At 36.1% G+C, this 72,089-nt stretch overlaps 2 protein-coding genes across 3 annotated transcripts in view; both read left to right on the forward strand.

Moving 5' to 3' along the window:
* The first annotated feature begins 4,137 nt into the window (after positions 1 to 4,137).
* On the forward strand, positions 4,138 to 55,588 carry mvb12bb (multivesicular body subunit 12Bb). Of its 2 annotated transcripts, none has more exons than XM_079382164.1 (10): positions 4,138 to 4,164; positions 8,008 to 8,123; positions 12,851 to 12,958; positions 15,551 to 15,647; positions 16,751 to 16,880; positions 18,345 to 18,440; positions 27,217 to 27,311; positions 45,231 to 45,289; positions 46,214 to 46,273; positions 54,988 to 55,588. In XM_079382164.1, exons 2-10 carry the CDS (start codon positions 8,013 to 8,015, stop codon positions 55,042 to 55,044), a joined length of 813 nt encoding a protein of 270 aa, XP_079238290.1. In that variant the 5' UTR covers positions 4,138 to 4,164; positions 8,008 to 8,012; the 3' UTR covers positions 55,045 to 55,588. The 2 variants fall into 2 exon arrangements, with proteins under 2 accessions (XP_079238290.1, XP_079238289.1); XM_079382163.1 differs by lacking the exon at positions 4,138 to 4,164 and adding an exon at positions 4,169 to 4,222.
* Positions 55,589 to 71,896: 16,308 nt separating this feature from the next.
* Positions 71,897 to 72,089, forward strand: part of LOC306847884 (LIM/homeobox protein LMX-1.2) — a 65,551-nt gene continuing 65,358 nt past the window's right edge. Inside the window, exon 1 of the mRNA XM_079382110.1 lies at positions 71,897 to 72,089. This exon is cut by the window's right edge and continues 85 nt beyond it. The gene's annotated coding sequence lies outside the window, so the exon portion shown is untranslated.

Raw genomic sequence — 72,089 nt, forward strand, 5'->3', positions numbered from 1 at the left:
AATTACTTGCAGAAAATACATGGATATTACATCCAGGCATTTGGCTGTGTCCTCTGGGTGCAGTAAGGCTGCGCTTCTTAAAACACATTATTATAAGCTATTCAAGAGACACGGGGCCTTTTCATATGCTTGCTAGTAAGAGGGGGGACAAGGGAGTGAGGAGGGGATCATATTTGAAGCGAGCGTGGCGGATTTTTCACTCTTCCGCAAATAATGGCTTGAGCGTGGAGACGGAGGTCACCAGGGCTTCTGTAGATTTCCCAGGTCGCGATAAGGATATTATTACACTGCCTGGTAACAAAGAAATCTCCATCTCCGTAGGTCCCCAGACAAGTGTTGGTAAATTAGAAAACACAGGCAATGACCTTTCTTTCTCACATGTATGGAAGAGAGGCATTTTCAGCCTTTTTCAAATGCTTTTCTTAAGGCTTGACAGCATCAGACATTCCCTCAACATCTAAGAAAAAAGCTGCTGGAAAACATGCAGTAAAGTAGATGACTAAGATTAAGATAGATTAAGATAACAAAAGTATGTGTCTGCTCTCTCGCTCTCTCTCTCTCTCTCTCTCTATATATATATATATATATATATATATATATGGAAAGGACGTGAGGTGTGGCCAAGTATGGTATATACATACGTACCAACGTACCAAAATTTCATTATACAAACGTAAACAAAAATGTCTTACAAATGCTGGAATTTATTTATACTATCATAAAATATCATAAACATGGCATGGGCTAAATAATAATAATAAAAATTACTCTTCACTCTGTCTATAATTCATTCATTCATTTATTTATTCTTTCTTTTTCTGTGCTTTCCACAGCATTATAAGAACAGCCTATTTTTTTAGGTTGTAATATACATGTTATAATATGTGTTGACATATATTGTCTATGTGACTGAGGACCACATATCAGTAATCAAGCTGGAATATTAGAATGGAGACTTGTACGGAATACCAACACTGGATCTCACTGAACTTTATCGATTTTGTCATGACCTTTGACATTATGGAAGATAGCCCATGCTTATGGCATCCCATCTCGATTCATTGTCATCTTTCGCAACCTGTACCAAGGCTCTCACTGCTGTGTAAGGATGGAAGGAGGGGCAACAGATTTCTGGTATACATTTATGGTGAAACTGGTATATGACAAGGTTGCTTGCTTACTACAGATGCTATTCCTGCTTGTCATCGGCTTCGTCTGCTGTTCCATCGACTGACTACACATTGGCATACCCTGGACAGGTGACAACCTCCTCCTTGCCGATCTCGACTTTGCCGATGATAGTGCCATTTTTGACCTGGCCCAAAACTACGGGATCTCACTAGGGCCCTAGAAAATCAAGTGGCCAGTGCCGGACTTCGAATCAGTGGACATAAGACCAAAGTTGGCCGCATCAGTTATGCAAACGCAAGAGTCCCGATAACCATCGGTGGACAGCAGGTGGAGAAAGTGGCGAATTTCATTTATCTTGCCAGCGAAACTCTTGTTTGGGCTTCTGGATGTGGAAGAAGAAATCTGCAAACTTTTTGGCATATTCTGCACTACTTTACTGTGAAAATCTGATGAATTGTGTAAATTTATTTGCATGTGATAAACTGTGCTAAACAGATCTGAGAGTGTTATACTCTTGTTAGTAGCTAGACACATTATACAATTATTTTTTAAAAAGTACATTTATTTTCCACATGGGATGCATAGAAACTTGTACATGATGGGCATTCCCATTTTGCAGAAATTTGAAAACTTCTTAAAGCCGCAGATTCCCACAGCACATGGTCTATATACTGTATGTAAACATGCCATTTTATTGTTTTCTTGAGCCCCATGACATTTAAACAGGATTATGTGAATTTTGCAACTCCTTATTATCCAGTACATTTCACAAGGTCTTTTGTAGGAAGTTTAGGGCCATGAAAGGGAACTGTACGGGTGGCATTTACTGGACCTGAAAAGGCAGTTTATTGGAATGTAAGAATTGCAGCGCTGCAAACAAAACACCCTCATATCTAATGATCCCCCCTCCCATGTACCATCTGCATCGCTCAGCGGACCATCTCCACCCCCATCTCACACACACACACACACACACACACATGCGTTCACACATGCGGGCATCATTCATCTTACCCACAAATCCCCAGCATGCGTCGGGGCGCGCATTAAAACCAGCCTATAATGGCTGACGGCTTCCACAGTTAGTGTAAGAATGCTGATCGCTGACTGTTTCGCGCTGAGTGCTTCGCCACCTTTTCCATAATTAGACCATTACTTTAACAGGTGTGCCACTTCCCCGCTTTCCTCCTTCCTTCTGAAAACCTCTCTCCACACTCCATGTTTTATTTCATCAACTTCAGCCTGTCTGTGAAATCTCGCTGAGGTGTTAGAGGAAAGCTTGTAGTCTTTTTTTCCCCACCTTGTCAGGAGAGTCAGGTGTGACATTGAGAAGTTCAGCTGACACTATAACACAGCAGGATGAAGGAGAACAGCTCGGGGAGTTAGTGGAGATGTTTGTACTGCAGAAAGTGCATGAGATATCGCTTGACAGCCTGTGTTAGCTGCTGTACGGTTACCAAAGAAATAGCTTTTACTATGTACAGTGCTGCACTGTTTCGGGATGACTTGCATGCTTCTTTAGCATCTCAACGGGCTTGGACATATTGACAAAGGCTCATTATATCACACTACGCATAGCGAAACTTAGCAGGTGGCACTGCTGCAGCATGACCTGACGTGCCTCGTGCTGTATACACGCTCTGACATGAAACACATGTAGTGCTCTTGCTATCTGCCACGCATCTTTCTCCAGCTTTTGGGTGGTTTGGTTGCGAGCCAAACTGACACAGCAAGTCTCAGTTGAGATGGCATCCATTAGTCTCTCATTGACACGTCTGTAGTGTACACTAGCGGCGGGCGCCTGCTCTGGGCCACGGGCATTGATTCATTGTCAGTTTTCCATGAATGATGATGAGCGTAAGAGGTCTCATTACCTTATTATGTTCATTAAATCTTGTTTAGTTCCTGTGTGTTTGATCTTATTGTGCATTATTAGCTCCAGAAGAACACTGGGTTGATAACAGATGCTTTTTGCTGTTGTTTCTGTGTTCTTTCTCTTCTCTGAAACTTATTTCAAGGCAATGACAGAGTCAAATCCATCAGGATTATGCCACTGTGCGCCTGCTATTAGACGATGCAGACTGATGTATTCTTATGCCACGCAATTGGCTGTGGCGTAATCTGTTCCACCTCGCTATGCTTCACGAGGGTATACGAGCCTCCCTACTCATGTACACAGATTATTCATCTTCTGCTATGCAAGGATGGTATTGTGGAATATTTATTTTCTGGAATTTCAATGTTTTTTGCCTAAATTTAAAGAATAAAACCTAGAAAATGTTTGTATGTCTTAACAGAACAGTGTTTTCTGAGGAACAATGTTATTTTAATGATTAGTGTTTAAATATCTCTTTGTGTGTGTGTGTGTACATAGAGTCCATATTATCTCATAAATGATCCAAATGCTCCAAATTGATGATGTATTAAAGTGCCAGAAAACACATGTAAAGTATACTGGACATTTGGATAAGTATTGTATACTGCACACATTGCATGTTCATAATAACAGCAGGGCTAACAATAACAAGGTGATAACTGCTCAAGGGAAAAAAAACTGACACTAAACGCATATTGTTTATTAGTTTTAGACTCACTATTTACTCATGTATTGACAATGTCTAAAACTGTATTATTGTATTATTTTACCAATATTTTCTGATAAACCCATTCAACATTTTGCGTGCAAACTGCAAAGTAAATGTGCTGTGCTTGCTTTTATCTCGAAATATAAACATGTTCATATCTGATCAAAACAACATCAATAGCATTTGCATAAATAGCCTACTGGACAAATAATAATGTAGCAATAGCCTACTTTATTTATTTATTTGTATTTTATTATTATTATAAAGTTTTTGTTGTTGTTGTTGTTTTTTACGTTTTCCATCTCAGGATGGAATGTTAAAGATCTGCTTCTCCTTTTAGGTAAGAAGTATACAACAGGTGTCACTCTTGGTCCTTACCTCAACATTCCTAGTCAATCATTTGTCACATAGATAATACTTGCGGAAGTGAAAAGGACGGTGTAAAGAGGTATGTTATCTCAGTAGTGATATTAGCGTACGCAATCTGTGCTGTTTGGTTCCCTCAGGTAAGCAAACACGACTAACGAACATAGTTTAATCCTTTAGTTTGATCTGCTGTGATGATATATATTTCGACTTATTTTCGCGTAAATCGCGCGCGGATAAAGAAAGACGCTAATAAGTGACGCTTGTGCGTTATGACCGTGAAACGCTGATTCCAATTATCGTTTAACCAACTGGACTTATTTTTAAAATGTTCATAACTTTGTAAAAAAAAAAAAAAGGCTGACTCGTATTGATTTAAATCATTTGAAGGCGTATAAACAGAACAAATACTTTTAAAGACAGTTATAGAAAAACTGTAATTAAACAGGTCATACTATTTACACTAGCCATAAATGTTCACATTAAATCAAAACAGTCACTTTCACACATAGCTGCAACTCTGTACATCAAAAGTACCTTTTGTATGCAAATAACAGAGCTTAATGCTTTAATAACAGTAGCTACTGTCTGGTAAATAGTATTTATTAGTCATTGTTATTTATCCTGTGTTAATCATTTATGTAGGCCTAAATGTTATGTTCATAAGTAGGTAGAATTGACAATGATCATTGTTCATTCACTCTTGAGTATTTTCATGGTTTGATGGTGTCCTCAAACATGTGGTATGTTGCTTTTACTAGTTCTCCTTCATCTGTTGCAATGCAAGCTTGATCTGCTCTATCCTCTTTCATCTTTAACATAAAGACACTATAAGATGAGTGGGCATCATTAGTGCCACAGAAAGTCGCCCCCAGTCTGGACAGCCTGGCCTCCATTTTTCAAATAAAGTTGCTTTACAATCAAATAGCCCAGCGCAGTTAGGAAAAGGCTGCATTGATTAGTGTACAAATTAACACAAGAAAGAAATCATTCTCCCTCCATAAGCTAATTTGCCATCCTCGGTTCTCCTTAATAAGTCCCTCCAACTGACTTTTTATACACAGACCCTCCACTGCCTCAGTAAATCCTGTAGATTTAATAACCATAATTGCAATAAATTCCGTAAACATTTAGATTGAATGCAATAACTGTGTCATTTACTCCAGTAGGTTGCTTTAAACGTAATTTAATAAAAGGGCAAAGGACCCTCCACATAGGCTAGTCACTTATCCTTGGTGATCCATGCATACACATTAGGCTGAAGCATCTCGGGACGAAAATAGACAGCGATTGATCTAGATTTCCTAGAAAATATCTGATCGCCATGGCTTGTTGTTTAGAGAGACTTCACTTGGTGGAGCCTAATTATGTTTGTATTGCTACTCCATCTCCGGTCATTTGTGTTGGGTCCACTGGGTTTTAACATAGGCCTATTATCATTCAAAGCCTTAAAGGTGTACCACAACATTTATCTGTTTAGTTCTTTGTCTTAGAGGTGAGCTAGGCATGTTTTGGTGTTCAGAATTTTAACACAAAAACAATATATTACAAACAAACTACCAGTTTAACCAGATGTTAAAAGAACACTCCACTTTTTTTGAAAATAGGCTCATTTTCCAACTCCCCAAGAGGAAAACAGTTGAGTTTTACCGTTTTCGAATCCATTCAGCCGATCTCCGGGTCTGGCGGTAGCACTTTTAGCGTAGCTTAGCATAGATCATTGAATCTGATTAGACCGTTAGCATCTCGCTCAAAAATGACCAAAGAGTTGCGATATTTTTCCTATTTAAAACTTAACTCTTCTGTAGTTACATCGTGTACTAAGACTGATGGAAAATTAAAAGTTGCGATTTTCTATGCTGATATGGCTAGGAACTATACTCTCATTCCGGTGTAATAATCAAGGAACTTTTCTGCCGTACCATGGGTGCAGCAGGCGCAATGATATTACGCAGTGCCTGTAAGTAGACCCCAGCTAGATATAGCTGGGAACTACTTTCATGCGCTCCGTAATATTTCGCAGCCTAATATTACCGTAATACTATGCTAAAAGTGCTACCGCCAGACCAGGAGATCGGCTGAATGGATTCGAAAACAGTAAAACTCAACTGTTTAACTTTTAGGAAAAAAAAGTGGAGTGTTCCTTTAAATGTACTGATATAGCACTTAAAAAAATAGTTTACCATAAAATGAAAATTCTGTAAATATTTATTCACCTTAATGTTGTTCCAACCCTCAATGACTTTCTTTCTTCTGTGGAATACAAAAGAATATGTTTTAAAATTAAATGAGGTCCAGACAAAATTGGACCCCATTGACTTTCATTGTGTGAAGTTGTTTTTCATATTATCTTCTTTTGTGTTGCACAGAAGACATGAGAGTGAATAAATGATGATAGAATATTCATTCACTATCCCTTTAAAAAGCATTTAAATTACATCTATTCTTTTCAGGGCAAAGATGCATCCTTTCTATGTAAATTAGCAAATTATAGTGCAATGTAGACAAGCATATTTTTGCCATTTTAAACAGCTGTTTCAGGTGTCTTTATTTTAATTTAGTGAATGCATTTGCATATTTACCTGATTTGCGTAATTCCTTTAGTGAACCATGCTCTGAAACAACACAGACAGCAAGTGCAAATAAATAACATTTATAACCATTCTTTTGCACAATTTATTTTAGTAAATTCCCACCATAATGCATTAAGCTTTTTAGATGAATATCCTAATGCCTATCCTAATGGGGTGGTGATGGCGCAGTAGATAAGACACATGGCTTTGGTGTGAGAGACCCGGGTTCGAATCCACTGTGAGACACCAATGTGTCCCTGAGCAAGACACTTAACCCCTAGTTGCTCCAGAGGCGTGCGACCTCTGACATATATAGCAATTGTAAGTCGCTTTGGATAAAAGCGTCAGCTAAATGAATAAATGTAAATGTAAATGTAATGCTTTTGCATATCTAACAGAAATTATTTTGAACAACATTCTTTAATGCGTTAACGTCACTATAGATGTGCACGACAACACTAAATAGAGAAGAGGCCATAACTATTGCAAGTGCTACTTCATATCCAGAGATTTGCTGGTGGCATTTACGCAGTGAAAAGTTTACTCCCACTCTTTAATGCGAGAATGAAGATCGCTCATTTTTATATACAACCGCCACTAAAACCATTTCATCTGAAACAGTTCAGAACATAATGTCAGCCCACTCCATATATCTGAAGCTCATTACAGGGGAAAAAAGGTTTGCAGTAATTAATTACCCTGCTAATTGGGCCCTCAGCAGTATTATTGTCTGTGTCTGTGCAGCTTATTTAGTGTACAAACGAGACTGTTTCTCTGGCTTTAGGAGGCTCATACGCTCGGCTATTAGCACAATGACTATCATTCAGTTTACCGACACTGAGAGTTCAGTCTAAGACTGAAAAGCCTTTATGAGAGAGTTTATTTTGATATATAAATATATCAAAATAATATTTATATCTTTCTATCTCTCACTCTGTCTTTTATTCCACCTGTGCATATGTGTGTGGGTCTGTGTTCTTGTGTCTTTGTCTGCCAAACCTATTTTTTAATAATGTACTTGAGAAGCTGTGCTCTGATTGCCAGCTAGTTACGTCAAGCAAAAAAGCAAAAGCTTGGAAACACAATAGGAGTCTTAATATAGTTATATATTGTTTTAATATGAAAATAAAATTAGATGCTCAAGTCTTTATGGATACTCTGGTGATAATAAATTTACACCTTGTCAACAGCTCAAAGTGTTTTGCATTTACTTTCTGTATTTTAGTCTTTATTTATCCCCAGTACTGTGTTAGTGTGTAGATGTGTGAGTTGTTTCATTTTACTATAAAAAATAAACTATTGTAACTATTGTAATTGTATGTGTAAATGTAACTTTTATTTGTTTCACACAGCAAGCATGGCAGATCTTCAGAACATATCTGGTGGTAAAGCAGAGCTGCAGCCTGAAGCCATTACGGATATTGGTGTGCTGGCATCCAAGAAAGAACCTCCAGCAGGCTACTATATTGTGAGTTTGCAATTGCCAAATATGTGGGTGATTTGGAACCGTAAATCTATAAATAAGAATATAATAGGGAGTCATTAGTTTCCAGTTTCATTTACACAAAAAAATGTGATAAAAATAACATAAAATGTAATCTAAAACTTAATTAAATTTTAATTTTAATTATTTTAAAATAATTTTAAAAGTGTTGTAATGTTACATGATTTTTTTGAAAGTAATATAAATCTTTAGTATACATTAAATGGTAATTTATATTTTTGTACTGCATACTAAACAAAATTTATTGTCTATTAAATGTATTAAAAAAAACGTTAAGTTGCATTTTTAAATAAAAATTACAAATATTTTTTTACAGTAAATCATAACAAAAAATATAAGGAAAGATACAATTTTACTGTTTTTATCTACAAACCACAAGGTAATTCACAATTTTCATTTATAATAATTTTGCAATAAATTTCATTTATTTTCTTGTTAATTGTAATGTAATTTTTTTATCATAACATTTTACCATCATGACATTTAAAATTCCCTACAGTGATTTTTACATTTTTAGGGTTAGTACACAAACTCATGTCATGTCTTTTATTTTGAAGCTTGGTTATGTGTTCACACCTCTTCTTTTGTGTTCTGGCGTGGACTGAATTGTCATTGGTTCATTTAACCGGTTAAATCTAGTTGTAGATTAGTTGTGTTCTGTGATTGGCTCTCATTTGTTTCTCTTGCCTTCTAGTTTGTTTGCCCTTTAGCTTCAGTGCATTCAAGCCATCAAGTTACACTTGTCCTATATCAGACATTCCCTGCGTCCCAATGTGCATACTATCCACCCTATCTGCCCTAAATAGTATTGAAAATGACTAGGATCACATAGAATTTAGCATTTATAGTGTGCACATTGGGATGCAGGCATTGTTCTGTGTTGAGCTATTGATTGGAAAGTTCTTGTTTTATTGTAGTTAATATCTGTTCATGTTGTAGAAATAAATTTGCATTTGGCTTCAGTTTCCAACTTGCTAGAGACTTGTTATGCATTGTAAAATTGCAGTTTTACTCAAAATTGACCATTTAAAAAGTAAATTATGTTTTTAATTTCTTTCCTTCCCAAAAGGCAGTAACATAATTTATTGATAAGGTTTGGTTTTATTTTTGCTCTTCCTCTGGCCGGCTAAAAGCCGTGAATCCTTCGGCCTACCCTGAGGATAGATTTTAACAACTCTTTCAAATGAGGCCTCCAACAGAGCTTGGCACCAGTGCCCTGTGTTTGTTTAGGACTCAGATGGCACTGACACAAGGGTGGCTGCGCTTCTGCAACTCTCAGCAATCCCAGAGCGCTGAGAGGGGAAACTAGGACAACAGTATCAATGGCCTCTAGGAACATTTTCTGTGTGTGTGTGTGTGTATCTGTTGTGTATGTGGGTGTGCCTCAAAAACACTGAGAAAAGAACCAGGGCGGAAAGAGAGAGGGGAAGATTTGTGAATAAAACAAAGCACAAAGCAAACACTGTATAAAACAACTCTGCGTTAAGCTTACGGGCAGCTAGAGTTCTTCCTCTCTGCTTTCCTCCTCTCCCTCCGTTTTCTTTCTTCTCTCTCTCTCACTTCCCGCCCCACCCGTCAGTCCCCAACTGTTGCCGTCTCCGGCGGGTTGTCTGTGGGTTGGCACGTTGCTGGGATTCTGCCCACTGGCACTGATGATCCGGTGTACGCCACATGGTACCAACGTGTTCTCAGAGGCCCTGTTCCGCTTGGCCTTTCCCTCCATCACATGCAGCAGGATGCAACTGTTTCACTTTGTTTGCACAAACAAACACATTTATTTATTAACAACCTTTATACAACCAAATATAAATGTAATTGAAAGATTTGTCTGTTTTTAAGAGCTAGTTTTAGTAAGTGTCCTAAAGTTTTGATCGGTAGCTTCTAACAGTCAAATCTGTCCACTGTGTCACTTTGTTTGTGTAAACAAACGTATTAACAACCTTTAAATGACTAAATATAAAAATGAATCTTTCAACTAGCTTTTAGTAGCTAGTTTCAGCAAGTATTAACTTTACATATTTAACAGCTTCTGTCAATCCATGTCTCGCTTTGATTGCACAAAAGGACATGTTTATTAAAATGGTGTGCAACCAAATATAAAATAAATTAAATAATGTTCGTTTTTTTTAGCTGCTAGTTTTTGCAAGTGTCTTGAACTTTTTTGAAAATTTTGAACTCTGATTATAAACAGCTTTCAGCAGTACTTATCTCTTTTTTTCACAGCCAAATATAATCAAACACTCATAGCTATTTGTTTTTGCAGTAGCTGGTTTGAGCAAATCCTGAAATTTTGACTTTGAACTATTTCACTTTGCTTGTTAAAACAAAGATGTTTATTTATTAACAACCTTTACGTAACCAAATGTGTATTTTTTTAAGTAGTTAGTTTTATCAGGACTTTAAAGCTTTGGCTTTCAAACTCTGATTATCAATTGTTTTTCTTTTACAGTACTTGTCTAACCAGCAGGATGAAATGTTTTTTTGTATTTGCACAAACAAATACAACAAACTTCACACAAGCAGATATAAACAAAAGCTGAAAGATTTGTTTGTTTTTAAGAGCGTTTGGAAGTTTTTTTGATTGTCATGTTTCAAATTTGATTATTTGAAGTTTCACTTTGCTTTTGCAAACAAAAAGTCTTTCTTTGTTGCTATTAAGAACCTTTACTCAGCTAAATACAAACAAAAATTGTAGTTAGTTTTAGATAGAATTCTGAACTTTATCAACAATCTCAAAACAGATGCAGCCAACAAACCACAAGGCACAGGAGACTTAGTACTTAAGTGTCACTTGATTAAGTGTGGAGAGTTTTCTTCATACTTCTCCCTTTACTAGTCCCAGTGCTTAGCAACTGTTTCCACATTCAGGCTGCGTTGCCTGCCCTGGTTGCGCGGTGGCATACAGACTCCTTTGGTGCCTGGTTCCTCCCTGTTTGACTTTGGGCTTCACAGCTCCGGCTCTTTGTTTACGCTGACAAGAGGAGCGGGGCACTGACCTGGAAAAAGTGGCCAGGACGGGTTGTCTTGTAAAGGGAGGAGGGAGCTGGTGAAGGAGGGGAGGATATTGTGGTTGATGTATAGACTCCTCCTGAGAGCTTTCGTCCTAGCCAACGGCTGCTGAGGCTGTAGCTCCACCACACTCTTGCTGTCTCTGTCCACCGCTCTGTTTTCCTCGATGTCCGCTTTCCTGTCAGGTTGTCTGTCTTTTCTGAAAGTTTAATGTATGCCTGTCAAGACCTCACAAAAGATCACTTCAGAGTTGTGCACCATTCAAAACTGAATTTAAAATGTCAATTTAAAGGAACAGTTCACCCAAAAATGAAAATTTGCTGAAAATATTCTCACCTCAGGCCATCCAAGATGTAGACGAGTTTGTTTCTTCATCGGAACAGATTTGGAGAAGTTTAGCATTACTGCCTTTGTAAAAACCAATCCAAAACAAAGCAAGTGGTGTAATGCTTAATTTCTCCAAATTTGTTCCAGTGAAGAAACAAACTCATCTACATCCCGAATGGCCTGAAGGTAAGTACATTTTCAGCAAATGTTAATTTTTTTGGTGAACTATTCCTTTAATTCCAGTTTGGTTTATGAATTAAAGTTGAATTGAGATAAACAGAGTGCAGAATTGCACTTTCTTCAATTCTAATTAAAATACAACTTGTATAATACATTTGATTTTTCATAATAAATAAATTAAATGTTATCATAATCATACACATACCATTTTTTAAGAAATTTGATTTAGTTATATAAGTTTCGATATTTTGTAATTTATACTTTGTTAATATGAATATTAAGGAAGCAAAAAATAAAGGCAATGATATGCATTTTTAAATTAAATGAAGTGTGTACAGAGATCACTTAATTATATTATATTATATTAAATATTATGTATTATATATTATTATATATATTATATTAATTAATTATATATATATATATATATATATATATATATATATATTATATATATTATATTAATTAATTATATATATTATTATATGTATATTAAGAAATTAAGTTTTAATATATTTACGGTAAGAAATTTACAAACTATCTCCATGGAACATGATCTTTAGTTAATATTCTAATGATTTTTGGCATAAAAGAAAAATCGATAATTTTGACCCATACGATGTAGATTTGGCTATTGCTACAAGTATACCCCAGCGACTTAAGACTGGTTTTGTGGTCCAAGGTCACATATTATTATTATATATTATATTATATTATATAAATAACAAAAATTGTGTTTGATAATGAGATTTCTATTGTGTGAATCCCACTTCTTGTCATTGCATTTGTAATTTAACATCCTGTGGCAAATTTTTAAATAGTGATTGCATCACTACAATTGTTTTAACTATTTCAGAAAGGCAACTGCTTGCTCTTGTAGAGAGCATAATGAAGTCTCATTTTGCTTGTTCAATGCCTTCTTTGTGAGGTCTTGTCTCATCCTTGTTGTCCCATGGGGTTGTCGGTGGTATTTTTACCCTTTTTGGAGGCTGAAGATTCTTCTCCACTTGCGTAGGGCTCTAATGAGATGGAGTGAGAGCTCAAGCAAGCCTTAATTAAGCCAAGTATGCACAGAGCAGGGTAAAAAAATGAAACACACACACCGTCCATACATTAACTGGATCTCACCTCAATGCACATTTTCCTCTCTGTGTATTTTTTTTCTTTTCACGTAGGTTGCACAAACAACAGATGGCTTCGACGCCAACCTGTGGAAGGACAGCATATTCAAATCCAAGGTCACACGCCATCTTTGCTTCACCCGAGCTGCCACCTCCAAAAATGTAAGTGAAAACGTGTACGTTTTATCATGCTCATTGCAAGTTTTTCTCCAGTTTCTTCACACGCCATCATAGGGTGTATTTACCCCGTTTGCTTCAGTCCGTCCCTCATTAGGGTTCTGCTTAGATCTTTGATCACAAACTCCTTCAAAATATGTTCCGTCCTTTAAAGTGAAGTATTTAAACCAAATGCAAATACAACTCTGAATTTAGAATGGTTTGAGATTTTTTTTTTTTTTTCTTCCACTTGATGTATGAAGTCCCAGCATGCTTGCATTTGAAAATCTGTTGATGATCTCCAGTTCTCCCGAAGGAATTTGGTTTATGATTATTCATAAATGCAACTCTGCGCGTTAGTAGTTTACGATTTCATTTGGCTCAATTAACCTGGTCCCTGTAGACAGTTTGGATACCTCCCAGCCATTCATCAAAGATGGAGAAAACATCCAAAAATTGTCAAACTTTTGATTATGGAGATTCTCGCTTATGAAATATGACACATCAAACAGCCATCCAATATTCCTGCTAAAGGAAGCACCTATTTTAAAAGATTCCGCTGTGAATTGAAACTATTTGAACATTTACCTCTCGTCTGGCTGAGCGCCTTTTTATGTGCAGGTATCTGTCTTGAAAGCGAAACAGGTGGCCCAGTCATGCTGCTCAGGTTATCGGTCTTCATTTAACGTGAACAATGCAAAGCTTGAGCTACCCTACCTTTATTGGTCCTCCGTTTGCTGTGTAAGCGAAGGCAACAAATAACATATGTATTTTTAGAAAACATTCTATACTTGCTCTCTGTCTAGGATTAAAGTTCCTAAAAAAAATATGTATTTATTTGGACAAATGGACCTTGTGTTCATAATTGAGTCTAGCCTGCTTGAAGGGTTTGTGAGGATGGTGAAAATAGGCTTGTTTGGGTGGGTCATTGTTATTCAGTGTTACATCTCACCAGTGCATCTGCTTTTCTTTTTTTCTTTTATATGTGCTGATGCAACAAAATGCCTTTTACTGATTAATTAATGAATATTTTTAATAAGTTTTTATTTAAAAAACATCTATTTTCTTTATAAATGTTTTCTTTCACCTTTATTAATGGATATAGCTGGCTTTTTATATTTTAGAAATCATCATATTATAGCATCAAAATGTTAGAAAACCCCTATTTTGTAAACTAACGAATGTCATGATAAATATGATATTTCATGCCACATTCAAGGGCACTCTATATCCTATCACACACGTGTAGTTAAACATTCAAGACCCTTATCACATGGTAAATCATTAACCTCATGTTAACCTTTGGTCTAAAAAAAAATCTGTTCATTAAAGAGATGTATTTTAATTGAAATCTACATGTGCACATAGATAAAATGCAATAATATAAACAATTAAAAGTGTACTTTAATTTTTTTCATAATGCATTATTAAAATAGCGCAACAGTATATTGGCAAATAGCCCAGAATCTCAAAATGGACCCATGACCAGAAAAAATAAATAAAAATAAATGTTTTTGTCTGTCACAGGGCTTTATTGTTATCATAGCTGTAAAACTACACCTCCTAAGCCCTGTAATGGCTATGAGATCCAAAGATGACGTTGTAATCCGCTGTGGCTGGTTTACCCTGGCCATTTCCAGCACGCTTCTGCCTGTTGATCAAGTTCAATGAGAGCTGCAGTTTTAGTATGTAGCACATCATTCCCCTCTGCCACCTCTCCAGCGTGGAGTCTTAAAATGTGTGTCTGCACTGTTTTGAAGTCCCTGACGCTAATAAAACATGGCAGCGCCATCAACAAAGGCTATTTTGTCTGTCAGTCAAAGTGGCCCCCACTGTAATTGTCTATGACAAAAACAGATTCTACAGAATTAGCCAGTGAATTATGTGGTGGGAAGTAAACAGTTTGTGATTTATCATACTCAGGGTTGGAGGTAGATGGCCCTTTGTCAGGTCCTGATGGGAAAAATCTCTCCTGCGTCTTTTATTAAAAAAAAAAAAAAAAAGTGTTAAAAAAAACAGGCTTCATGCATAGTAATAGCATTCATCCATATTCGTACCCTCAAGTCAGAACTATGAATAAAAATGGTCTGTATTGGTAATAACTGCCGGGTAACCGTAGCGACGGCATCCAGAATGTCGGACTCATCATGTCACGCCACGCTAGCTGCACTCTTTCAGGGCTTTTGCTGGATTATTGCTATTTATTACAGCGAAAAATGGAACCATAATGAGTGCGGGCTGGGTAGGCTGAGGGAAAAAGTCATGCTTGAAAATGTCAACTAAACAGCTCCTGATTGTTTTCAAGTACTCCCTGTTCTGAAGCACAAGCAATTTGGCCTGCCACCGACTGGCCCGAGCACTGGGCTGCCATGTCTGAAGATGATGGCTAGCGCACAGGTGCTTGCATGCTTAAAAGAGGGCAGCGATTCAAAAAAAATTGTGTGTGTGCGTCTGCGAAATACTACAGAGGCCTTTTCATTGTAGGTACGGATCATGCATAATTGAAGGCCGCCCACTTCTAGAAGTGGCTTTCTTGAACTGGCTCATTGGTTTAAACTCATATAATCATTATTATATCACAAATTTTTTTTGTGGCAGAAGCAATTATGCAACGTGGTCGTGGACGTGAAGTTGATTGACTTGAAGGACTGTTTGCCAGAGGGCTTCACTCCGATCCAAGACACCATGGATTCCCGTAAGCACAGTTCCCGTCTTTTTTTGCTTTCATCCTCTTTTTCTCTCTCTCCTCTCTGTAGTCATCCTGAGGGAGCGCTTCTCCAGAGGTTGTGAAAGTGAATGTTTCATGGGCTCAGGTTTAGCTTAATTTATGATAGTGCGAGAGAGTAAAATAAACATTTTGCCCCGGAGGTAGGAGGAGAACGATGAGTCATTGTTTATCTCTGCCAGAACCCAGCTTTCCTTTATGATGTGCTTATTTATTTATGTATTTATTTGTGCAGAGCGGAAGTGGATGGTGGTTATCTAATATTAATGAAATGCATTCCCTTGATGCTTTAGTGCTTTTTGAGTGCTATGTATTTCTCCCCTTCTCGTCTTCTCTCTTCTCCTCTCACCGCGCCTTTGAGAACGCCGCAATATTATTTTGGCATTGGGAGTGAGGGCAGCATGTTTATTATTTTCATTATTATTGCATTTACACGGCCCTCGCCCCGGTTCGGCCTCAAAATGAAAGCGATGGGCTCAGGAGTAATATGGCCGAGTCTAGTAGCGGGTTCTGGAGGAATGACTAAAAAGAAGACTGAGTCTCATTGGGCGCTGGTTTTAATGTGCCGCTTTATTGTAGCAAAGCCATGTTTAATAGATGCCTCAGCCACTGTATTGCCATTTCACTCTCAGTCAAGTCCCTTATATCCTTCTTACACACATATTTGATGCTGAAGATTCCCCTCTAGCACCCAGTGACATTTTTATGCAATTATAATGGGCTTTCATATACTTATATGTGCCTTGAGCCTCAAAACATCACATAGGTTGCATTTATGTGGTGTTCAAATATTAATGCTCACATATATTTAGCTTGTCTCTCTGAATAAATTGTTAGGAAATAGGTAGTTTTTATACATATATTGTTGTGTCATTATTTATAAGGCTTCCCAAGGACAAATAGGTCAGGCAATGTTTGTAGGGGAATTGATGCATAATGTAGGTTTTAGTTATGAGTATATGGTACTGTGGCAAATAAAAGCGCTCTGGTTTAAATGCAGTTAGACTGCTGATAAATGAAAGACATAATTAGGGCTGTGTATGTTATGACTGTTATATCTCTTTCTCTCTCAGAGGAGCAGGCTTTGAGGAAGGAGAGACTGTGTGTGAAGTTTGTCCCCAGGAACAGCACTGATACGGCTGTATGCGATGTGGTTATACAGGGGAAATCAAAGCACAGCCTCACTAATTATACATTTATAGGGTAAGATATCATATCTTTGGTATGACAAGCATGACATGTTTTTTTGAGAATTATTTGTGTGCATTTGATGCAGATGGTTTGGTCACTATTCCCCGTGAGGTTAAAGAAGTACCAAAGTAAATATCCTGGAGCCATGCTTATTATGCTGTCTGAATCGTCGTTTTTAAACTGAAGTGGATTGTTGTTCTGGTCTGTGTGTGTTTTTTGACCGGCTCCTGTTTCCTCTAGTGCACCTCAGTGCCTGCGGCCTGCTACAGGCATTATGGGCGCCTGCTTTTCTGGTGCTGCTCTTCTGACAGTGTTTAAAGCCACCCCTGAGATGTCTTACAAACATTATATAGTATTTTATTGACAATATGGTGTTTATATTTCACAGTATAGTTATTTTTGCTTTAAATAAGGTTTTAAAATATCAAAAATGTGGATACATTATAAATTTCATGATTCTTGTCACCAGTGTAAATATCACAAAAAAAACAAATAGCCTACATTTAAAAAAAAAAAAAAAACAGTCATAAAATAAGATTAAATAAGAATAAGCAGCTACCAGCAATAGGACAAAAAACTACAGTAGAACAAAGAAATAAGAAATGCTACATGCATTGTGTAAAGTAAGCAAATGCCTAAAAAATCTTCACTGTGTAAATTAAATATATATTTCTCTTTACTAAAGTTACAAAAGTGATTTAGTCAAGAGCAGTAAGACTTCTCCCTTTTTGTTGTTTGATTAACATGAGTGACAGACAGCAGGAATTTTAGACTGCTGTCACTTTAAGAGCTGCTAATATACTGTTGCGCATTTTCTTTTTCAGCTCTTTCCTTTCACTTAATACCTAAATTACTGTGTTTACAGGGATTATTGCAAAAACAGGCATTTTTACACATAAAGTGTATGTATTTAACCGTTCAAGGCCTATAAAGCAGCAAAAATAACACAGTTCAATACTCCCACACTCAGTGAGCACTGTCTCCATGTGCACATGCCTCGCTAACGGCTCTCAGAAACAGTCCCTCAGACAGCACGCGCATATAGTGAAATGAGTTCTCTCTCACTTCTCAGTGGCTTAAATTCATTTGTTTTTAATCCGCAATGCTTAAAAAATGTGTGCAAATGATAGCACAGCAATGTCAAGTGAGCATAACCGCTATAGAGGCAATAGTCCAATCATGCAGGTATATCGCCCACCCAGAGAAAACAGTTGTACTTCTTTATAGTCTTGTGGAAACTGAGATACATTTTTCATGATTATTTGATGAATAAAAAGGTCAAAAGAACAATGAATTAATTTGAAAGTCTTTTGTTACATTAGAAATGTATTTAGTGCCACTTTTTGATCAATTTAATGTGTCCTTTCTGAATAAAAGTATTAATTTCTTTAAAAATAATATAAAAAAGACTTTCAGACAATAGTGTATGCATACATAAATGTTCATGATAATGAAACAAGCTGTTTTTGTCCACAGTGAGCTGAATGGTTTGGGGATTTGGTATCAGCTGGGAAAAGTCACTAAGTCACAGGATACAGTCCACAAAACCCCCTCTACCTCTGGTGTTGCTAGGTAAGACCCTTAACCAAGAATACATATATTATATTCCCTGTTTTAATAGGATATTCCTTAACGCAGGAGGAGAAATTGTTCAGTGTTGTCGGATGAGGGATATAGTCCAACAATCTGTAAAATTAAGTTTCTGAGTAAGAAGTTGGAAATTTCTCCAACAGAATGTAGCATAAGATAACTGAGTGTGTTTCCACTGATAACCTGAAGTTCAGCAGGGACAAAACAGAAAGTGCTCAAGCAGGAGAGACTGCCGTGAGGAGAGCGCAGTCTGTTGTCTGCTCTGACACACAACACAAACACCTAGTCTGCCCAGCGGCCTCGCACACAAACACACAGCCTGGAAGGAAGAAGACAGAGAGGGAGTGTGACTTTGTACCTCATCCAACTCAAACATGTCAATTATTAATGAGCAGGAAGTAGTGGGGTTTTCCTCTGTAAATAGTAAATAAACAATCACTGCTCCCGTCCTATAGTTGATAGAGCGGAGAGGTTGGTGGGGGTATGCAATTGTGCCAAATGAAAAATTTGAGATTGCCAGAAGGCTGTGAAGGTCCCGGCACTGCAGTTAGGGCAAGTACACATAAAGCTTAGTTGGAGTTTTATTTCTGCAGACTTTACCCACTTTGTATATCAATTCCTGTACAACAAGTTGGCATTCCAGTGCTTTTACCTCAAGACTTAACAGCTTTTGAAGTTACAGATGTTAGTCGGTTAGTCAACAGACATTAGCTTTATTCCACAACCTAGTAAACTATCAACCTAACCTCCATGGAACCAAACGTGACTGATTAGGAACAGTCAACATTGGCAGAAACTGAGCAATTGGACTGAACATGCAAGTGATTTTAGTATAGAGGGTATGCAAAAGTGAGTGGCAAAAGAGCCTGCTGAATGAATGGATTTAATTGGGAAACTGTGAAAACAAACGATTATCAGTTTAAACTAAAGGTTGTTGGACTCGATATAGTGTTCCTTACAACTTACCAAATATCTAGTGGTCCATGGATATTGACATGCAGCCATATATGTGCCTGATTTCGACGCTGGGGAAATACATAAAGCAAATTTGCCTGTGAACGCATTTTGTAAATGCAAAATAAGTTGGTCTAAATCCAGGTGATCACTTATGTCAGTGTTATATATATATTGTCATATGTCCAGCCCAGAAACTAAACAGAATAATTGTATATTGCATTGTAACTGTCCATACATCGTATTTTGTACATGCAACATAGCTAGTTTAATTAGCTGTCAGTACAGACTGCATCTGCCATGTTTTCTCACTCACATGTCCCCAACTTGGAAAGAAAAAAAACCCCAAAGAAATACAGAATGTCCTTATTATAATGACTTTTGTGCCATTTATGTGCTAAATACATGTGGTAAATGTACTATGTAGTAATCTTGCTAGATTTTGGAGCAGAACAATAGAAAACATCTTTCTACAAATTTCAGTGGATTAAACATATTTGTCAGATGTATCATCAGATGAATAATCAAACATGCCAGTACCCAACTATACAACACTGAACAGACTATCTTTTTCTGTCAGTTTTGTTCACTTCAGATTAAATATGGCGTTTATTCTGAGTTGGGCTTATTCTCACATAAATTCTCTGAGATCATTGGTTGCTTTCATCCCAAAATGAGCATAAGATGTTCCAGTGGGCTCCACTTGGAACATTGTCTGAAGTTTTGCTCTTTGAACTTTTGCGCAAGACCGACCTCTGAAACATACCGTGGTTTCGTGGCTTGAATAAAGCCCTTTGTGCCATGTGTTTTTTGGAAGGGGCAGCTATAGGGGAGAAATGTTTGATGTCTCTGAGTCATCCTTCATCCAGTCCCACACATTCACACACTTCGTCTCACCCTGTTAATTCCTCACTCTTTTGAAGCCACTTTTCAAGTTGGAGAGGAATAAATTGTACCTCCAAGAGAGGATCCGTGCCTCCCCACTCCGATACCTGCTGTGATCACAGACTGTGCACTTTTGTATTATTATTACATTTCATGCTTCTACGTCTGCATGAATGTCCAACTGCAATCTGTGAATCTGTGAAAAAAAAAAGTTATTGGTTTAAGAGGCACAAGAGGTAACCAAGTGTTTTATTGAAGGTGTCATTGGACTTTTCCTGTTTTCAAGACTTTAAGCATCACATTATTGAATGTATCTGCTGCAGAATAACACTTTTCTGGCTTTAGTCTATGTCCGTTAGCTTTGAGGTCATTTATATGGTATTGTTCTTCTAAAAGACAAAATACTTCTAAAAGACACTCATTTTGTCCATTAAATGTCCTGAATATTCCACCATTTGTTAACTAAAGCTATTAAAAGTAATATCTAAAAAAAATTTACATTTAAAATTAATAAAAAAAAATTATTTAATTAAAAATCAATATAAAATAAAATAATAAAATACATTTTGCATACTATAATAAAACATTATGATAAAATTCTAAATAATAATTACAAATATTATTGAATAAAAATATATTAGATTGATTTTCCTGAAAAAAAAGTTAAATTTCAAGGCTTCAGTAACTTATGACTGTGAAGATACCAAGTGTGGTCCCCAACAAACAGGCTCAAATAATGGAAAATAAAGGTTTTAGAATAGGAAACCTGCGTTGTGTGATGCTGTTCTCGCCTCATTTCACACAAACTTTGCAGTCCCATCAATGTTTTACTGTTTGTATGACTCTTTTAAAACACCCTGAAATTGAAATGCCTTTTACAGTTATATGAAAGATGTTTTAAACACAGTCAATAAGGAATAAATGTTTAATGACCCCTTTAACTTTGAATGCTGGTGGTTCTGCAAATAAACCTTTTTGCCTCGGGCTCCAAGAACACTAATCACTGTGTGTGCGGACTACGGAGTGTGAAGTTGTTCAAATCTGTTTCCCTTGCTGCCTGTTTGAAATTTCAAAGCATTTCTGTGAAGTGTTTATGCTTAAAATGAATTAAATAAATAAATACAATAATAAATCTGCAATATATTTTATTTTTACCAATTAGTCTTATGCTTTAGGTGTTTGCACCATGAATACTATATCGCCCGTTAAATTACCTGGTGTCAGTTATGTGACCCCCATTTCATTCAAACAGGGCCTGGTCAATCCAGCTCCCAAACCATAGATTTTAGGGTTGTTGTTCTTCAGGGTGAGCTTCCTCTCCAGTCTCTGCTGCCATTTGTCGTCCTGATAAAACTGTCATCTCTCGCTCTGATATCTGACCTCTGGATTGACAGAGAACATAAAGTTGCCTTGTGCTAATATTTCGGTTTCTCTTTTTCTTCATAGAATCAAGGTTTCAGGCATTTCTCTCTGAATGATAGGGCCATATACAGTAAGGCAGGAAAAGTTTTTATATCCAAAAGCTGAACAATATAAATGTAAAGGTCAAGCATATTTCCCATTGTGAGCAGGAAGCCTTTTTTATGCCATCCCATGATTCAATCCAGTGATTCACTACTGGAGGTCAGTAAATATAAAACCATATTGGCTGAACTTTGGGATAGATAGATAGATAGATAGATAGATAGATAGATAGATAGATAGATAGATAGATAGATAGATAGATAGATAGATAGATAGATAGATAGATAGATAGATAGATAGATATTGACACAGGCTGTATATGGGAACTTCTTGGATTATGAGTACTCTATACAGCATATGAGTAGCACTGATGGACAGGTGTCAGTGTTCCCGCTCTTTGTTGGTTTCTGTGACCTCCGTGTCACCTACTCAACATATGCTCTCCAAACAACGGCTGATCTACCAGTTCTCTGGGAAGGCAGGCCCTGTACGAGATCTGTTGTGACACCATCCTCAAATGTGTTTTTCAGACACTCTTCTGTGTACCCTTTCCCAGAAAGCCCTAAAAAGCGTGCAAATTTCCATACACATCAAGTAAACTCAAACTGAGCAGTGCCACAAACAATAGAATCATCAGCAAAGATCTGTGGCTCTTTAGAGATTCTACACTCCCATATTCCGCCACGCAATTCTTCAAGATTCTTCCTTCTCCACACCTGACATGGAACTTTAAGTGGAGTAATGACAAGCGGGAAAGCCGCCACTGCAGAGAGCAGCTGTCTACAAGCCGTGGGTTGTGTGGGCTGCCTGCTCGGAGCGAGCGCTGAGGTGTTGTCATCGAGGATCTCGGATGAGTGTCAAAACACCGGCTTCCAGATTCCTCTCAGTTCGCACCGTATTATTTTTATATATCGTTTTTATCCCAGTCTTTGCCTCACCGAAGGCTTTGGCAAATTTGTCCACAGTGTGACAGATGTTTCCGACGTCTCCTCCCCAAGACGGACTTGTGCTTCCGCTTCTACACCGATGCCTTCTTGAGTTTCTCATCAGCCACCCGTGGAGATTCCAGCATGTGGGATTGGGCTTTTGATATTGAGATTACCCTGACTAATTGGTTCCTTTTACGAGGCTCCTCGAAATTTCTCAGGCTGTAATTTTGCCTTGCCAGAAAAGACTGTACAAGTTAGCAATCATTTTTGTTCATGCAACAGTTTTAAAATACACAAAATTGTTTTCCGTTTAATCACTGATGGTATTCCAACCACAATTCGGTCTTATTTTAGTCTACCTACACTACTAGGATGTGTCTGTCTTCTCATTTGAAGACTCTGCTCTAATTTGCCCAGTTCTTCATCCCAAGTCGAGCCTCTTCCTCCACCTACCAGGCATTGTGATATTCTTGAGTGCTTGTCTTTATGTCCACTTGTCTTCCATTTGGCCTTGTTAGGAATCAACCATCAACTGTCCTCTGAGTTTGTGCTTTCAGACCTTCGTCTGTCTTCACACTCCCATCTTTCTTGGCCTCATCGTCATCCGTAGATATAAGTGGAGCATGTTGAAGATCCTTGAAATTTCCCAGGCTGTAATATTGCCTTGCCTGTAAATACTGTACAAGCTAACAATCCTTTTGGTTCATGGAAAAGTTTTAAAGTACTTTTTGTTGTTGTTGTTGTTGTTTGTTTCATCACTAGTGGTAATCCAACTGCAATTCAGTCTTATTTAGTCTACATACACTTTTGTGTGGGGAAGTCGTGGCCTAATGGTTAGAGAGTCAGACTCGTAATCCAAAGGTTGTGAGTTCGAGTCTCGGGCAGGCAGGGATTGTAGGTGGAGGGAGTGAATGTCCAGCGCTCTCTCCACACTCAATACCACGACTGAGGTGCCCTTGAGCAAGGCACCGAACCCCCAACTGCTCCCCAGGCGCCGCAGCATAAATGGCTGCCCACTGCTCTGGGTGTGTGTTCACGGTGTGTGTGTGTTCACTGCTGTGTGTGTGCACTTTGGATGGGTTAAATGCAGAGCACAAATTCCGAGTATGGGTCACCATACTTGGCTGTATGTCACTTTCCCTTTCACTTTTTGGAAGTGCCTGTCTCCTCATTTGAAGACTCAGTCCTAACTTGTCCAGACCTTCATCCCAGGTCAATCCTCTTCCTCCATCTACCAGGCATTGTGATGTTCTTGAGTGCTTGTCTTTGTGTCTACTTGTCTTCCATTTGGCCTTATTAGGAATCAGCCATCAGCTGTCCTCCAGGATTGTGCCTCGATACCTTCATCTGTCTTCAGACTCCCTTCTTTCTTGGCCTCATCATCATCCGTAGATCTAAGTGGAGCATGTTGAAGATCTAAAATGACATAAGAAACAGAAACCATTTGAGGCTTATGCTGTGGTGTACGAGTTAAATTGTTTACGCTGTAATCCCAGTTATGTTTTAATTCTGGGAGGTATTGTGGTATAATTAGATATTCAAAATAGGGATTTGTGTCAGTGTTGCTCTGATGGCTTTGAATGATGATTAATTGTAGCCAAAACTCCAGTGGCCAACATAAGGCAAGCTCGCGCTGCCGTTGATTATGTAGCCATGTTTGTATTTTAAGAATTAGATGTGTAATTGATTTGCCATATGCTACCCAAACCCAGTGTACCCTAAACTGTTAAAAGCAGAGAATTGGGATTGAGTATGGTTACACTGTTTGACAGCTCTGAAGATAGGGAAACGCTCGCTCCTGAAACTTATATTTTAGTTTTATTTCACTTTTTGAGAGGCGGCTCAAAGTCGTAATGTTTTGGAGATTGGGTGTTCTTTTTTAGTTGCTCTATATAAATGTTATATTTTAAACATATAGGCTACATGACGTTAGATAATCTTAAAATGGTTGATTTTCTGAAGACTAGCTCTAATCTCTATTTTGACCTTATCAAATTGGTGATGTTTTACGTCCAAATACATTTGTGTGCCGTAAACAGGCTTTTCATTGAATATATCTCATTTCCATTTTCTGTATCGCTCTGTATCATTCGCTATTGTTTTGGCTTGCGCCAGTGACTGGGGTAGTTGAGGCCAGTTTCGACGAAAGAGCATCCGGACGGTCTCCTTTCAGTTTATGGCTGTTTGTGAAATGTCTGGATGCGCGTAGAGCCATGTCCCTGGCTTTCTTTCCCCCCTGCGTTCGAGTCAACCTTTGCAAACGAAGGGAAGTCTTCATTAAATGTGGCAATCGGTTCCACAAGATTGATGCCAACCTTTTAAAAATTCACCATTGGGCCGAATTGAACACGGGCAAATGCTGATGCAGATGAACAGGGAGAAGTCGGCCCCATCGAGAGAAATAAATCTGAGTTGCAGGCTTCAGTTCATAAATACCACAGGCTGTCAGAGAGCATGTTTTATGGCCCCTGATAGAAATTACTGCATTTATTTATCTCATCACACCTGATAGAAATGCAGAGTAGCCACTCACGGCAGACCTGGCTTCAGTTTACTCACGACTTGAATACTAGAGCTGACCCACAGTTCCCATTCATTAATTTGGATGAATATGTTCAGTAGATCTTTGGTGGACAGGGTGTTTGACTGAGAAAAGTGCTTTCAGAAAGAATCAATGGCTGTGATTTGCTAATTCGGGTTTTTGCTTAGCGGATTTCTGCACCAAAGTAACCAACCGGATTTGCCTTTGCTTCAACCATTTCATCTGTTTATTTCAAACATACCCCTCCTCCATTTTCAACATCTAGGCATCTCCTGCTTTGCATTGATATCACATTTCAGAAGATTTTCCAACATCCACTTCTGCACTAACTTACTCTCAAACTCAGATTCTTCCACCGGCTAAATGACATCTTACTCCCCTTGGCGGTGTCACTTTGCTCCTAATCTTCTTCCAAACATGACTCTGTCTGACTTTAATGCATCTGATGCATCCTGTAACCTGTTGGAGATGCTCATTTGGTCTTCAAAGCATGTCTAAAGCAGAATTATGCAGCGCTCCTGATGCAGAGAGACTCAGGCAGCGAGCACTGAATTTATTGATTCCCGAGAGTGAGTCAGAGAGTGTAATTCACCAGTGCCTGATTGATGAGGAGAGCAAGTTCAAACTGTCCATGAAGTGCAACGCACGCTATTTTTGCTCTTTCCCAAAACTTTGATATGGATAAGCAATTTGACTTGAGACCAGCCGAGGATTCTTTTATGCAAAATGTTTAATAATAATAACAATAATAATGATTATTATTCTCTTTCACAAATTGCTTTTATTCCTCTTTTCATTCAAGTCTAAATGCAGAAATATAATGAAAATGTATTAATATTAATAACAATAATAATCATAGTGGAAATATAAAATATTTTACAGTAAATTGCATGTATGAAAGTATAAATGTAGTAATAATAAATGTGAAATGTTTATTAGAATAATATTTGATTATATCGATTATAAATTATTATTTCTCCATTTTATTATAATATGATGAATGTATTTTAATAATAATAATAATAATATGTTGTTCTTATTAGTATTATTAGGCTGCTAGTATTATTATATTGTGGTAATTGAATTTCATTATTATAAATTATTCATAGTATTTTATGAGTTTATCTGAAAATTGGCTTCTGAAAATTAGGTTTTAATTTTTACAGCATTATTACTGCAACATTATTAGATTCATTGGCACTCCTATTGTATAATAGGAATATAGTATGATGCTCCAAGGAAATAATAAAAAAAAGTCCAACACTTTAGCTGTCCACGCAGGGTGACACTAATAATCTATCCACAGACACCCTCCTTGGACTGATGAGGTGGTTGTGTGTATAACTGTGTGTATAAGTTTTAGGACCGTTTCTGTGTGTGTGTGTGTGTGTGTGTGTGTGTGTCTTATATCATACTGGCTTAGGAAACCCTTCTTATTACCACTGACTCCATGACAATCGCTCACAGGCACCTAAGAGCCACAGACCGGGAGGGAGAGAAAATATGAGGTTAATGATCAGATGGAGTCAGTGATTCACAGTGGTTAAAGATGGACACCCACAATCGCTAACATCAATGATTCCTGTTATATTTATATCATATTTATGTTCCAGTTTCAAGAACTCTTTAAAGAGCTGATTCATTTGTGGAGCACAGTGTTGTACAGTCCTGTAAAATATGCCAGATCTCATAAGTTTGCTGCGTCGTTCACAATGTGGTACTTTGAAGATTTGAATTGGGCAATGACAGATTTTATGGACCGTGTTTGCATTGTTATCTGATTTGCATAATTCCTTCATAATTCTGCAGACGCCATGTGCAAATAAACAGTCCTAAAATTCTAGAAAGCAGAAAGTTTTTGCTGTGTGAGATTTGCTTCTAGAATCGTTTTTCTGAACACAGTGCTTCTTTTGAACATTTCCATTAATTATTTCCTATGTCTTTGCGCACTGGTAATGAGGTCAGTTCTGCCTCTATTTTCTAGACAATTCCCAGAGTCTCCGGCCTCCAATTCTACTAAAAAGAACATGGTCAGGCCAGACTATGAACACCAAATCTACAACCTCTACACCAAATCAGGTCAGTCCCTCTGTAACTATTATCTCAAAAGTTCATCATTCATTTTAGGTAATTCTAGCATATGTGTACAGTATCGCTACACAACCTTCTGTGAAATTGACTTTAGTGACATCGCTACGATTATTGTTAACACTTCAAGTGGCAGAACAAAAATACACCAGTGATGTGTAATTCCCATTGACCACCTCACTCTGCAGACCTGCAGTCTTTCAGCTCGAAAATATAACTTGAGTTTGGGATGTGAAGGCATGCTTATGTGCTTTTTTCTGGCTGGAGAGAGACACCATGTGGTGAGGATGAGCTAATCTGTAGCATAGAGGAAGAAATCACACTGTATTGAGGTACATCCAGGTCCAAAGCTGACATTTGGTCACACATACTTATGTTATGTTTTTTTTTTCTGTAATTTAATGATAAAATGTGCAGGTCATGCACTGTATCACTTGCACTTGTACTTATGATTTTATTCCTCATATTTTCATTTTAGTAGCTTAATGTGAAGAATATACCACAAGTGTTGCTACATTGAGACCTGGAGAAGAAAAAAGTTAGATGATGTGCAAGTTGCAAGTTATTTTTTGCTCGTCTTTGACCCAATTAATTTGATTTGGCTTTTTTGATGGTCTTTATTTACTATATATTAACTTCAGTTTGTATTTTCATTAATTGCATTAAATACTTCTTTGCTCTTTTAACAGCCTTAAAGAGACTTCAGGAAGTCTTAGGAAGATTTTACGCATACTGTAATTGCGCGATTACAGGCACGTTGATCATATCAAGGCTTCAGTGGTTAAAATAAGTGACTGACACATTAAACTCTGCCACTTGCCTTTGACGTAGTTAAAGTGACAGCAGATTGACTTGTTCTCGAGTGAGGCCAAAGAGAAAGGAAGGGTTCTGTCAGCACAAGGGCTGATGCATTCTGCTTCCCTGTCGCCATGGTAATGCCATTTGACTGACAGGCAGACACAAGCTCTGCCACTAATCATCACTCTGTCACCACAAGTAGTGTGTTCTATTGATCCTCCTTTAGCAACGTCTCTGTAACCATCAGGAACTGTGTTCACAGGCGAGCTTAGCAGCAGAGCAGTAGTGGTCTAGTTATCCAGTGGATATTTTGCTATTTTTATTGATGGAGATAGTAGAGACACAGGGAATGTGTACACAAACTGCTATGCCACTGTTCTGACAATGTTGCCTTAAGCTTCTTATAAATAATAATAAATATTATTATTGTTTTATTGTATAATTATACATATTTCGGTTGCACTTTATTTTAAGGTGTCCTTGTCGCAGTGTAAATTATACATGTATGTACTGAGTAATATTAATTAACTACATGTACTTATGTTTAGGGTTAGGATTAGGGTTTGGCTTAGGGTTACTTGCAAGTAATTATGCATAATTAATCATAATTATAATAGTAATTCCTGTAACAAGGACACCTTAAAATAAAGTCTTACCCATATTTCTATAAATAAATTATATTATAATTACATGGTATAAGATATACGTGCATGCTTACATATATTTATATATTATATAAGTTAGCATGCACACATATCTTATAACATGTAATTGTAAAATACATTGTATAATTATACATATTTCTATAAATTAATTATATTAGAATTACATGTTAGAAGATATGTGCATGATAATTTATACAATAATATACACAAATTAGCTTATTACATATAATTATAATATGATTTATTTATAGAAATCTGTGTTACTATTAATATTACTACTACTACTACTTCTATTAGTTAGAATTTTATTACAATTTCTTCATGAATTATGACTTGAAAAGCAAGTGTGGGGTTCTGAACAGACAGCTGGATTTACCATAATCACTAGGAATGCACCATGCATACATAATAATAATAATAATAATAACAACAACAACAACAACTTGTTAAATTTATTTAATTATGCATTTATTTTTTTACTTAATGTAGGATTATTATTATTATTATTATTATTATTAGAGACTTTATTGAATTTTCTTTATGAATTGAGTTGTGACCTGAGGAGCTAGTGTGGGGTTTTAAACAGACAGCTGGATTTACCTTAATCGTTGGGGACTCCACGCGCTCGCATATGTGTATATATGTATGCGCGTGGATGTTGACAGCTGGCCAGGTTCGAGCTGGGCTAAAACCATGTGCGCTCTGTCAGGCTCCTAGCACCAGCTCCTTCAGGATTGATGAATTGCCTGCTTTCTTGATTAAACCTTCCGTCACTTCCCAACAAAACACAACACACACATGCAAAAAAAAAAAAAAAGACCAGCGCATTAAAGACTAGCCTAGCGCAGAAGACTCGACATGTCTGGGTATCTGTCATCGTCAGCCACATTATGTGCGGATTTGAGGTGCCGGTGCTTTGACATTTATTAGCAGAGTATTAAAAACTAATTCACATAGATTTGGCAACCTTCATTCACTTGACAGTCCACGCTCATTTTAACAAGTTGGGTCTTTCTAGACTTCACAACCTCTTGCTTTGTTTCACCACTGCCTCTTTGAAGCTGAGCAGATTTTTGGTGTCATTTATTTTTCATTTAGCTTGATGGCTTGAAGGAAATATTTCCTAATTAGCGAAGGAATCAGTGTGAAAAAGAGTCCGTTTGCAACATCTGTGAGGTGATGGATTTGAATACATTCTTTTTTGGGAGTATTAATGAAGTAATACTTAGTCTATCAGAAATGAGCATCGTATGAGCTGTGATTCTCTAAATGTTTTTTTGTAAAGGGAACTTCATTATTGTTCAAATCTTTTTTTATATATATGTGATAAGGAGCTTGACTTTTGCCACTTGCTATTTTCATTCATCTATAAAAAACAAGGAACAGATACTCATAATAACACAGATATCCAATATCCCTTATGTAAGTGACATTAACATATCTATTGCATTAATCACAAAAAGAATGACAATGCCTTTATTAAAGATTATATATAATGGTAATCAATTATTCCTTGGTGGATTAAAGAAAGATCAATTAAGAGGTGACTGGAGAGAGAGAGATAAAAATACAGAGATATTTCAGTATCAGCTTAAGTTTGCAAAATATCAGAGTGAGTGACAATGATTTTTGATTTCCGGAACTGATATTAGTCCTCTTATTAAAGTATGTGCATCTGCTTTTAATTTGCTCCAAATAATTGGAAAATGCAACAGAGCTTTCCAATTAAAGCGCCACTTTACGCACTTTAATAATACCCCCATAATATTAGAGCTTATGAAATGACAGGTGAGCTGGTGTATGAATAAAACATAAAGGCTCGTAATAAGAGACAGGAAAAAAACGGCAGACAGTTGTTGGGGTTTTTTTTAAATGCTTGACTTAATTTGCATATATTAATCTCTTCTTTTCAGCCTTATCGAATATTCGTGCGTATTTGAAGTTAAAATAGTGATGACAGGCCGGGGTACGCTTCATTTTTCCATGGATTTATTGCTCCTATAATTCAGGATCTTTAATAAGGCAATATGACTGATCCTCCGAGTTCTGTGGAATTTCGTTAATTGTTCCAGATGGTGCTCACTGATTATGCAAAATGACTTCTCTTTTTCCCCGGCTTTTTATTTTTTTCACCGTCCCCGACCACACTGTTTTTTGATTGACTAACACAGAGAAAAAAGATTATTTTTGGGCCAGCACTTTCATTAGGAAGCCTCTCATCAGGTTTCAAACAAAAGTTCCATCTTATCTCCGGCTGCAGACTGCGGCGTGACTAGCGCTCCAGCTAGCGCTTGACAGTCGAGGAGGATCCCATAGGCTTTTAATCGTGACTCTAATCTCGTGTAGCCCAGCAGCTCTCTCCACCCGTGTGGCCATATTTTACAATACCAAAACACTTTAGGCTGAAGGATTAGAGAACACGCACTCGGGCTAGCGACACAAAAACTCATCTGCTAAGTGCGGCTGCTCTATGGCTGGATGGCTAGCCTTGAGGAGCTGGTTGATTAAAACCCCCCAAAGCTAGGCCACCATTTTTCTGCTCCTCCTCTCTCATAGCCGAGGGCCCATTGAAAGTTCACCTTGATTCTGTTTAGCATCAGCTAAATTGCCCTAAATGAATTGTGTATGGATATTTGATGGGCGGCGGTGGGGGGACTAGGAGGGGAATAGACATAGACCAGATTTACAGCTGTGTTTTACTTTCGATGGGTACACGATTTAAGCCGCGCAATTTCGGGCCAATAAAACTGTTCTGAAAGAGAGCCAAGGACTTCAGGTTGGCGACAGGGCATGAAAGACTGCATACAGCTTCTTTTCCAAAAAAGCCATTAATGATTTATTCCTGTGGCCTATGTAAAGAGGGAGCCTGGGGAAAATGCAGAGGGGGTTTACAACTTGCTTGGCTCGTGTGCATGATAGCAAATACCACTAAACCTATGACTGATGTGACGTCTGAAGTTTTGTTTCTGGATTAATCCGGATTTAAGACTCTACCCTTTAGAGTCTTCTTTAGGAGGTCTCTTCCTTTAGCGTAGTGGCACCTATACTAATATGCACATTGAACCATATCACTCTCTTTACGTTTTTTTTTTTTTTTTTGTAACGCTGCCATTGCAAAATAATTAAAATAATTATTGTCAAAGTACGTATACTTCTACATTTACATTTGTAGTTTTACCTATTGCATTTTAATTTTGAAGGGTCAATTAAAAAAAAAAAAAATTCTATGCTTAGCTGAATTTATTTATTAATTTGTTTTTTTTGTGTGTGTGTGTGTATATTGGTTATTATTATTATTATTTAAATATATATTTATTTAAAAATGTATTTATGTAATAATAATAATAATAATAACAATAATAATAATAATGGTTATTATTAGTATTATTTTTATTTAAATATATAAATATTTTTTAAATAAATATACTGTGTATTTGGAAAAAAAAAAAACTTTTATTCTATTATCTTTTTTTGTTTTTGTTTCGTCATTACCTATAGAAAACTATTTAGTCTTTTTCTTTTCTATTCCCACTATTAATATAAATGTGCTCTTCTATTATTTTCTAAATGTGTCTGTAAGTTTCTTGGACATTTAAGTCGAGCATAAGACTAATGAGAGCCACGTGCCTGTGGGCCTAATCACAGTCCGGGGTATCATTCCTCAGCCGTCCATCTCCAAGCCCAGAATAAGATCTGTTCCTTCATTAGTCTTCAGCCTATCAAACATGGCCGCCCTCAATAGATGGGCCTGTCTAGCCTTCCCATTGCCCTCATGTTCAGCAGTCTTTGTTATCACACATCTAATTAGAACTTGATAAAAATATTTCCCTCGAAATCCAGCCATTAAATATAGGTTAAGGAGATTTATGATCAAATATGCTCTTAAAGATCTTTTAATGGGTCTGTGGACTCGTTAAGTTGGTTATTAACGAGCCCCTAATACATAGTGCGATTTAAACTCACAATGAGATTCCTTGGAATGGAGCCATTTCTGATAAGGGGAAGTGGGCCCCCCAAAGGCTGTTTTGAAAGTGTGCCGCCTGCTTTTGTCTCAAAGTATATTAAGAGACTCATCTACAGCTGTATGAAGAGTTTATTCTCTGAAACAATGGCCAAATTCCCACACCAATGCTCTCAAAATAAACGCTTATTGTAGTCAGCATGCTATTGTATGTGTTGTCATAATTTATGAACATCCTTTATTCTTTGGTGTCATAGGCATGGGTCATATTTAGTTTTTTTTTTTTTTCTTCCTATTCAAGATTTTACGGTACAAGAGGTACAAGAGAAGATGACATGTATGAGAGTTAACAGTAAAGAAAAGTCTTCTTAAAAATAATAAATATATGTACTAAGTTATTAGAAATGTTCTATTTGTATTCATCCTGGTTTTTATACCATGTTCAAGAAAAGTTTTACTTTAATGACTTACTAATTTGAAAATGACTTGTGTAACCAATTAAAAGAAAAAAAGAAATATTTTTTTTTTTCATTTATTCTTGACTGCACATCTTAACCAATATTTTAAAAAATAAATCAATTAATTAAAATGTTTATTTATTTATTTATTTATTATATATTTTACTGTAGTTTTTATTAATTTATTTGTAATAATTTATAAATGTTAGTTTTTTTGGTAGTTGTACCACAAGACATTGTACAAAAAAATGTCAAATATTGATATTAATATATACATATTGATATTAACAAACTGTCACAAGGCTCTCCAGGGGATTTCCTGCTCGTTTTGTTTTGTTTTTGTTTGGGTTTTTGTGTGTGTTTTTGTTTAGTTTTTTTTTTTTTTTTTGCTTTGCTTTGTTTTTGTTTTCATTTCTTTTTTGTTGTGTTTTATGTTGTTTTGTTGTTTGTTGTTGTTTTTTTTGTCTATAGTTCCATGCAGTATGCACTTTACAGTTCCTAAAATGTAAATCCAGACATCTTAAGTCAATCAGGCTCCTGCTTCCTATCCGTGATCGCCTACACAGTTGCTTCATTCAGGGCTCAATGTCATACTTGCACTGTTTGTTAGGCCAAACTGCAGCTGTCAAACCTTATGTACATATTCACATCTCAATGACACATCTGAGCTACAGTGTCTACTGAGCCTCATGTCACAACGAACGTAATGCTACAATGATTAACATAATTAATGAGGGATGGCGGTGCAGCATTGGTGGATTGGTTTAAAGAGATGATGAATGGTCCTATGGCTGCACCAGTGGCTGCCAACGAGGCCTCTCATGCTGTCATCCCTCCTGCCTGAGTCCTGGCACAGATCATTACTCTCCAGGCCGAGGTGCCACTTTACATCGCCCTGCAGCCGCCAACATGGAAAACTTAATAACACTCCCCAGCGCTGAGGGGATCTATTGGGGCTCCGTGCCAGTGATTGTCTACTATAGGGTGCCAGTGAAACTTAAGTGGAGGTATGGGATGCTAGCTCAGCTCAATGTAGCTCTCACACGGACTGTATACAAATACAGGCACCGACCCTATCGCGTGGCCCTTACGCCACTTTCTTGCCTTAATTTGCTTCTCTTTCTAGTATGGTTCAACATCCCTTTCCAAGTCCGCCCTACCTCCTGCTCCAGCATGGTGAGTTAGCATACCCACAGAACTGCTAATTAAGAGGGGATTTGGTGTAATTGTGCCTTCTGCTGCGGCCCATCCGGCAAACGCAATTTAGCGGCGGGTTCGTTGCCAGCTCTGCCACTCATGCATGCTCTGGAGAGGCCGAGCTCATTTACTTAGCGTCTCAAAACAACTTCAGATCACTATGCTAGCATTACAGTACCACTAGACCTATCACATGCCAGAGCTAGTACTAATCTCTCTAGTACACTTGACTAATCCCTAGACCACTTATCTTAGGAGGTTTTAACACTTGGTTCAATTGCTTGGTTCAAACCAGAGTTTGATTCCACCCACTACCCTACTTTTATTTCTAAAATGTTTTTGTTTGTTTTTATTGTTTATTTATTGTGTATCCTATTTTTTTGTTTGTTTATTTTATTCAGTTGTTTATTAGCTTATTTTATTTGCTTTGTTTTTATTTTATGTATTTTTATTTTAATGTCTTATTTTGTGTTAATATTTATTTTTTATTTAATTTTGTTTTATTTTATTTTGAATTAGTTTTACTTAATACTTACATTGTTTTACTTGTTTTATTAGTTTTTTAGCTCATTTTATTTTTATTTATATTGTTTTTATTTTATTGTGTCTTATTGTGTTTCTGTTTATTTTGTTTTACTTTTATTTATTTTTTTGTTTGTTTGTTTTATTTTATTTCGTTTTTATTTTATGTATTGTATAAATACATACATACAAATATGTGTGTGTGTGTTTATATATTATATTTTTTTTATTTTGAGTTTTTGTTTTATTTTGTGACTTTTATTGTTTGTTTAATTGATTATGCACATTTGTGTTATTACATGGAGAAAAAAAATATTGGAGATTATTTTTATCTAGAGGTTATGTTTCTTGATCTCTCTTACCGAATGGAACGGGTGATAGTTGCAGGAATTACATTACATTACAGCATTTCTTAAGTGTGTGCTTAATGCCAAGTATCCGCTGGAGCATTTGGCTCCTCTTTCACTCTGGAAGACAGATAGAGCAGTGCCCAGTGGGTGATGCCTACTGGCACCCGACCCACTACCAGATTTCAAGGGCCACTTGTCAACCAGATGGAAAAATAACTATTCTCTGCTAAATAAACTTAATACATCTTCCCTGCCCCGATCTCTCTTGTCTCTCCCTCTCACTCTTTCACTTTTTATGCACTTAAAGGTTCACCCAAAATGACAATTCTGTCACCATTTATTCAAACCTCATGATATTCCAAACCTGTTGGACGTTTAGTCGTTTACAAAAGGTGAATTTTTGATATACTGGCCATTATTTTCTTTATAAGCAACCAAAAAATTTAAATTCTGTCATTAATTGCTGTTCCAAACCCATAAGACCTTTGTGTATCTTCAGAACACAAATTAAGAATTTTTTTGATGAAATCCAATAGTTTTCTAACCCTGCATAGACAGCCATGCAACTGGCACATTCAATGTCCAGAAATATGGTAAGGACATTGTTAAAATAGTCCATGTGACATCAGTGGTTCAACCTTAATTTTATGAGGCTACAAGAATGCTTTTTGTGCACAACTGACAAATGGAATGGAAGATATATGTGGAAAAGTTCATCTTTTTCTCAAAAAACTCAGCACAAATCTATTATAAGTTCTAAAGACTTAAACAGGACTTTTGTGTTCTTTTGTGTCCTTTTTGAACATTGAAACCTCAGACCATATATGTTGTAACGGCATGAAAAAAAGCGCTATGTTGCTTTAAAGTGAAATATTGATTCTTCTCACTTAAATCTTTTCTACATGTGTGCGATGATGCACAATGATAGAAAGTTAAGACGGAAAATGAATAAAAGACGAAAATCAGACGAAAGCAGGAGGAATGGCAAGGGCCACGACAGAGTCATTAAAAGGTGCTGAAAATAGCAGCGAGCCATCATCTGTTCTCATAGCACGGGTCAGGAGCGCTGACACTTCCAAAACTCCTCCTGTCAGGGCAGGGGGCCATTTGTATTCTCTCTCATTAGGCAATTTGACTAATGACCAGGCTGGGCTTTGGAGGGGCTCGGGCAGACCTCCTCGCCCAGGCTCTGGCTTCACCAGGCAGCAGCCTCTATTGGAATGGCACAGATGGCAAACCCGGGCGACAAAATAAACGACAATATGTCTCTAAGATGTCTTCAGGCGGCGGGCACAATTTTTCTTTAAAAGCAAGAAGGTTTGACTCTGTAGGACAGTCTGTGTGCTCAGAGAGCTGTTGGGATTTCCCTAGGGTTGAAGCTTCTGCATATCCTGTGTATCAGTGAGTCCAATCTGCAGTCCACACCCACTTAGGTAACTCTCTCTTCCTATCAGCTTCTCCAGATTTCACATCCACTTGCACTATTGTCCTTTATGCATGACCTGCTGCTGCTGCAGTGACTCAGACACAGTCTGGTGTTGCTCTCCTGTGGTTTGGCTGGATATTGTCAGTGTGAGCTGTGGGTGTGAGGAGATTAAATGTGTGTTAGGGGTGAAAAGGTAAGGGTAAGGGAAGGTCTGAATAGCTGTATGGAAAGAGCATTAATTACTTATATGGCCTGGCTGTAGGATAATATAGAACATAGTATAATGGTGTGTGTGTGTGTGTGTACCTAATTAATCTTATTTTGTAATAATAATAATAAATTTGTACCCAAAAGTGAGGTAAACCTGACAAAATCTCCAAAAACCTCCCTTTGGGGACGTCCTCATTTGTAAAACAGGTTTAAAAAGAAACTAAACAAAGTTTTTTGAAATTGTAAAAATGCAGAAACTCTCCTGTGAGGGCTAAGTTTAGGTGTAGGGCAATAGCACATACAGTTTGTACAGTATAAAAACCATTACACCTATGGAATGTCCCCATTTAGATAGCTAAGTAAACGTGTGTGTGTGTGTGTGTGTGTGTGTGTATGCTATATTATTTATGTAATAATTTTATATGATTTATATTTTGATATACAGTATAATATTTTTAAGACTGCACATTTTAGAAAAATTCTACAATTATTTTAGAAGTATTATTCATTTTTTTATCATTTAATATAATTTGTTATCTTTATAATTTGAATTTTATTAAAAAATAAAAAAATAAAATTTAATTGTATTAATTTGATTTTTATCTTTATATCTTAACTATATATTCACTACCTTTCAAAATTTGGGGGGTTTTTAAGTGTTTTTATTTTTTTAAGAAGTGTCTTATGCCCACCGAGGCTGCCTTTATGTGATAAAAAATACAGAAAAAAAAATATATAATATTGATATAAATATACACAAATATTATTACATTTAAAAATAACTGTTTTCTATTGTAATTTAATTGAACATGTTATTTATTTCTTTGTTGGTAAAGCTGAATTTCAGCAGACTTATCCACTCTTCAGTTTCACACAATCCTTCAGTAATCATTCTAGTGTGTTTATTTTGGTGCTTAAAAAACATTTATTAATAATAATAATATTATTATTATTATTGAAAACAGTTCTGGTTTTGAACAGTCAAGTGTACTAATTTCAAACACAGTTATGCTATTTTGGGGTTTACTCTAGGTTTTAGAGTCTTTTCCTCTCCCCATCAAACTTCATATTTTGCCATATTATGTCATATTGAAATCCAAAGAACAGATTAATTGAAAAACAAGCTTTTTTGTTACTTTGAACTGTTACAAACCGTCTGTTTTAGTCTGCATAGCCTAAAGAATTATTTCAAATTCACTGAATTTCTCTTTCTCACCATAGTTTTTTTCCCTCCTCCTACTCTGGGGAAGAAATTATTTTTTGTTTCATGAACTGTGCTGTAGTGGCTGACCGAGTCTTCCATCAGTCAGTTTTTTTAACATTAGCCTATACGTATAAATCTGATGTGTTTGCGTGCCAGTGTGGCGAGCATGGCTGGCGGAAGTCCTGTGTGACAGTGCATCCAACAATGGAAGTGTGAAGGATTAGAGCTCATAGCAGCATGTAAGGGAAGTCTTCTCTGCCTGCAGCAGCCATCCGTCAGGGCTCGGGGGCTGTGGGGAAGACAATGGCAAAATTTTTCACAACACCTGACACAGCTATTAATAAGGCAATGATCCTCATAGCCACACTCATACTCACTTCAGCACACCCTCATCATTCACTCACTCTAACCGATCCCAGCGCTGAACTCACCGCTCTAATCAGCAATTAATGTTATGATGGTGCCTGTGTACCAGGTCTAACCGCATGTCAAGTATTGGCAGACTGAAAATCCCTATTGGACTATTTGTTTTGAATAAACAGATATCATGCAACATTGAACTGCAAATCTTTGTCCTTCAACCCTGTAAAGATCAATCAACTCTTTTGTACTTGGTGGTTTTGGTCACAGCCAGATCCTGTTGCTCAACTTTTTAAAGAGCATTGTGCTGGTAATGGGGCTGGCAAAACCAAGGTCATCAAGGTCATGGGATTGATTCCATTATTATATATACAGGGCTTGACATCAACACCTGCCAAATGCGGGTGGATTTCAGCTGTGGCACATGGTCACTTCCTACTTGCCACTTCGGCGGGCTGAATTTATATACAGTAACAGAACTCGACATTAATGCTTGTCTGGGACAAGTGCAATTTTTGAAGGGGCGAGTGAAAGACAATTTGCCCGACCGGACAACAAACGTGATTAAAATATCTAATTAGGGAATCACCAAAATTTCAGTGAGAATGATTCTGATTTTATTACATTTGGTGCAAACGGCAATTTATATTGGATAATATAGTGACAGTGACAAGGTCGTGCAGTTGAGGCTCACACAGAATGTATGTGTATGAAAGAATCTCATGAATAAATCAAAACAAATGAACGCAACTGCACACAGAAGAAACATACTGCAGTAAAAATGTAGTTTTTATATTTATAACATATGATATAGTCTAGTTAAGCAGCATGGCATGACCAAAAGGGTGTAGGTTACCCTGAAATTCCAGTATGACTGCAAATTTAACATTGATTTTATGCAAGAGTTCAAACAAGTAGTTAATATTAAGTGACTTACATTTTAGACACTGTCAGTGCTGACTGTTTGGGATTGATTTAACGAAAATAGTTCCAAAAAAAGATCACAGCATTAGTCGCGCATGTCTGAGTAACACACGGTGTATCGAACAAATCAATGATTCAGTAACCCATTCAGAAAAACAGGGCCAGCGTCCTAATGTGCATACTATCCATCCAAAATTCTGTGATATTAGTAGTTTTCAATACTATTTAGGACAGATAGGGTGGATAGTATGCACACTGGGACACAGGCAGGCACTTGGTTCATTTTTGAATGAATCAGCCGTTTGAACGAACCGTTTGAATAAATGACTCAATGACTCACTCAATAAGTCAGTCACTTGCTGCCATCTGCTGGCGGTTTACTTTCATATTTAAAAGTTTTTCGTATGTGTATATTAAAAAAACATTTATTTTAAAATCGTAATTTAAAACAACATTATTTATGCAGTTGTAATTTTGCAGCATAAATGCATTCATAGCATGTTACATTTGAGCTGCATCACTTCAGCTGCTTCACTTTATTCTGCAGTGGAAAGATCTGTTTTGTTGACAGTCCTAGTGTCTCATTATATTAACTTTAATTATTAGTAAAATGTAACTATTTGATATAAATCAAGCATAGCGTTAGTTCTGGCAGGTCACGTTAGTCAAGCTGGCATCAGGCAATGAATTGTTTTGATTTGAAGAGAGTTTAAGGTTCTAATGCTCATTTCCAAGAATGCTCTAACTTCAACCTGAGGGAATCTTTACTCTTAAAGATGAATGCAACCAGTTTCCAGCAGAATTATGAAGAATTATTTGATTACTTGCTCTGAGTTGTTTCGTTCCTTTCCTGGTTGAGGGAACCCCAGGTGCGGATTGGCTGCTGAAATCGCTGTTGCGCGATGTCACTGGGGATGCCCTCTTGCGATTGGTTGGTTTCTCTGTGGGTGAAGACGCTCAAAGTTCTTCCTTGTGTTCCTTTTGCGTAGCTTCAGACTTTCGAGGGTTTCTTCAGAAGTTTGACTAAGTATTGATAGTTGTTCAATGCTCGGCCAGATGTTAATGGCTGGGAGCGCTTAACAGCGCGATCAGATGAGGAGCCGAAGTTTCAAAACAGCACGCGAGCAAGCAGCAAACAACTAAGCAAAGCTGGGCATCTGTCTTTAACGGGCTGATTTCAGTCTGCCCCTTTTGCTGTTTGAGCCAATCAGAAGTGTTTCTGTAGGGCGGAGCCCCGCCCCGCACAGCTCAGTTTTCCGTGCGTAAATTAAGAATATGTCCTAGCAGATCCCTATAAGTGTTTTAATCATACATTATGATGAGAAAAGTCAACTTTCATCCACACCAAATTATTGCTGACGCAACTAGCTTTCATTCAAAATCAAACAACAGGTATTTAGCATACACAAAGTACATACCTTAATTGTATATACTACATGGGTTAATGCATCGACTAACATGCTACCTTCTAAATAATCACACCAAGTATATGAAAGACATAAGATACAACGTTAGTATGTATTGTCTATTGAGTATATTGTTTTAATGGAAATAGGAATAAAGGAATATCTGTTGGCAGAGAGTTAATAACAGTTTGGGTGTTCTTTGCACAAGGAAAAAAAACACATTCCTTTGGAATGCAGGGAGGACGAAAGGGGGAGCTATCCGGGGGTCATGAGTGTCCCGTTGGGCATGTATCTGTGAGATACATGCCCAACGGCATGTATCTCACAGATGTATCTAACGATAATGATACATATACATGTATCTAACGTAACATACATTACGTTAAGCAGTCAGGAGGTCGTGTCCAGATCCAGAGGTCTTTGTCCTGTTTCTGGTTGAGTTATGTTTAAGTGATAAGAAAGCCGCAGTAAAGTCCTGTTCTGGAATACGTCCAGATGCTCCCTCAAATTCATCCTGGTTTTTAGAGGTCTCCTGAGATAAGGAGATTTAGGGCAGGAAATCGGCCAGCCAGTCAAATGCAGATGCTGGGAGTGGAAGTCTTGACTCCTGCTAAGGAAAGTGCTGTCTTGAAATTATTTTGTGTGTGTGTCCTGGTCTACTAGGCACTACACATATATACATGCATGCATACACACACACAAAATAATAATAAAGACATAATACCAACCTATAATACCTTTAAATTGAGTTTATGATTATTTTCAGTCTTTGCAGACAAAATCTACCTTGTAAAACGCATGTGAACTAGTAATTAATTTAATTTTGATATCTTTTTACATTGAGAAGTTTGGCTCATAGTTTAACCAGGATTATGGCATTTAACACAACCTGTGTTGGAATCTGTCTAATATGACTAGTTTCAATCAAGTGACCGATATTAATTTTACAACATTAACTCTTTCCTCACCATAATTTTCTGTTATTTATGAGACAACAGTTCCTTCCTTTTTTTCTGTGAAACCCATGGATCTTGGTGACTAATAGTATACAAGTCGATGGGTGCCGTCACTTTGATACACCAAATTAAACACTAAATTCATTATTCACGGCTCCTGACAATTTCGTGTGAAGGTCTTATGAAGTGAAACAATTTATCTGTGCAAGAAAGTGGATATTATTTACAATATTAATACTTGTAATCCATAGCCTCTTAAAGTGATGGCACCCGTTGACTTGCATATGAACCACCAAGGCCCATGGATTCAGCTAAAAAATAATCTTTAATGTTCTACTGAAGAGAATAATCGATCTACATTTTAGATGGCCTAACGGTGAGTAAATTAACTGAAAATTTTAATATTTGGGTGAACTATTCCTTTAACAACAAAAAATATGGGAACATTTCTTCTTCAGTTTGATAAGATACTAAGCCCAAGTCTGTTTCTATACATGCTAACTATTCACAATAAAATTACTGGTTGCATTTTATTGTTTACATTTAGCATAGTTTTTTCCCTGTTGTCGAAGACCTGCAAAAATTTTTTTGGGTCATTTGCATTAAGAATTTGCATTAACTATAGGTGTGTATTTCCTGAACACTGACATTTTGGTGCATTTGTACTAACAGACCATTTTAAACTGCTTCCATAATCTCATTTATACTCTTCCAGAAGAGCGTATATATCTGGCTGTCTGTAGTCTAACCTATTTGAGCTGAATCTGCCAGGCGCCATACTTTACCTTTACGACTTCAGTCCAGGCAACAGCAGTCTGGACAAACATTACCTCAACACTCCTCCCCAACGTGACCCCAAACTCACATCTATTTTTCTCTCCTCACAATCGCACCCCAAATCTTCCCATCAGGCCATGAGTGTGTGCAAAAAGCGTGTGCATGTATGTGTGTGTTAGTGTGGGACACCCAGTATGAATGGCAGGCGAATACGAAGCACAATCTGATTGAAAAGGCAATGCTTGAACAATAAAAGAGAACGTTCTGGCCTTCAAGTCCCACCTTCATCCATTTGATGCATGCCGATTCATCAGCCCTGCTCTCTTGCCTCATGCTGTTGTTCAGTGATGCTTTAGCACATGTTTATTCACTTGTTTTTATGGACCAAAACAAGTCATTATCATCCTCTTTTCAATTACATGAGCCCTGCTGGTGAAATGACCTCTTGAAGCTCTTTGTTGTTCAATAGTCCATTCTAGAGCCGAGTGATATGTTCCCTGAAGCCTGTCTAACGGCCATAAAGTAGTATCCAAAATGTATCCAAATTATTCAAACCCAGGCCGATACAGATTTAATTTTTGTATAACTTGTTCAGCTATAGCTTGGTGTACAAAGGAATACTTAATTTGGTTACATCTTGGAACCTTATACTGATGAATCGACAAATTTAAAAAAAAGAAAAGTTTAAAATGCATGTAAATTTCTGAAAAGTGAACGCTTTGTGTTTTTGTTGCTTTTATATATATATATAAAACATTTTATACTGTTTTCAAGAAAAGTTGGAAATGTCAGTTACCTTGCCTTGTCATAAAAAAGGTAATAATAATCAAACATAAATATATATAATAAAAAAAAAGTTAAATAATAATCAAATAATCTGGCTCCTGTTTGACATTGTTTTTTTAGGGATTTTTTTTTTCACACAAGTAGTGTAGCTTTTTTTTTTTTTTTTTTTTTTTTTAATTCTAATATAAATTATGCCAAACTATTTTTTATTTTTTTTTCTCACAGATTTCATTCTTTAAATGAGGAGTTTGTATAAGTCTATCACCCTGACATTTTCACTTTAATTTTACGAAATCAAAAACATGCCTATTGTTGTATTTTATTTATAACTGCTTTTAATTGTCTTTTTGAATAAATTCATACAAAAATATAATTACGTCAATGACTCAAATACTATAGTAAGTGAATCATGCGTTACCAACCTCTATAAAAGAGGAGCTCTTTGCCAGGATGTGCTGACAGTGCCATCATTTATAACATGTTCACCTTTTCCCCAAGACATCTAGTATGTTCAAATATTCATTAAGTATACTGGACACACTGTGGAAGAGTTGAGGACAAAGAGGTATTCAGCTTTTGCCAAGGTAATGAAACCATATGACAGTTTAAGATATTCTTTCCGCCTTCAGCTGCGAATGTTACACTGTCGACCTCCAGGTAACTTACGAGAAGAGGTCCTCCAGTTTCCATTCCAGCAGATCCCATGCGCATTTGCTAATGTATAGCGGTGCTGTTAGATGCCATACTCAACATGTTTTCCATGAGCAAAGTTGGACACTTTCTGATTTATTTATTTGGGGGGGGGGGTGGACATTTTTCTTTAGTTCAGTCAATGGGAGCTATTGTGCGCTCGTGTCACCCTGTGTTAATTTGGGCTCTAATGTATTTGATAAACAAAGGGGCGCTCTTTAGCCTGACAGTCGTGACACCCTGATTCTTGCGTGGGCGCCGTGTGGCGCAGGGTTACGCCGTTAATAACCCACTGGCAGCCATCAAAGGCGTTTTAACCATGATCATTATGATAAAGGGCATACACTTAATTACAGGCCTGCTTAATTATAGCTCTGTTGAAGCTCGTTTGTTTGGTAGAATGCTAATTATACCACCGCACTCTTGGCAAGTCCTCTTTCAATCCACCTCTCTCTTTCTTTCTCGCTCTCGCTTTCTCTCAGAGAGCCGAACACTCTGGCTCATTTTCATGCAAATTGATATCCGGCGAATGTTTTGTCTCTCTCTTTCCCCTTTTTCTTCGACGTGTGCGAGTGGGGCTTTGTTTTTGGAGTCGAACGTCTCCCTGACAAGACAGGATCAGGAATAATCAAGAGTAATTAACAGGGAAAGAGGGAGGAGAGCGAGTGGGGGGGGGGGGGCTCAAATACAGTGGAGGATAAAAAAGGCTTTCATCTCGCTTTGTCTGAGCGAGTTTCCGAGGGGATTGGGGAACTTTCAGTGTTCTGCTATTTTCGTGATTTCGACTATTAGATTAAGTCAAAAGCATTTTTACAACATAGAGAGCAGTGCTTGATATTGAAGATGCTTGTTTGAAATATTTGAATATTTATTTTTGTATCATATTTTATTACGCTGATCTCTGGTCAGTTGCCGAGTTGTCAAATTTTTCAATCATCTTGTATAATGATTGTGTATTTGACCGTTGTTCCTGGCAATCAGTTTCATGCACTGTACTGGTTTCATGTCTCTCTTATGATTTCTCTTTTTCTTCTTTAATAAAAAATTCAGTTCAAATGTTTCATGTCCATTTATTGACATTTTGATGTAATATGCAGTTAGAAGTCTTATAAATACCCCCCTTCAGGATCTGGCTTTATGTTCTGATCACCCTGTTGAGGTTGTTATTTTTTCAGTAATGATCACTTCATTATCACTTATGTATTGTTGTCTATTTCCAGCAATGGATGATATACCCTTTATGATCTACAAAAAATCTATCTCCACATCCAGAGATGAAGTAAGTGCTTCTTTAAATAATAATAATAATAATAATAATAATTATTATTATTATTATTTAATAACTAGTTAACCCTTTACCTTTAGGTTCTATTAGTTAACATTGCATAAACTATGAATTAGCTAACATTAACAATACCTTTGTTACATAACTTATTCATATTTGTTAATATAATAGATAACTTATATATAGTATTTAGCTATCGTTATAATATATAACTGTTCATTGTTATTTTGTGTTACCTCAGGTCCATTAAATAATATTAATAGATCAAATGTTTATGTTTTTAATTTTGATAATGTATTAGTGTAAAATAATAATAACTATGTTTAATAATTAGTTAACACTTTCTATTAGTTAACATTAACTATGCATTAGCTAACATTAGCATAACCAATATTAATAAGTGCTTATTTAGTATTTTTCATTGTTAGTTCATTAACTAATATAACTTGTGTTAACAAATGGAACTGTATTGTACATTGTTACCAATAATGACAAGTTTTCCCAAACACTTCCCCAGTCTTTCATTGGTTTTAAAGACAGATTGTCCCGCCCCATTGGTTGAGCCGGTCTCAGGCTGACCCTGATGCTCAAATAGATCTGTCACTATGCTACTTGATGCAACCAAACTTTTGCTAGACCCCCATCCCGCCTAGATGTTGAGCTGTGATTTGGAGTTAGTGCTGCACAAGCCTTCATCACTACTGTAATGGATCTGCGGCTCATGAATGCATGCAGCCAGGCAGAACTGGCTCATGGAGGGCCATTTGGCCCCTATCACAAGAGCTCTGTTTTTATTGTCAGAGAGAGAATGAGAGCGAGTGAGAGGATTAAAGATCTTAAGCATGCTTACTTAACCATGGTCATCACCATTATGTTTCCTCTGTCTATTTTCATGTCATTTTTTTCCTTTATTTACAGAAAAGTCCAGTCCATTTCTTGAACATTACCATCAAATCACCACAAGAGATTGAAGAGGAAGTAAGTTCAAATATGCTCAGTTTAACATACATATTCATACATTATATTGTATTGTTTTGTGATTTTCACTCAAAAATTGGTAGAAATTGCACAAATAATAAGTAGTAATTCAAATAAATAAATAGTAATTATTATGATTATTATTATTATTATTATTATTTATGTATATATTTTAAAATTTACAATTTTAGATATATTAATTTAGCTGCAGTGAAGTAACAAGTTTTATTATTATTGTTCAAATTGTTAGTTATATTAACAATAATAGTAATAACAGTAATGCAATAAAAATATTGTGCAAAAAGGCAGTAGTGCGAGTCCAGATTTTTTTTGTTAAAAACAAAAGAAAATTAACTTGGCGACACGCTAGACTGATAATGGTTTTCATTTCATTACAAGTCATTATCGAATATCTGGAATAAATTATGTGAAAACAACAGGATTTTGTTTTATGATGGCAGTTCGTCTTTGTTTAGTTATACATATTTACTATCATGTTGACCACCCTCCCCATCAACACTTTTCATGGCGCATCTCTCCTCGAAGCAGGCTGTGATTAGAAGCAGCAGACCTAGCACAAGGGGAGGGGGATTCATTAATTACAGCCTAACGCAGGCTCCGCAGATGAAGTAAAGCAGAGATAGTGTAACAGCACTGGGTTTAGTGAGGTGGGCGACAGCACAAGATTAATGGAGAAGCGAGGGCTGACGGCGACGGAGTCGGAGCGCTGCCCTGATAATTAGAATCAGTGTGAGAGCATCCACAGCTATTGTTCTTCAGCCGCATCTTCGACCTGGAACGCGTTTCCCCTGCCACCCTGTCAAAAATGCAAGCCGGGATGCTCTTGCTCTGAATCAGTCACTATTTGTCATATATTGCTTCTGTATAACACTGTGACATGAACAAAAAAAATCAAATCAAATCCAAAGGAAGCACATTTTACAGTTTTGTTAAAGGACAAGTTATATTTATTATTATGATTATTATTATTTTTGCCTTTTTAAACTTATTTTTAATTGAATATATATATATATATATATATATATATATATATATATATATATATATATATATATATATATATAAGGGATGCACGATATTTATCGGACAGATGACGTCATTTTTATTGCTCCGATAAATAAATGAAATCCGATAACTAGATCCGATAAAGCATGCTTGTTGGTAAAACAATCAATCAGTCTGATTTATCTGAGATTCATCCTCTTTCTGAGTGCAAGTGATTGCAGCTTTAAACTGCAGTGACTCTCAGCATGTGTCGTGCTCATTACGTCATCATTTGTGAACATGTCTTTACCGGTCTGGAAGTTTTTCTCAGTGGCAGAGGAGGACAATGCCACTGCTATTTCCAACGCATGTTCAGCAAGGATTCCGAGAGGAGGAAAAAAAGGCGTCAAGTAGGGTTGTGACTGTGAGGAAATTTTCCCACTGGTTAATCGACGTGTGTCAACACCTTACCGGTATCACCCGTGGTGGGGGGGTCGTTTGAGTTTTCCCTTCTTCCCTGCCTTTCCTTCGGTTTTAAATAGCTTGTAAGCTCTGTGCGTGTTTTACTTTCACTTTCAAATTAGCGGCAATTCGGCATCAAGCAGTTGTTTGTTTTTAGTTTGCTTGAGTTTTCCCACTTTCCCTCACTTTCCTTTGCTTAAATAGCTTGTAAAAGCACCGTGCACACTTTACTTTCACTTTTAAATTAGTGGCAATTCGGCATCAAAATACAACATAGAACATATAGCTAACTTTTATTAACAAAACGAATAAAAATACACCATGCTATATGCCTAATATAAAATAACAAATAATTTACAAATTTTAAATATGCATGGTAGGCCTATACAAAACTGAAAATCAGTAAAGACTGAGGAATAAATAATTATAAAATGTAGAAAGTTTATTAGCGTTCTAATAAACGTTTATTAAGATCGAAAGTTTGGAGGCATGGACTGCATACACCTTGATATAAAATAATGGGAAAAATATCACAGTTTAAATAAGATAAAAATCAGCAAATACTGTGGAACCAAATAGGCTAAATGAGAAACGAATGTTTAAAAATATCACCTTAGATAAATATCAGGTCAGCAGGCTTTTCAAAATCCAAAATATTTTTAAAACAGGCGGTTTTACATTTAGTTTTGAAACTCTTCTGCCATCGTCTTGTCTTTTTCACCTCACTCTTCTTGTCAGTCAGCTCGACTCACTCTCCTCACCCGATAAATGAAATCTGATCTGTGCAGTGTTTGGTAAGTTACTTTCTAAAAGTAATTAATTACAGTTACTAATTACTTCATCAATATTGTATTTAAATTACTTTACTAATTACTCTGTCTGAAAAGTAACTTAGTTACTCATTAGAGATTTGAATAATCAAGTTACTTATTTAGACTACATCTTAAAATCCATATAAACCTTAGAAATTAAACTCTTTGTTCTTTCAATTTGAGTCAAACACAGAATAATTTAGCCTTTTAGCTTTAAAACAACTGTAATACTTAAACTTTTTAATAAAAAAAATGTAACCTTCTTTGGTTAACAAATAGAAATACTCAAATACTCAAATACACAAAATATCTGAATGACAAAAAAGCTTAAAAGTTAAACAATACATTTCAGTTTGGCAAGATGTTCAGGAAAGCCCAACTAGTAAAATCCGTACAGGTTTATGTAAAAATAACACGTTAACCAATGTAGGTAAGAATAAATGACAGAAATGAATAAAGCCATGTCAGATTGCGCTGTTCTTATGAGGTAAATTCCTCATAGTAGGTCTTCTTTCAAAAATTATGAAAATTAGATGAATCTCTTTTTTTGGTATCTAGGTGAGGGCATTTGCGTGCAGGTGACTACATATAATGAGCTCAGATATGGGAAAGACTGTTCTTCAGATTCATAAGGATTACATAATCAGATAATATTCGTTTTCGATTTGAATTTGTTCATTTAAAAGTAGAAACTTCAAGCTTTCAGATAGGAAAGACTGTACCTCGCAGATTACATAATCAGATACAGGTGCATCTCAATAAATTAGAATGTCATGGAAAAGTTCATTTATTTCAGTAATTCAACTCAAATTGAAACTCGTGTATTAAATAAATTCAATGCACACTGACTGAAGTAGTTTAAGTCTTTGGTTCTTTTAATTGTGATGATTTAGGGTCACATTTAACAAAAACCCACCAATTCACTATCACAACAAATTAGAATACTTCATAAGAATACTTCAAAACATTTTTAGTGAATTGTTGGGCTTTTGGAAAATATGTTAATTTACTGTATATGTGCTCAAAACTTGGTAGGGCTCCTTTTGGTTTAATTACTGCCTCAATTCGGCGTGGCATGGAGTTGATCAGTTTGTGGCACTGCTGAGGTGGTATGGAAGCCCAGGTTGCTTTGATAGCGGCCTTCAGTCATCTGCATTGTTGGGTCTGGCGTCTCTCATCTTCCTCTTGACAATACCCCATAGATTTTCAATGGGGTTCAGGTCAGGCGAGTTTGCTGGCCAATCAAGCACAGTAACACCATGGTCATTGAACCAGCTTTTGGTACCTTTGGCAGTGTGGGCAGGTGCCAAGTCCTGCTGGAAAATAAAATCAGCATCTCCATAAAGCGTGTCAGCAGAAGGAAGCATGAAGTGCTCTAAAATTTCCTGGTCGATGGCTGCGTTGACTGTGGACTTCAGAAAACACAGTGGACCAACACCAGCAGATGACATGGCAGCCCAAATCATCACTGACTCTGGAAACTTCACACTGGACTTCAAGTAACATGGATTCTGTGCTTCTCCACTCTTCCTCCAGACTCTGGGACCTTGATTTCCAAATGAAATGCAAAATTTACTTTCATCTGAAAAGAGGACTTTGGACCACTGAGCAACAGTCCAGTTCTTTTTCTCCACAGCCCAGGTAAGACGCTTCTGACATTGTCTCAGAAGTGGCTTGGTAGCCCTTTTCCTGAAGACGTCTGAGCGTGGTGACTCTTGATGCACTGACTCCAGCTTCAGTCCACTCCTTGTGAAGCTCTCCCAAATGTTTGAATCAGCTTTGCTTGACAGTATTCTCAAGCTTGCGGTCATCCCTGTTGCTTGTGCACCTTTTCCTACCCAAATTCTTCCTTCCAGTCAACTTGGCATTTAATATGCTTTGATACAGCACTCTGTAAACAGCCACACCTTTCAGTAATGACTTACCCTCTTTGTGGAGGGCGTCAATGTTCGTCTTCTGGACCATTGCCAAGTCAGCAGTCTTCTCCATTATTGTGGTTTCAAAGAACAAGAGATACCTGGAATTTATACTCTAGGGATGGTCATTAACAAACTCAAATGTAAATATTCTAATATTTTGAGATACTGATTTTTGACTTTCATCAGCTGTAAGCTCTAATCATCAAAATTAAAACAAAAAAACTTTTGAAATGTTTTACTTTACATGCAATGAATCTAAAATATATGAAAGTTTAACTTTTTGAAATAACTTACAAGAAAAAATGAACTTTTCCACGACATTCTAATTTATTGAGATGCACCTGTAATAGCCTAGTCGTTTTTCGATTTGAATTCCTTCATTTAAAAGTAGAAACTTCAAGCTTTTAGAGATGGGAAAGACTGTACCTCGCTTTCATACAGATTACATAATCAGGAATATTCATTTTCGATTTGAATTCGTTCATTTAAAAGTAGAAACGTCAAGCTTTTAGAGATGGGAAAGACTGTACCTCGCTTTCATACAGATTACATAATCAGGAATATTCGTTTTCAATTTGAATTCGTTCATTTAAAAGTAGAAATTCCAAGCTTTCAGATACCGGAAAGACTGGTCTCGCTTTACTTTCATAGGGATTACATAATCAGAAAAATTTGTTTTTGATTTGAATTTGTTCGTTTAAAAGTAGACACTTCAGGCTTTTTAGATTCTATTGATTTTAGTCTTATATGTATCTGAGTATTTAAGGTTTCTCTGTGAATCAGGAAAATCTGAAAGTGAATGCGCTGGCGTGCAGCGCGCGTTAAGGCTGCTGCATCCAATTTTATCTTTAGAGGTACATTTAGATTTCAAATTCAATACTTATTTTAGAACTGTTGAAATTATTTACTGTATGTAACGCAAGTACTTCATAAGTAACTAATTAAATTACCTAAAAATTAACAGTAATTCTTTACTTTACATTTTCAGTGGATAAGTAATTTAATTATATTGCGTTACACCCAACACTGGATCTGTGATGCACGACTGTCGTTCGCTCGGTGTGCTTCATTGAGCAGCCGCGTTCAGTTTTATTTGTAGTGTCTGTTCTCCAACTGAACTAAATTATTTTTATTTGTATTAAAAAAAAAAAATCTAAATGACTGTGAGGGTCAGTGCCTTAGACACTGCAAGCCTTAGAGACAACTAATTTTTAACACAACAAATCTTATATCTCACTTGAACGGTCATCATTGCGGCGAACCTGTATTAAAACAATAAAGCAGCCGCGGCAGCAGCTACTAGTGCTAAGCCCAAAACACGGAGTGTTGATGTCCCCATTCAGCAGGCCTTAGAAAATTTAAAAAAGTTTTCCAGAGACAGCCATAAACGACAAAGTTATGGAATTTATAATCTATGATGACCAGCCTTTTTCCTTGGTATAAGGATGCACTTTATTTGTGTTGAGGATGCACTTTTGTTTTTCATTTTTTTTCGAGGTTGACAAATGTCAATGCATTTTATTTATTATGTATTTGAAAAACACGTGACTTAAAGACTATATAACTTCCTCATCCTCATGGATGCATTTCTTTATACATGAAATACTTGAATATAAATTTGTTGTTAATGAGTTGTTAATTGCAGATAAACCATAGTTCTGTCATAATTCTGTTAAACCATTTCTGTTACAAAGTATTGTGGTGCCTTACACAAAAAATAAAAATATTTGAAGAGTCAGGACTGATGTTTGCTATTATAGTTAGGCCAGAGTTACTAAAATATTCATCAGTGAATCTTAGATTTTGTATTCTCCTAGGTGCACAAACTGCAGATTATATAAAAATATAATATAAAAATATGAATTTATCGGCTATCGGAATCGGCCATGAGAAGGACTTAATTATCGGTTATCGGTATCGGTTAAAATTTGTCATACCATGCATCCCTAATATATATATATGAGTGTGTATGTATAGGGAGAGAGAATTAATTATTTCATTATAATAATTAGAAGTATTTATTTTTTGTGAATTTTTTTTATCTAGTCGCATATATATAATTTTTAATTTATAAAGACTTTGTGTTGTGCTTATCTAGAGTTACACTAAATAATATCAATTTCACTTGAGTTGAGTTCATTTGTGTGCATGTGCGCGCGTGCGTGTGTGCATTTAATTCTACATATAAATTAGAATTTTTATAGTAATATAATTTTTTACATTTTTATAAAGAGTGTCTGTGTCAGTGCTTACCTAGTGTTAGACTAAATAATATATCTATGTTAATGTAATTATTTTGTAGAGTTGTTTGTAATCACATACTGTAATTGTTATTATCATAGTAATTAATTTTATCAATATGTAATGAGCATAACTCGGATGCTGTAATGTAAAGTGTTACTGAAGTCTCGGTTTTAAGTGGGCGTATAATATAATTCAGTTGCATTTACAGACTGGGAGCTGAATACATATTTCCAGCAGGAATCAGCACGTATTCCTTCATTAGTCTCTGGATGATAACTTCTCTGCTCAGGGCCTTGACGCACATCGTAATTGACTGATTGCTAATTCTATTAAAAACACATTCATTAAAAAGAGGCATTTTGTGACATTAAACATATGCACATGTAATTGCGGAAAAGCGCCGTAATCACAATCGGGTCCGTCGATAAGACTGCTCCCTAACAAGCATCACTTGAGCCATTTTTTTGGTTGAAGATGTTGGTTCCAGCAATTACGCATTCTTTTCATTTCCCAAATGATTTGCAAAACTCGTAGAGATTATAATTGCTTTTAGCCACGCATATCTAATTTGTGTCTTTTTAAGTGTTAATTAGTTAGTGATTTGAGCTGACGTCTTTATGTAGTTTGCACAGCTGAAAAATTTTATTGAAGGGAGGCTAATGATTCGGGTGTGTGTGTGTGTGTGTGTGTGTGTGTGTGTGTGTGTGTGTGTGTGTGTGTGTGTTTTCTGCTACCTATATAGAAAATATGATAATATAAATAGATATGCACAATATGTGATTTCATGCATGTATGAAACTGTGACACTTTAAACCAGACAAGACCAATCACATGCTACAATGTAAAGGATGTGTGTACTATGTGTGTGTGACTGTACATTTGGTCATGTGAGGGAGAAAGAGACTCTGGGAGGACACCCAGAGAGCAGACGGGTAGATATTTCAGATGAAGGGGGAATTAATGAAGACAACATGTCACATATTTTCACCTGCTCTGAGCAGGAACAGGAAATGAAGATCTGCTCATCTCGGAGGCTGCCGCCCATGTTCCGCATGTCACTGTCCTGTCACAGGCCTGTGTAAAAATGGCAGGCAGTGATACATGCACTCTGTGATAACAGCCCATTCCTTCCCATCCATCATTTATACATGTGCGCGCGCACACACACACACACACACATACTTGTTTATTTATTACTTAGTCAGGTGCTGTGTGTGACTTTTTATTATAACTAAGCGGCATGTGACATGTTGGTGGAACTTGCAGTTTTGCTGCAAGTAGATGAAGGGGAGAGAGAGAGAGAGAAAGGGAAGAACAAGGTTGTTGTTTGATCCTCCAGCATCACCTAGTGCTGTGAATTTGCATAACATTTTACAAATGCATTTTATAAATCTTAAAAGCAAGATGTTAAAAGCAGGATCTTTGTGCTTTTATTTTTATCATGTTTATTTTCCATTGTAAAATGATAAAGGTAAACACATAAAATCCATTCAGCCTTTGTTTTATTTTTATTTCATTATTTATATATATATATATATATATATATATATATATATATATATATATATATATATATATATATTTTTTTTTTTTTTTTAGAGAAAATGCAGTTTTGTAATGTATTTTTTTATATATATAATTCCCTGTTCTCCTATTATTATTATTATTATTATTGTTTGATTGATTGTTTATTTTGGTATAACTATTATTTAGTATTATTCAGAATGTATGTGAAGATAGAAGCAGGGGTCGGTGATTCAGTAAATTGAGTGAACATGAGCTCTATGTGCATAATCAGCATAATTCTTTGTGATTTGTCTGTGTTTGTGTTTGTCTCATGTTAAAAAAAAACTTAGTGACTTCTTCCTGCACTGTATTTAGATCTAATTTCAGGGCCTCTACGTGTAATAATTTTATTAGCTTAAATAAATGATAAATCATGAGATTTTGTGTATTGTGTAAATGCAGTTAGTTCATGGGTTTGAATTTACCTGTGTGTCTGGAAATGTACACATGGGGGCGCCATTCAGCAGCATTTACTAGGCATAGACAGAAATGAAAGGCTTTGGAGAAGGCAGGAAGACTAAGGTTTAACAGTTGCTTTTGGATTAAATAATACAATGGTGACTTTTATGCTGCTTTCAGTCTAGAAAATGAGTAACAATACATTGCAAGACAAAAAAAAAATCATTATCATTGGCAATTCAACTGTAAACAAAGGTGACAATGATATTAACAAACTCATAATTCTTTTTTTCTCTTTGTTTTGCAGTACAACTATTGTTTCAACACTGAACACAGCGCTGCAGCCTTCGCATGGACTCACTAACTTTAGAGAGTGGAGATTCACCATTAACACTGCTATAAGTAATCAAACAGTGTAGTGAAACTAACTAATGTAACTGAGAATCCACAGATCAGGGTTTATACACACTATTGCTTTCTTCTGCCTTGTCTTATTTGGGAACCGTTTTCTTTTCAGAAAACTTCCCTCCATCCTTGTGCCATATACATGATCAACTCAAATGGATAAAAAGTCCTCCCTTCCATGTTTTTCTGATTGATGATCTTGTTTCAGGTGAAATGGGTTGTAATCAGTTTAATTTATAATTTAATTTATACATTTATTAATGTTCTCAGGGAGATGTTCAATATGTTTTTTTTTTTTAAGTAAATATTTTTATTGATGTGGTCTGCCATAAAATAGCCTAATTTAAAATGACCTATTTTTATTCATATTTATTTTCATTTTTTTTGTAACTCAAATTTTACATGAAAAGGAATTGCCATTGAATGTCATTTTATTTCATTTGAGTACCAAAAAGCTCTAGAATTAATTTTTGCATTTGATATTGCACTTTCAAAGAAAAAACTTGACCCTCTAACTCTAGTATTCTCTATTCTATTTCTATTATATCTTCATTTTTTTGTTCATTATTAAAAAATATGACCCTCTAACGTTAGCACTCTCTGCTCTATTTCTATTATATCTACTTGTTTTCTTTTTATTTATTATTTAAAAAAAAAAAACATTCTATGTGTACTGCATTAGACTAACCAGGATTTGTCACAGCACGTATTGCTTTTTTGTTGGTTTGATTGCTTCTGTTGTCCTTATTTGTAAGTCATTTTGGATAAAAACGTCAGTTAAGTGACTGCATGTAAATGTCCTTTGCAGCAACAGCATTTCAAGACAAACCATGGGTTAGCGTTAGGTTTGTTGCCAAAGGGACTTTAATATATATGTGGACGATGCTTTTTTTATGATTTGCATTTACCTTCCTTTTTAAGGATTCTCTCTTATTTGTGACCACAGATGCATTTTTGCTTTTTTTGTTCATGTCATTCTTGCTCTTCTCCCCAGACAGGCTAATAGGTTTTTTAGAGTGTGTGGGTGTCAGAGTCACTGGTGTGTTGATGATTTCAGAAAGGAGAAACACAGGTGCTACACCAGAGCACAGGTTCTGTCTCACTGGCCCGTTTAGACATCATGAGCACTGGGACAGGACGCTCTCACGGCTGTCCTACCCATCAACTCACTTCACACTTCTTTGAACAGGTAGAGCATTTAGTTTCCCAGTTAATCCACCAACCAAAGCGTGTCAAGTAAATATCATCAGTGTATTTGACTCAAAACCTCCCCATCTACAGTGGTGGCCAAAATGATTAGAACACTAGTATTTTCACCACCTAAAAAATGGTTTTAAGTCAGTTATTTCTATCTTTTGCTGTAGTGTGTCAGTAGGAAATATCAGTTTACATTTCCATTAATTGTAATAATCCAGTGAGATTTTTGTCTGATAACAACCAGTGCTCCACACAGAGATCTGATCTCATCATCATCCAGTCTGTCTGGAATGGCAGCACAAACTAAGACAGACTAAATCCAGAAGAACTGTGGCAACGTCTCCAAGATGCTTCAAGAAACCTACCTGCAAAGCTCATGAGAAACTCTGCGCAAGTGCACATGGGGCAAAAGCTGCTTTAAACGCAAAGGATGCTCTCATCAAATGTTGAGTTAATTTAGTTAATAGAACTTAATTGATGAAGAAAATCTATTTATGACATTATTTTTTACAGCATCCTCACAGCATTTTTACACCCATGCCTAAAACTTTTAACAGTACTGTAGCTTTGCACGTAGGATTCTTGAAGTGTCTTGGAGACGTTGCCACAGTTCTTCTGGATTTAATCTGACTCAGTTTGTTCTGTTTCTTGTAATTCCATATAGATAGATAGATAGATAGATAGATAGATGGCCTTTTATACCAAAAGCAGTGTAATTTAATGTATCATGACAATTTTCAATCTTCTGTCTTACTTGCAGAATTAAGTAAGCTATATTTGCTACTGTACCTCAGATTTTCTCTATTATGTTTGACCAGCTATATATCGTTGTTTTTCATACTGTTGCAGAGTAATAGTGATGATAAGTAATGAGTGGTCATAACTTAATGTATCACCAATATCTCAGTGATCCAATAACAACTTTTTTTTTTTCTTATTCTACACTTTACAAAAAAGCTGTCGCTGGTACCTTAAGGGACAAAAGCTAAAAGGCACATCATTGTATACCTTATTTACCCCTAAATGATACATAGAAGTAAAACACACATTACACACAAATAATTACTTACATATTAAAAGTACAGCAGTACCTATAGTGTTCTGCCCCAGTGACAGTTTTGTACCATTTTTTCTGAGAGTATACTGTAAAATGTTATGCTTTTATTGAAGAAAAATCCATATTTCCATGATTTGTCCCCTTTTAAGTGATCAGGGGCCCTTCCTGAGCCTCTGATCACCTCACCATGGACCCTCACCTCCAAATGGAGCTAAATATTAGGTCTCTCTCAGAATCACAACTCCCACTCACAGCATCGCTGCTTCTTCAAACAACCACCTCACATGGTTTTACTTTCAGCCGTGCTATGGCTTCATGATAGGGAAAATAATAATATCCTGAGACCGCACTGTAAAATGAAAAGGACTGGCTCTCTCATTGGTCAGAGCCTTTAGTGTGTTTAATCCATGTGTGTTTGAAGGGAATGGTTTGGCTTGAAATATGAAGGGAAACTATTCTCAGCTAGTCTATTTATCTTTATACTTATAATTAGAAAACAAGCTCCTTTTCATGTGTTTCTAGTTGATCAATGAGCAATGCACATTCAGGATGAGAAATTGGTTTCTGTTTCTTGTATTATTCTCTGTTTTATAGGAGATGGAGGGAGAATGAGAGGTTTGTCATACCATGACTCGGTGTGCATGAGCGGACAGGCCGCTGATATAGTCATCTGCTTCCAATGTAGAGAAGAGCAGAGGGAGCCATCCATCGCTGGGCACGTGGACCCTAGCTTGTTAGTCTCTCTTTTCTTTTCACAGACACTCACACACAAAGTAAGACATGCGCGAATACATGGAAACTTGTCCATGAGAATAAGCTGGAATCCCGTGATGGGTCTTTCATGCATTTGGATGGACCGAGTCTCTGAGGAGGAACCTACATAATGAAATTTACAGAGTCTAAACCTTTGATAAAACCCAGGCTGAACTCCTCATGCACTGCGCTATAGCTCACTGCAATGTGCATTAGACTAGGAAAAGATTGTGTTGTTCTACTCATAGGGTATCACCAGTTTGTTCCATAACTAGCATGCAAATCGATGTTTAATGAAAACAATGCACTGTAAGTTGGTTTACACGAGTCAAATGTGGAATAACTCTTCTACAGGTTACAGGTGCATACTTCTCTAACCCTGCTAACCTTAAGAACAATGTGCAGTTACTTTTAAAATGTAGAAGTTTAGCATGTGCAGTATAATGCATCAGCCAATGAATGAAACATTTAGTCATTTAGTTGTCATAGCACAAAATGTAAAATTGAATATTGAGGCCGTCTTACCCTCAATACTATTGATTTATTTTTATGTTTAAATTGTAATAGTAATAGTGTTTTGACAATTATGATAAATAATTGAATAAGCATTAAAAGACAAAGCAGAATCTGAAAGGTAAATTTGTTCTATTACACCATTGCATGTGAATGCTTTGTAGACATAATCTGGCTATATTTGAATTGAAGATAATAATTGCAACACTGTGAATTCAAACTGAATGATTTATTTCAATTAGCTTGGGGTTGAAAGAATAGCAAAGATGACTGAAATGTAACTCACAGAATTACTGAACAATAAACCCATTCATTACAATATATGATTACAATATTAAAAGACAAAATTTGAGGGTCTGTAAAATCTTTTCATTTTTATAAGAAGTCTCTTATGCTCACCCAGACTGCATTAAAATACAGAAGTAGACTGAAAACAGTAATATTATGAAATATTATTATGATTTGAATTAACTATATAGTATTGTAATATTAAAATGAACGTTAAAACTAACATTCATTGAAAATGAATGCAAATAAACTATATTATATTGTAACAATAACATTTTATTGCTGTGATGATAAAACTAAACAGCCGTTGCTTTACAGTCTTCAGTGTCACATGATCTTTCAGAAATCATTCTAATATGCTGATGTGCTGCTCAAGAAACATTTCCTATTATCATCCATGTGAATTTATAAGTAACTTTACTATCAATTTTGATCAATTTAATGTGTCCTTGATACATTTTTATTTAGTTTTTAAAAACATATTGCATATATACATGTATTTAAGAATAAAAAACTGTGAAAAACTCCTGCCTGAGCACTTTATGGCTCAACACAAACATCTGTACACTCTTATTTTGCCAATCACCTTTAATAAGAGTTATTATGACGAGCCATAAAGCATGTGCACATTATATGCTTTTCTGTGTTGATGACATCATGTCGAGGTTAAGAGAGCATGGCGTTGCAGGAGAAGCGTAGATGGAGATTTGACCGTGTGGTCTTCACTGCACTTCTTAACAAGCTCAAACTGGACTCGAGGGGGAGACGTAAACCATCACGTCTGGATCTGGCACGGAGCAAAGAGTGATATCAAAGAGCAAGGCAAGTGCAAGAACTCTTTGCCTCTCTCTGTCAGAGTACTTCAGCCATATGAGGCACATTAGAGTAATTGAGGAGCAATGGGCCGGGGCGTGAGGTGATCTCTCTCGCTGTTTTTCTTTTTCTTTTTGCTCTGTTCCCCTGTCCTGTCCCACACACTTACCCCCACCAGCGGCCCATATCCTACATTGTCTAAGTCTGGAAGTTTAACTTTCATGTTTTTCCCATTCTTTTACATCGTTCCAATAATTTTCTTCCAATCATCTTTCTTTTTTTCTTTCCTTCCTTCCTTTATTTCTTTCAGAAATAAGTGTGTTCTGAATGGCATTTTAGGCAGCAAAGTTGAATGCAGCCTCTGAAGTTTATTGATTTAGGTGGAGTTTTTTTCATGGTAAACATTATTATTATTAATGCATGTATTGATCATTTAAAGTGACCAAATTTTTTATATTACTAATATTATAATCAACATTTATAAAAAGCACATTTGTTGATTTGGTGTTTTTAATACTAAACATAAACTAAATTATTATTATTATTGATGTTAGTGATAAAATGTTTATAATCAACATGTTTATAACCAGCATGTGTTGATTTAATGTTTTACTGCTAAACATTAATAATAATATTACTACTAATAATAAAAATAATAACTTTATTATATGTCATAATGTATTATTATAAAATGCATTATTTTTATACATTTTATTGATAATCATTTTAGACTTAGTAATTCAATTGTGAATATCCATTTTCCCTATTAAATTTCTTACAATTCCTTAAAAAAAGAAGGTTATGTGCTGCTTTTGCTCATTCTTTTCTCCCCTTTAGGACACCACAAAGTGGCCTGAACACAGAGATCAATTAGCTTCTTTTAAGTGAGATCAAAGCGTCGTGGCCCCATGTCCAGGCATGAAGGCCAATTAAACCTGAGCAGAAGGATTCTGGTCCCCGTGGACCAATCACCGCTGGACACATGCTATGGATTTAACTATATGCTATAAAAACGCCACAAATCTGTATATGTATCATTTGATACTCACTATAAATAGTGTTATTTTGGAGGCCAGCAACACAGAACTTCTCATTCCTTACTTATTATAGTAATCATAATCATTAAAAAATGATAACCAATGTGAGGCGATAAAAGAGAGAAACAGTGTCAGTAGAGGAGTGAGGGAGCGTGAGAGTGGAGTCGGAAGAGGAAACATCGAGTCTCAGTCCACAGACAGGTGCAGTGACCCTATCCACCTCTGGAGGTGCCACTTGCAGTTTATGGGACATTTATGGTAGGCCAGCGCTTTTTTACCAAGGCCACCTGGATGCAATAAGAGCGCAGCTCCTGAGCCTGCTTGTTGGAAACTCTCATGGGCTCCTGCGGGAGGCAAGCCCTGTTAAGATGTTTATGATTCAAAAAGTGGTCCAGGGGGAAAACACTGACAACTACAGAGAGGGATTTTTTAGAGGAAGCTTGTTTTCTTGTGACTCCAACACTCCCCCAGAGAGCTGTTTTCCCTCCTGTTTTCCTGAGTAAATCCATGGGGAGACCAGGATTGATTTAGATGTTTTTTTTAAACTCTGCTTAATTGTGTTCGGGGTGATTTGATGACTGGTCAGTTGGTTTTAGGTTTTGTTTCATATATGCCAATCATATTTGTTAGATCTAATTCATTTAGTTCAGAAAATCGGAATGAACTTCAACAGATATGAATCAGCTAGATTCCATTAAAAGTTTGTAAATTAAAGTGCTGTGACACAAGTCCCTTGTGTCCAGATGGGCTGCTCTAATAACTTCATTAGGATTGACATACTTCCTGTTCGTTGATATATAGGTCTGTGGTCAGACCTTGTAACTTAAATCATAAATTTAAATGGCAAAGACCTTTTTAATGTAATGATTGTGTATTTTTACATTGTAATATTTAACATTTAGCAATTCATTTATAACATTTGATTATTGTAAAACTCAAAATGAATTATTATTAATGTTAAAATATTTCCGATCATTTTCATCCACATGTAAATCTTAAGGACTATTCAATTTGAATGTACTATTGAAATAATGTTATTATTTATTATCTTCTAATAATGTTGTATCATGACAAATGGCAAATACTTTTGTTTGTGTGTATTTTATTTAGTATAAAAATTTAACTAAATTGGAAATATCATAATTTATATAGTTTATTTTAAAGGTCAAAATACATTATTATTATTATTATTATTATGCTTAAAATATTTTAGATGTGGATAATTATTTTAATATTATTTTCATTCATCACATTTAATTTTTAATGTTCTTAAATTTAATTATATTATGTAATATTTTCTAATAATTTTAAATAGTATTATGTTATATTATTTCTAAGTATTTTGATATGAAATCATGTATATTCTCTGTTACCCAAAGTCTTGAATCTGGCAGAGATACGCTATTTAAAGTAGTCAATTAGACACCTGGAAACTACATAAGACTGAGAAGTTCACAGCTCTAATGCCGCAGGTCTGTTCTTTTTTAGGCTGTAACCCATCTTCCATGCTGACCTTTGATGAGGGAGACCACAGCAATAAATCCTGTGCAGAATCCACTCACACCTTCATGTTTCAGCCCACTAACTACATTTGACCATTCGGGGGGTTCAAAACTGCAGGCTCTAATAGCCAAGCAGATGGACCAGTAAATGATGGCCAGGACACGGCTACAAATCTGAAGAGTTTAAACTAAAGCTGCTTTACTACCCTTACACTTCTGACTGTATCTATATTATTTTCACCATATGCTAAAAATAATTTCTGTGGTCAGTTAGCAAAATTAACTTTATGTTAGCATGTCTGATATGGCCTCTTCATCTCAGCATTCATTACTTATTCAAGTATATTTTCTGTAACATTTTGTGTTCCAGTTTAAAACAGAGATCAACAGCTCCACTCCAGGTCATTATTTATCTGTGATCTTAAGCACACAGGGAAAGAATCAGCGTTTGGACCAGTTTCAGTGCTCTGAAAGTCATTTTTTTGCTCTCGTGGGATACATGGAGACCCCCAGGTCAGCACATGCAGGGAGCATTGAATGTGTTGATAGAGATGAGGGGGTGCTGGATGGATTAGAAATGTTAGCTTTTGACAGACGCTGCACAGATCTTCATCTCCAGATCCAGCCAGCTGAGGAACATCTGGAGTAACCCACACTCAGGCGCAGACACTGAGAGCTGTGCTGTGAGTTATATTTATAACACAACTATGGCGAATGCGGCCTGTGAAATTGTCATGTTTGTTGATTTAGGTGGTGTTATATATATATATATATATATATATATATATATATATATATATATATATATATATATATATATATATATATATATATAGTGATACAATTTTAATATCATTTTTTATTATTTATTATTGTAATATAATTTGTATTATTATATAATAAATATAATATTATTTATTATAGTATTATTATCAATAAGAAGAAAAATACAAAAATACTATTTTGTATTTCACATGAAATTAAGCATGTAGATATGTCCTGCAGTTTGACATATTGACAATCTAAAACTATTTAAGACTTTTCTTTGTTATATAGGTAGAGATTTAATATCCTCATTTTCATTTAATGACTATGTGGAATATTCGTATTTTTAACAAATTAATTTGTCAAGAAAACCGGACCACCACTATTGGCAAAAAGCAATACAACTTAAAATTAAATTAAATTAAATAAATAAATATTATTAGAGAGAAAGAAAGAAATACAACTTTATAAATTGGTATAAATTATAACCTAATCTAAATGTTGAAAAAAAACATTATTATTACTATTATTATTATTATTTAAGAGAGTAGTAATAACAAGGTTGAAAATAATAAGAGAGAGACCAGAGGCCTGGCAGTCATCAAAGCACCTGAAATTTCTATTTGAAGTCTTGATGTGAAACATTAAGTAATTACCTTGATCCCTGCGTTTCGCCTTTAATCTTCACGGCACACTGTTGGTTCGCCATAATTACATACCAGTGACAAATTTTCAGACATGAGCTCTCCTCAATGTAGCGACTCAAATCTATTTAGAACTTCTCAGTGTTCAGGCCACAAGACTAGTTACACACATTTCATTTCAAGAGCTCTGACTGAACTTATTCCTCCCACAAAAGAGAAACAGGGGATGTATGTTGTAGATGGCACGTATCCTAAAATCAGACTCGGAGCCGCCACTGAGCCCGCTTTGCCATGGGATGAATAAATCAGTCTGGAGAAGAACCCAATGAACAAGACAACCATCTGCTGAAAAGCATCATAAATCTCGTCTAGTTTGGGAAACTTCAGTTGCGCTGTAAGGATTTGCAGGCCTCACGAAAGCCTTAACTCTTTTCCATAACAACAACGCAAATGCTGAGAGATTATTTGTGATATTATCAATGTACTAGCATAAAAGATTATTTGTAGCTAGCTGTGTGTGCTAGTATTTCTTTAGCATTAAACAGATACAAATTTGCCAAAAACTAAAAGGGTTTCCATGTGACATTTTCCAGATTCAATGGAGAAATCAAACACATCTTCTCTCAACACAGTGCCTTTGTTAGCTGTACCTAAAATAGTTTGTTTCATCTTAAGATAACTTTGATCTGCGTCAGATCCTGACCTTAGATAAAAGAAGTCTGGCTGAAAGCCTACTGATACAAGTGCAGTTTGTTTGGCTCTAAACCCTTTTTCTTTTCTTTTATGTAGTATGTAGTGTATCGTCAACTTAAAAATCTGCTGAAAGTTTATTCAGACATTCCAAGATGTAGTTTGTTTCTTCACCAGAACAGATTTGGAGAAACCACTTGCTCACCAATAGATCCTCTGCAGTGAATGGGTGCCGTCAGAATGAGAGTCCAAACAGCTGATAAAAACATCACAAGTAATCCACACGACTCCAGTACATCAATTAATCTTCTGTTGAGTGAGAAGCTCCGTGTTTGTAAGAAACAAATCCATCATTAAACCAGATTAGCTTTAAACTGTTCCTTCTGGTAAAATGCAGAAGTCCATAAACCATAATGCTTCTTCTAGAAAAAAAAAAAATATATATATATATATATATAATCTGTTGTCATTGAGGACTGTTTTTGGACTGTTTTGACTTGTAAATGGTGTTTGATCTGCACTGTAAAAAACAAAAAAAAAACAAAGTTGAGCCAACTTAAAATTTTAAGGCAACCAGCTTCAGCAGATTTTTGAGTTCTCTCAATTTATTTTTGTAGGAGATTTTTTAATTTTTGTTGTATAAACTTTTACTCAACAAGTTAAGAAAACTCAAAAATCTGCTGAAGCTGGTTGCCTTAAAATTTTAAATTGGCTCAACTTTTTTTTTTTTTTTACAGTGTGTACATATTTCTCTCCTGATTCAGACAAGACAGACTTTTCACTGAACAAAGCAATACTACACACATTTTAGCAAGAAGCAACGGATTGGGGCTTTTCGCGTTACTGGAGTCATGTGGATTACTTGTGGATTATTGTGATGTCTTTATCGACTGGCTCTCATTGTGACGGCACCCATTCACTGCAGAGGATCCATTGGTGAGCAAGTGATGTAATGCTAAATTTCTCTAAATCTGTTCTGATTAAGAAACAAACTCGTTTACACCGGATGGCCTGAGGGTGAGTACATTTTCAGCAAATTTTCATTATTGAGTGAACTATTCCTTTCAGTCATACCTGTTATTTTATTCTCTTAATTCCAGCATGTTCAAATCAAACTCGCATCCAAATGAATTGTCCTGCTATATTTGCTCATAAATTATTACATTTACTGGACCTGCGGAATTAAGTTATTCAAAGAGTTCGTGCATTGCAATGCAAGGTTAACAGTCTGAGTAGCCATGATTACATCTTTTTATTCTTTTGTCTTCTTTATTAATGCTCCCTCCTATCCTTAGAAATGTGCAAACTTTATTTAAAGTTCAATAAATCTGCTTAAAGTTGCTGATATGAACTCTTGCTTAGACCTTGTCTGAATACACACATTACCACAATGTTAATAACAACACTAATAACAAACATGTTATTAGTTGTTTTCTGTTTAAAACATTGAGTCAAACATTACAGTCTAATGTGATTTATTTATTTATTTGTGTATTTATTTTTACACTCTATGTTTGCTTTTCGTGTGACCACCTCGTGACGGTCAACCCTTTTGAATGTAATTTACAGCTAACAGTAAACATATTTAGTGCAGTGATTGGTAAATACGAACTAAAACGTTTTTCTTCATAAGTATGTCAGTGAAACAGAAGTTAAAAGTAGATTGGCCACTGGAGGGAGATATTGACCCTCTATAGAAAACTGAGAATTAAGACAGGTCCATCCTGGGCAAACTACTGAGCTGCATTCTGTGCAAAAAAACTAATAACTATTGCACAATAAATCATTAATCAATATTATTCTATGTTTAATGCATATTAGTGGGTGATATAAATTCTAAATTTTTAATGTATGAAACTATAGCCTACTAATCAATTTAACGAAGCAACATGACAGCTACTTGAAAACATTAACACGTTCATTTTCCGTTCAACACTACATAACGTATGCTGCAATTTTTATTATTATTATTTTATTCAAAGTTTTTATTGTTAGCCTACAAGATAACTGTACGCGAGATTTTTTGTGGCTGCAGATTATAATGAAATTTACGGAAAAAGAACTTTGCAAAGAAAAACGTATTTTTTTCATTAAATGCTACACCAAATGTAATAAGCTATCCGTTATTCTGGTTTAATTTTTAATTCTCATTTAATTATTTATCAGTGGCGTTTTTAACGCATATTTTTAAACGAGTGAAAATAACTTAAAGCTGCCTTTTATCTTGTTTCAAGTCTCTAAGTGCGATGGTTCATTATAGCAAAGACTCATTAACAGATCAAAGTGGATCCAAACCTGAAAGTTCACTGCCACGTACAATTTACTGTATGTGTCTGCTTCTCACTGCCATTAGCAGGGTTTGCTTTCTTTTTCAGGATTTGTTCAGATAAGTGAAGGATTGACCCGTATGCCTTTTTTGTGCAAAACCCTTTGAATGCATTTTGCTAAATTTTTCGATTGATATTATAGTAATCTAAATATGTATGTAAATCTGTGTATAAATCAATTTCGTTGCAATCAAAGGAGACGTAAGCATCGTTAGATGGCAGTGATGCTCTCAGAGCGCATCTGTGAAAACTACACTGCTTATCATTTCAGTGAGGGTCCGTGATGACATCTGAGGTGTTGCTATAGAGCCTAAACACGTCCCATATTCAGACTTTATTTACAGAGTGATAATACACTAGTTTTATGCCCATTCCTTGTATACAGAGTAACCTTTAGTATTATTATTAGTATTATTATTGCTGTTGTTGCTTATGTCCGAATTGTATTATATTGTTATCGTTGCTTTAATTTTAGTTTGCATTATAACCATTTATAATTTATTGTAAAGCGCTCTTTGATTAATACTGATCAAGGCGGGCAAATTTAACAATGTTAAAAAATGCGAACGTAATTTAATATCTCGCATTTAACTTGAATGGAAACGAATTTGGCAATTGTATAGTCTATTAATTTGTTTATTTTTCATGTATTTAAAAAAAAAAAGAAACAAACTAAACAAAATACTCTTCCTTTGAATTGCAGGCTCTATTTTCGTTTGATGATTGTACAATTTATTAATTTATTTTACTTTTAATTTTTTACATCTGTCATTTAGCTAGTAGTTAGTGGTTATTTGGGTAGATAGCCTGCATTACGACCTATATTTTCACTTATTTTCTCAAACTTGATAAAGTATAGAAAAACACGTTATTGCGACCGAATACAGGAATGAAATCTTGATATATTTATTAATTGTCTTGTGAACATTTATCATGCAAACGCGCTTTAAAAAGTTCATAAGTTAGTATCTAAAAAAAATGTTTTAAACTTTTCATTGCCGTTGTACACTTTTCAGTCATATAGTCTGGAATTTACAATAGTTATGTTTCTTTTCTTTTTCTTTCATTTTCCCCATTATTTCATTATTTTCGTTTCTTTGTAAACGATCAGTTTAAGTCCTCTTAATGCGTGTTGCGTTGTTCTTACCTTGTGGTCGAATTATCCGAGTTGTTTAACTAAAACAGTGTAGCAAAGCTTGCAAAGCTTGCAAACCTTTATTGGGTTTAGATTGGCTTTTTCACCCTCTCTCTCGCTCACTGTGGTGCACGTGCCACACACCTGCCGCTCTGGCGCACCATTTAGAGAGAGGGAGGGGGTGTCTGAGAGAAAATCATTAAAGAGACTTTCTCGAGCAACATTACATAAATCACATCTATTTGCGTTTCTTGCTTTTGGGCCTCGTTGTCAACATTCTTCAGAGAGCAGAGTTCAGAACCCATCTCGTGCGTTCACTAAAACCCTTTCAACTTTTGTGGGCACAACATTTGGGCTTTTGCGCCACCAGTGACGGAAGTCAAACGACTTTTAAGGGACTCTAAACATGTAAGGCGTTCGCCCTGATTGCCTTTCATGCCTGTCCAATGAGATCCGTCTTTATGAAACACTTCGTAAACCAGAGTTCCAAACAAAAGGCCAAGTCCCTGAAACACACAAGTCACGCCACCAGCATATTGCTGACGGCCTTGGACACAGTTCATTCCTCTCTGTAGCAATTACTTTCTTCATAGCACATCCCTTCTGGGGGGAGAAAAAAATCTTAGGTGGTTTGCAAGCTAGTTTAAGCTGTTTTTCTTTTTCAACAGACATAACTCATTTAAACCAGTGTCGCAAGAGAATTTGTGCATCAAACATATTAATTCATTTCACGATTGTCTATCCTTTTAAATAACAAGCTATTATTATTTTTTCAACATTTACCTAAAGCAATCTGTCTGTCATTATAGGCCTAGTCGTTTCTTTGCAGATCATAATTGAAACGCAAGGGGGAGCCTTGCGCAAATCTTGTTTAGGCAAAAGCATGACCCTCGGGCTCTAGTTTCACTACTAAGGATGTTCAGTGAACCTCAATCAAGGTAAATGATCCATCGATCTCTCCTAATGATGGTGCGTCACAAGGTTGTTTTAACATTAAATTAGGAAATATTGCAATTTTTATTTTTTAATTAAAGACACACTGGCTATTTTTCCTCTTTGGTGGTCTGAATTAGGCTAGTCCTATCTGCAAGGATACAGCATCACCAAAGTAAATATTTTGCGAATTTCCTTCGACACCTCAGAAAAAGCAAATTACTTTATTCCAACCTGGGAATGTTCGTTAATAGGCTATATGTTAAATAAAAAATTATCATGTGATCTCAATCTGGCGGCAGCCATGACAGGCGACCCGCTCCATATGGAACAATAAAATCTTCCACCTTTGAAATATATTTTCAGAAATAAGCTAGGTTTAAAAGCTGTTTTAACCGTTTTTAACCATTTACTGACTAACTTACATATTTAATATAACAATGAAATAATAATATAAATATTAATTTAAAAATAATAGCAATGAAAATTAGGCTATATAGCCTATACTTGTTATTTTATATATATATTTGCAATATGATCTATTTTACGTTTTATTGTGCGGTTCACCTCCCTACTAATGAATAAAACTATATTGTTGTTACAGTAAATAATAGTAATAATAATAATAATAATTTTTCTCCACCTTTAAACTATGCCCACAATTTATCATTGTTACCGAAATTTACAGTTCGCCCTTTGACTCACTTCCTGTATTCGATTGATTTAATCAGTAGCCTTTCTGATCACCATGAGACATTGTTGCAGTCTAGGAAGTAGCCTACTAAAAATACATCTTCAGCTGAGTTCGACCGAGAATAAACCGTTTAGGGGACCGGCGTGGCCTATGATTTTCTGAGTGTCAGCTGAAGATATTTGTTTTTGAAGGTGTTGGGCTGGTGGGGGTTACTCGATAATGAAGGGTCGTCATAGGTATCTCACTTGGTGACTGCTTGAAGTCTCCTAAATGGCTCGGAGGTGGTACGGAATCCCGGGAGTGAGGCGGTAACAGGGGAGCGTGACGAATTCCGTATAACGCGAGGAGTTAAGCGCGTGCATTCCTCCCTCTCAGTGTAGCTATATGATGCTCGGGAAAGAGCGTGTTAACTCTCATGCTTGAGTATATGACTTGAGGCAATGAACGCAAGTATTAGTTATATTAAAAACTGACATTCGAGTGGCCAAATCCCGTTATGTGTTATGAAATATGCAATGAGCTAAATCAATATTGCGCATTCTCTTTTCTTATTTTGACGAATTTTAAACATTTTTATACTTTAAGATTGACTTTTCCAAATAAACAAAGAGAGAGAACGAGGATTTGACTTGAGTGTAGTTAATCTTAGTTTAGGACACATGCAATTAATAAAGACCTGGAGATGAAAGGCGCAACCGTTTGTGGTTCTCAACCCAAACATCCAGCACTGGGATCCTAACAATTGCTCTCAATAGGTAGTCAATGTATATCATTGGTAGTCATGGCTATCGTTAGCCTGTCTCATACATTTGTGAAGCATGGAGCTGCCATAAATACAGCTGATTTATTGTTTTCCCTCATGATCAAAACGGTAAGCAAAAAAAAATTCCTTTACAATACTGCTATAAATTATGCTGTGCAAAATGTATTTGTCATTTAAACAGTTAAGCGATTCTTCGTTGTTTTTAATAAGACGAAATGTCTAATGGATGGATTTACTGGAATTTACTCTCTTGAGTAAATTAAGTAAATTGCCAAGGTAACAGAATAATACAATTAGAAAGAAGGTACACATTTTAATAATGTATAAAAGATTCTTCGCTTATCTGTTGCATCATTTCATTTGTTCAGATGCGTCCTCTTTTTATTGGGTTATTGGTTTTTTGATGAGAATAGATCTAACCAAATCGGTCCCTCCGGAGCAAAACCACAAAGCTCCCTAAATAAAATCTGGGACATTTAACTCATTAGCTCGATTTTTATCTTTTCTGTGTAATCGGTAGAATTATTACTTCATCTCTGCCATCCTATAGGACTGCACAAGGGTTTGCTCTTTATTTCTTTGGACTCTGTCAGCCGCTGTCTGTAGTTATCAGCCCTGATCTCCAGGTGCATCGTAGACGAGGGTCAGAAGGTTCGAGGCTTCATAATGGACACAAAAGCACAAAGCATGCGGACGGGCCAGGCGTGATGCTCCGCTACCTGATATCAAAGCCAGCAGCCTCTGCATGAGAGGAGAGGGCCTCGGAGCAGCCGGAATAAAATCAAAGAGTAACATGCGCTTCAAGGTTTGAAGTGACTGTTTACATCAACAACAATAACAGTAACATTTTACATTACAATAGGCATGTTACAAATTGAAGGTTATTGTGATTAATTACAAAAGAAACATAGCGTAATTGCAAGCAGTGCCACAGATTAATTAAAAACGACACGTTTCTCGTGTATTCATCGTAATCGCACTGTAAAATTAACAATAAAAGTATAATTCTACTATTACTACTACTACTATTACTGATAATAATAATCAAGAATAAAATTAACATTAATAGCATAATACATTGTTGTTGTGTTGCTGCCAGATAAAACGCATTTGCTTTCTCTCTCTCTCTTTTTTTTATTTTTAATTTTTTTGTAATTTCGTTAAATTGACAGAAGCAGTTGCTTATTACGCAAATCGCATATTGTCCAAAATGTTGTCAAATGCGTGCCACTGTTCTGTGTCTATAAAGATATATGTACGCATTAGGCTATATTTGTTTTAAAAATTGCTGAGGGCTTTAAATGCAACATTTTTACATAGTCTGACAGGCATCAAAATTCATACTTGAAATAATCAAAAACATGAATATATATATATATATATATGTATATATAAATAAATGTATGAATCTGTAGACTCACTTTCTTTCTTTCTTTCTTTCTTTCTTTCTTTCTTTCTTTCTTTCTTTCTTTCTTTCTTTCTTTAGGCCAAGCTTTTGTCTGAATTAGACTGTGTTTTTAGACTCATTTGTTTCACCACAATTTTCGTAACGTTGTTTACATCCTTGTGCGCCTCTAGTTTGGGAGGCAATGCGATTTTGGAGGCGGAACGCATTTAGTTCCACTCGGCAGAGTGCACGAGCACTGGCGCACCAATAGCATCCCTATGTCAGTCAATAGTTTGCAAAGTGACGCGACCAAAGGGGAGGTTGCTTTCTCTCAAGCCTATCTCAGTTTTGAGCTTTCTCAAGCTGCAGGGAGCCAAATGGAGCACTAATTTAAGAGTTAACGTTTAGACATCTCCTTTACGTTTTCGTGGATTTTACTAATTTCCTGTAAACTTTCTGCGGGACGAGACGACTTGTGCACGGTGTAGGAAAGGGAGGGTCTTCCC

The sequence above is a fragment of the Barbus barbus genome, assembly GCF_936440315.1.
Source record: "Barbus barbus genome assembly, chromosome: 28".
NCBI classification, from domain to species: Eukaryota; Metazoa; Chordata; class Actinopteri; order Cypriniformes; family Cyprinidae; genus Barbus; species Barbus barbus.

What these genes read in the sequence shown, in the direction of transcription:
- mvb12bb (XM_079382164.1), top strand. Translation starts at nt 8,013, where the DNA reads ATGGCAGATCTTCAGAACATATCTGGTGGTAAAGCAGAGCTGCAGCCT. An exon ending in TCTACCTCTGGTGTTGCTAG is followed by an intron (nt 18,441 to 27,216) that starts GTAAGACCCTTA and finishes TCTATTTTCTAG; the next exon opens with ACAATTCCCAGAGTCTCCGG. An exon ending in CAACCTCTACACCAAATCAG is followed by an intron (nt 27,312 to 45,230) that starts GTCAGTCCCTCT and finishes GTCTATTTCCAG; the next exon opens with CAATGGATGATATACCCTTT.